Source organism: Chenopodium album, chromosome 2, assembly GCF_948465745.1.
Source record: "Chenopodium album chromosome 2, dcCheAlbu1.1, whole genome shotgun sequence".
NCBI classification, from domain to species: domain Eukaryota; kingdom Viridiplantae; phylum Streptophyta; class Magnoliopsida; order Caryophyllales; family Amaranthaceae; genus Chenopodium; species Chenopodium album.
In genome coordinates this window covers 23845990-23918078 of record NC_137835.1, presented here as the reverse complement: position 1 = coordinate 23918078, position 72089 = coordinate 23845990, and the positions used below count along the sequence as shown (strand labels likewise).

The window sequence follows — 72089 nt, the reverse complement described above, 5'->3', positions numbered from 1 at the left end:
TTCTCCTTAAAGTTACTAACGCGTGTATTTTGTTATTAGAATGAGATACGAGGCATCCAAGTAAGTGCTTTAATTGTTTTTATTGATATTATGATATAGAAATCATGTCTAGGTTGTTATTATGATTCCTAGTATCATGTTAGGATGCTTGATGTTTTGAATGACAACAATGATTCCTAGTATTATGTTTAGGGAAAAGGTTATAATATCAAATATGCTTATTATGATTCCAGCGATGCTTCCTATATTGTTTCCTAATATTCACATTAGTATCATGTTAGGGTTATATATTTGATTTTTATTGTTTAGTGAAATGCTAGGGTTTGATATTAATCTTGTTAGTATCATGCCTAGGATCTTGCTATTAATATTATTATGCTTTAATATGATTACGATTATTATTCTTGTAATTATTGTATTTATGATTATTATTATGTTGCTTAATATTTTTATTTATTGTTATTGCTTGATCACGCCTTTTATGCATGTTTAAAGGGAATTGGTACTTGTAATCACGCTTATATGAGATAATTAATAATCTTGTTTAGGGATAATATGATTATAATTCAAGTGATCGCCAATAATAGTTTTGTTTGTGCATTAATATTCAACTAACATAGATTAAACAGGTTTAGGCTAATCCTATTGATTGCATGTTAGTCAGAAAGAGCACATGAATACGATCAGAATAAAGTAGAGGCCTATTATTAGGGCAGGTTTAATCTCTTTTAGGTTGGATTTGTACCTTCATCCTCAAACTACCAGTCAAGGTTCCAGACCTATTGGAGTTGATGATCTCCTGGATCGTTAAGGGGTGTAACCTTCACCTCGTGAACGGTTTACAAGTTCGTAAAACTTGTTGGCGACTCTTTTGCTCTAGTTTCCTTCCCTTTGGACGCCACCGTACTTTAGTGTATGATCACAGTGGGGTTCAAGTTTGGGGTAATTCTTGAAATATTCCCTACAGCAACCAATAAGAACTTAAGGACTATCATCGAGAAAATGACAGAAAACTACAAAGATTGTCCTAACAAACTCCACTTTGCTCTTTGGGGTTGTCGCATGTTAATTCGCTCATCAACAAGAAATACGTCAATCTCCTTAGTCTATGGAATGTATGACGTACAACCTTTATAGCTAGAAATACCTTCCCTACGCATTGAGTGGGAAAGTAAACTCGATGAATTCGAATGGACTAGAGCAAGATATGACTAATTCTACTTGATGAAAAACGACTAGAAGCTCTAAATCATACTCAATGCTACCAGACCCGTATGGCTAGACACTTTAATAAGATCAAGACAAGAAATATCAAGGTAGGAGACTTGGTGTTAAAAGCACTAAGAAAGAATGTTCTAGACCTAAGAGGCAAATTTAGGCCTAATTAGTCCGGATCATACATTGTCAAAACGATCCTATCAGGAGGTGCCATAAAGTTAACTGGAATGGATAGTAATGAATTTTCAAATATGACCAATCTTGACCAACTTAAAAATTACTACCCATAATTACTTGAGTAGGATAAATCAAGCGAGCTATGTTTGGCTTGATTCCTTAGGAAAGGATACGTAGGCAACCCTTTAAAGGTTGCAACCACTTTAATCTTCACAAAAATCGAATTATTAGCAACAGAGCAGCCGACGCGCAAGAATTAAGTCCAGCGTGACACGTCGCACTTGTCGCACAGCGACAAAGAGCAGCACATTGCGACGATTCCGAGAAAGTTAAAATTGCAGTGCTAGATGTTATAAATCCATATGGGCAAATTTCGGTGCTTTTTGGAAATTTTCGACATCCGTACTCGAATAACTTTTTTAATAATTCAAGTTGTTTTCATTACTTTAAAAAGAATTTTAATGTAAAAAGTTAATTTAATGTAAAAAGCTGAAAATTGCATTAATAAACTAAAGAAAAAATTATATTATTGATGGAATTTTAAATAGAGCTTACAAAAATTGACTTAAAATTAAATTTTTCTAATAAATTTAAATTAAAGCAATGCTCTAATCTATATTCTCCTTTCTAGCTCTTTTCAATTCTTTTATGCTTTCTATTCATCATCCAACACTTTTTGTAGTAAGCATCCTTTTGAAGATCTGCACTCAATCTTACTGTCGATAGTTTCTCCAATAGACATTTTACCATGCTTGTTTTCAACCCACACTTTATTTTCTGTAGAGTTAGCTTTTCTTTTCTCTTTACCTTTAGAATTTTTCTTCTTAGGCATAACAAGAGTCTTGAATTAAACTTTTTCACCCTGACGCTCCTTAAGAGGAATTTTTTCTTGTCCCCTAAGCGGTCTTTCACATTAGACATACTCAGCTTTTGAGTTTTGATCTTGTCCTTTTGAGATCTACCAAGTAACCATTGGCTCATATCGCTGGACAATGATGGAAAAAGCTTTTGAGTAGCAACTTCCCATAAAGGTCTAGCACACCAATAAACATCAAATCTCTCTACATCCTGTGAAACAAGAAATTCGTAAGGACGACGAAGATCACCAGATGGAACAATTTTTGCACGGCCATATTGTCTCTTCACCCTCTAAGGGTATTAAAAAAGTCAACTTTGACAAGATAGGAAGACGACAAAAAGGTTTACTATTGATACCAACCATCTTCTCAATTCTCCACCAAGGAACGACCCACTTGATGGTTAAGTCGCAAGTTTCAAAGATCCTATTCCACTCCCGGTGGCCCATAATTATAGAAAAACGTTTTTTTCGTCTTACAAAACAATTTGGAGTATAGTTATCAACATCGTTATGAGGGCTAATTAATTCAAGCCTCTCCATTAGCAACATCTGTAAAAAAAAAAAAAAATCAATGCAAATAATTATTATTACTATACAAAGTCAAATATTTTTTAATTTTGTAATTAAAAGTATTAATTTTCTACGTGTAATAATATTTAGAGAACCTTGAAGAGGTGCTTTTGGATTCTTTTTCAGTTCATCCAAACCAAGCATGGTTTCTCCAACGATCAAAGACATTAGATTTCTACCTGATTCAATTTGCTCCATGACAGATGCTAAAATAGCTTGGCTCTCATGAATATTACCATTAGTGAGCAAGTACTTGTTTAACATGCAAAAAAGGAAGGATCTTCTCTTATACACATGAACAGATTCGGAGTGTGGTCTATCAAAATAAAAGCGTGCAAATTCTTTCAAATTAACTATGTTTCCATGCACAATATCTTTCAAATCCTTGTCCTTATGGTTAAGACAATGCTCAAAATCTTTGTAATAATACTCACTCACTGTTGGTATTACCACAAGATTTAGGGAAGGGAAGCCTAGAATGGCACCAAATTCTACCGCTAAAGGATAAATTTAATCATAACCCTGTCTAAAGCAATGAGTATCTGAATCCCAATAATCCAAGGCGGTATGAGTAAAGTTTATGTCAAGATCTACCCCCTTTTTACCATAGATACCCCCATGTGATAAAAGTCAAGCTTTTCTCTTTTTCGCAGTCAGAGAGCAACACCACTAACGAGTGAAATCTCTAAAACTCTTAGACATGATTAAGAAATAAAACCTAAGACTATGTTTAATCTGTTAGACTATACAAAAATCGTCAGATTTGGGGGCTATTTGTGCACAAAATTGGCGCAAACCAAATCCTGTTAGGATTCGGAAAAAAAAAACCCAGCGCCATGCGACAAAAATCATGCATCGCGTGATGCCTGTCGCATCGTGACAGCCAAGTGTCTGTCACGCCAGCCTTGCGCGCTATGCTAACCAACTTTTTCTAAACTTCAACTCAATTTTGTACTGTGATTTTACGGTTTTTACCTTTCTCTTCAATCCAACCTCATTGCAAAATCTGTTTGAACAATTGATCATCTTGAGTTTAAATAGGTTTAAGCTCAATTTTTATTTTTCATTTTTTTCATTTTGGGGGAGAAAGTCGAATACCCTCCATTAATAATAAAAAAGAAAACGGAAATTTCACCATATACCACTAAGTTTAAGCTTAATTCACCGTATACCACCAAAAACTTTCTAATACACCAAATACCACTCAATTATTATACATTAACACGAAATGCCTTTTTGGCTAACTGCGGTTAATGAGCCGTTTGGGGTAATTTACCATTTCACCATGTACCATTTTATGTAAAAAAAAGTTTTCACCATATACCATGTTTTAAAAGTTATTTCACCATTTACCCATTTTTTGGAAACGGTAATATTTTCAAAAAAAACTAGCAGTTGAACACTAATAACGCCTAGTTTGTTTGATATATAAATGGAGTGTTTGAGGGATTCACGTAATACTTAACACTTCCAAAAGCATTTCTAAAAGATGTCCACACACTCGAGATCATCATCTTCCTCTTTCGATTTTTCGTATGTGTGTGAAGTACTATGTGAATCCCTCAAACACTCCATTTATATAATAAACAAACTAGTCGTTATTAGTGTTCAACGGCTAGTTTTTTGAAAATATTACTGTTTCCAAAAAATGGGTAAATGGAGAAATCACTTTTAAAACATGATATATGGTGAAAAGACTTTTACATAAAATGGTATATGGTGAAATGGTAAATTACCCCAAACGGATCACTAACGGAAGTTAGCCAAAAAGGCATTTCATGTTAATGTACAATAATTAAGTGGTATTTGGTGTATTAGAAAGTTTTTGGTGGTATACGGTGAATTAAGTTTAAACTCGGTGGTATATGGTGAAATTTCCGAAAAGAAAATTTTTGCGCAAAAGTAAGTCATAATTTTAACACTTGCATAATAAAAAAAACGCAAAGCTAAAAATAAACATAGGAATCATAGCTACAAAGTCAAAACAAAGACAAGTACAGTTACATCTATGGTGACGAACCCCGCAAATGTGAAGGAATCCCAAACATGTAAAAGAAACTATACATTCTGAGGGGTCAAACCCTCGTCCGCAGCCTAATTAGAAGGAGTCGGAATCGAGAGAGTAGGGCTAGCCCATCCAGGTTCACCCTGCTACAGCGCTCCCAAATGATGAGGCTGCTGTGATGACGAGCCAACCTCGTACGTCCCACCACCCACTAAAGGAGGTGACGTCATGCCTCCTTGACCGGTCAGCCTTCTAATGCAACCTTAGGCGAAGAGCTAGAACCCCTCTAGTCTGACAGTACGGTCTGACTCTGCTCGACCGCCCTGACTCCCAACCGAGGTCCAGCGACGCCTCGAGTAATACCCCGATCTCTCACTCCTAGCCTTGGGTCTCGGGCGAGTGCGCGTCGGAGGAATAGGCTAAAACAAAAAAAATCAAACCAAGTCAAGTATAGAAAGACAAATATAAACATAAAATGAGTCCAAGGGAAATACCTCCTTGTCGTTGCCACCGCGACGACATATAGCTCGGTGGCTCAACCACACGAGCTTGTAACGGAAAGCGTCTATGCCCCTGGCCATCCTCATTATCACCTCACGAGAAAATGCCAAGTCATAAAGTCAGAAATAATCGAGGCATATACACAAATGAGATAATAGATAAAGCGACTTACCGAAGTCTAGTGCCAAGGCATCGATTCCTCTACGAAACGCCATGGCTCAGGAGCTAAAGGGATTATCTCCTCAACAGGACCAAAAGTGCCATAGAAGACGATGGATACCGGTGGAGGCACAAACTCTCTAGTCGAAGCCTTTGAAGTTAAACCTGAATTATTAGGATTGGCTAAGGGGCTATCAAATGAACAAATACAAAATACAAAAAGATACCTCTCTCAGTTATGGCATGCAAGGTGGTGGGTCCAAACGCAACAAAAGCCTCTTCTCATAGCTAAGGTTCGGATGAATGTGACTCCTTCAATCCAAACCCGCTGGTGTCCTAGTCGCTCGAGCTCTCAGCCTCGTCTGATCGAACATATGACTAGGAGGGCGAGAAGAAACCAAAAGGGACTCTAAAGAGTACTAAATTGCAACTCTCTCACCCAGGTATACCACAGTGTCATATGTCCCCTGAAATTACCGACGCTGGGTAGTGTACTGCATGGCCAATGTAGGAAAGACGAAATCATCCCACGACCGAAACCGAACCTCAAGCTCCTACAAAACGAACATCCATAAGCTAAAATCCTACTAAGGGTAATACAAACACAAAATGTTAAGGAAACATACCGAGAGAATCAACACTTGAACGCCAGTAGTAGCAGTCTTGTCATTGGGGAGCCCTCGAGGCAAAGGCCTCGCTGGTGAAAAAGGAGGGAAGTACTCGTAGAACTAGAACTATAAGATAGGGTAAAGTGTCAGCAAATGCTAAACACAAAACCTGAAAACAAGCTTTGGTTAAGAGAAATAAAATATACCACTACGATCCCCTAGAAACTTGAAAGTGTGCCTTCCCCGTCAAAACTCCGCTGGTGACAAGCGAGTTGCAATCCAAGCAGGAAGTTAGCATAAGCCAAGCTAGCCTAGTCATATGATCCAACCATATAAAGGTCACGAAGAGCAAGCAGATAGTAGAGTAGCACACGGCTACCCTAACTAGGGGAGAAGGTTCCTGAAAAAAAGATCAAAGAAAAGATGTGTACCCGCTGCTCTAGGGTAGTCACATTATCTTGGAAGGCCTCCATCAGCATGGTCGCCGAATGCACCTAGCACTGATCTGTGTCGGCCGAGCCTTGCCACGAGCTTATATAGCTATAGGGCCGATCAACTCCTCTACCTCCGGAGAGTAAACAGTAATGTCGCTGCCGAATGGCACCACAACTTGCCCAGAACTCTAAACCTGTGATGAGAGGGAAGTTGAGAGGAGTGATAGCCATTTCACCCTAGGGAAAGTGAAAAGTGTTGGTGGTGTCCAGAATGAACTCCACCAGAGCTCAAACTAGAGAATGACCCGACGTGAATAAGTATACGACCCGAGTACCCTGAAATAGAGGAGTCAAACCACAAGACTCCCATAGCTTGCGCAACTCGTTGTTGTCGCAAAAGTAAAGGTCGTACATCTGACCAATAGACTCGTTCCCTAAGCAATGGCAACGAATATGGTCGCCGATCATCCCGAGCCGCACTCCCTCTGAGATGTGAAACTCGGGTACAAAATAGAAAATGTGCTTATCCCACTCTGGGAACTCCCCTAGGCTAGTGGAAGCTCCCTCGTCGGTGTCAACAAGCTTGTCCTCTCGGTGAGCCTCACAGGAATGAGAACAAGAGCCGCGATGTTGAGTCATGCTAATTTACGCAAAACAATAATAAATCAAAGGTTCTATAGTGTTTTAAGTTCGCCTAGCCGCATGATACTATGTTTGAACAAAAATAGAGTATGTAGTACTAAAACAAAGCATGATTTTTGATTCGAGCAAAAATAGCATTTTCAAGTAATCAAACAATTTTGTACAATAATATGAAAAAAAAATTGTGATTAATTGAGCATGAATAGCTAGCAAGGACATTAAGAACAAGCCACATTGTTCTCACGAACTCAAAGGGGTCAACAATGGCAAAACGTTCATTTCTTCACTAAATCAAGTTAAACAAGTCTCAAAACACTCCCAAAGAAATATACAAGCATAAACAAACAATTTTATGTCATAAAATTCAACAAATAAAGCAAAGTGAGCAACATAAGGTTTGAATTTTTAATAAATCTGTGAACAAACAGGTGCAAAATTCAACAAAACCAAAGTGAGTTTGGAAAAAACTTACATAGATAGAGAAACATGATGGGATAAGATTCGATTTGCAAGAAGTTTGAGCGAATTTGGTTAACAAATGAACAAGAACGAGTAAAATGAATTTTCGAGTGAAACCGAGCAAACAAACGAAAAAGCTCGACTCCAGCACCAAACGAAAATCATGCGCGTGATTCCTGTCGCATCGCGGCAGAGCTAATTCACATCGATAGCATGTAGCGGCGCGCCGACTCAGCGACATTGCCTGTGGCCCCCATATTTATTTATGCGGACCTAATGCAGCAGTTTGGGTTCCTTGGTACGCTAGTTAGCCCATATAAGTAAATTAAAAAGATTAGTAGTCGGCAAGTATAATAAGTGATCGACTTGACTATGATCGTCTCACTTGGCTTAAAGCTCCTAAGCATTGGCTCATCACAAGCACCAAGGTAATGGTTTACAAAGAAAGAATGAGCACCAAGGTAATGGTTCACGAAATAAGCACAAGCACCGAGTTAATGGTTCACGAAGCAAGCACAAGTGCTAAGGCACCAGCTCATTTACAAAATGCGCCAAGGTACTAGCACAGCAAGCAAATTTAAGCAAAGGACTGAGGATCAACAAGCGGTGGTCTTCGTTCATTTTCCTATGAAGGTTATCATTATAAAACAGAAGATAGCTACAAGCAGCGGTCTTTGACAATGTCCCAAGGTATAAAGGAGATTGTCTATAGCGGCGAGGTACAGCCGTGGAAAGGTACTACCACAACCTTGAAGATGGCTACAAGCAGTCACCTTTCACGATGTTTCCGAGGTACTGCGGAAGATTTTCACAAACAATCAAGGATAACTACAAGAAGCGATCTTCGACGATGACGTTCACGAGGCATTGTGGAGGTTGTCACAACAAAATACAACAACAAAAATAGGTAACTCTAGAGACGTGTACTAGATGGTGCAATATACGCGTTTCTTAACTCTTTTATCTGTTTAAATAAAGCTACTTTGCAGGTATCGGGGTTATAAGAATGATTTAGGATCGCAGAACGTTCGGAATCATTCTCCGTCCTTATCGCTACTTTAACTTTTGTTTTGGAAACTTGCGTTTCCCTAAACTCAGCCAAAGTGGGGGCTTCTGTAGACACCCAAATGTGTCTCCCCAAAAACTCAGGTCGCTTGATTATCGAACGCGGTGAAAATGTGAAAAGTCTTGTGATCCGGTTAATTTAATAAAAGCTCTCTTTCTGTTTTCAAAAATGGGTCAAGGTCGTAAAGAACTTTCCAATGATATATTATAAGCCCAATTCCGATTAATTATGAGGAAGTTATGGCCAAATATTAAATTGAGTCTAACATGGTTTTATGGCCCAATGATCTAGTGGAGGGTCCATTAATTATTATTTTTAAAATTATTAGGATTTATTCTAGTCTTCTAGATTAGTCTAGAAGGTTATTTTGAGTTCTAATGGCGTTAGGATTGATAATTAATCTTTTAGAAAAATAATGACTTTGATTTGAAATGAAACAAGTGTTTTATTATGATACCCTCTGATTTAAAATTAATAAAAAAGAAGTTTAATTTCTTAATTATATTAAGAAGAGGATTCCGTACAAAGCATGTCTTATCTTTCATACCAGCGCCAAAGGACAAGCCTGTCGCCAAACGACAAAGCTTGTCGTTATGCGTGATTCTAGTCGTTTTGTGCTGGGTTCTGTCGCTGGCGACAGGGTCAGTTTTATTCCAATTCAAATTGTGATTCTTTTCTATCGATTTCAGACTATTTTCTTATAAATAAGGGTCTCCGTTTTTATTCAACAAGAATCAACATTCGCAATCATCCAATTCTCTCTTCTCTAAAAAGCTAGAAGCTTATTCGCTCTATTCTTTTTTTAAGCCTCCCCTTTTACAAAATTTCGCATTCACAAGTTTTAGACACACCTAGCCAAGTTTGAAGTTGTTTTCGCCTTAGACGTGAAAAGTTGATAATTTATGAGGGTTTGGTCCCAAATCTCTATTTCAATTATCTAAATTAATTGTTATTTTAATAATAACGTGTGTACTTTGTTATTAGAAAGAGATACGAGGCATCCAAGTAAGTAATTTAATTGTAATTCTTTTGATGTAAAAAGCATGTTTACATTATATTTATTCCTAGTATCATGTTATGATGTTATTAATTGCTTTCTAGTATCATGTTTAGGTTGCTTCCTATTCTTTCTAATATCATGTTAGGGATAAAGCTTTGATCTTTATTGTTTAGTGACATGCTAGGATTTGTTATTAATCTTGTTAGTATCATGCCTAGGATCTTGCTATTATTATGCTTTGATGAGATTGAGATTATTATGATGATAATGATTTGTTGTCAATATTATTTTTGTTGCTTGATATATATTGTTATTATTTCTTGATCACGGCCTCTCTTACATGTTCAAATTGAATTTGTACTTGTAATCACGCTTAATAAGATAATTAATAATCTTGTTTATGATTATAATTCAAGTGATCGCCAATAATAGATTTGTTGTGCATTAATATTCAACCAACATAGAATAAACAGGTTTAGGATTAACCTAATGATTGTATATTAGTCATAAAGCGCACATGAATATGAGAAGAATAAAGTAGAGGCCTATTTTTAGTGCAGGTTCAATCTCTTTTAGGTTGGATTTGTACATTTATCCCCAAATATCCAGTCATGGTTCCGGACCACTATGAAGTTAGCGATCTCATTGATCGTGAAGGGGTGTAACCACCTTCACCCTGTGAACGGTTTACAAGTTCCTAAAACTTTTTGTCGAATATTTTACTCTAGCTACCTTCCCTTTGGACGCCACCATGCTTAAGTGTATGATCATAGTGGTGCTCAAGTGTGGGATGCTTGAAATATTCCCTACACCATCATTCATGCATATCCATGTGATTGACCGAGCATCACTATGCCCCTATAGCCCATGAAACTGCGCTATCCAATCAATCTTATGTGCCAGTCCATTTATTGAAATTATTTATGTCCACTTTAATGATTTTTAACTAGGAACTTATATAATGTATGAATTCAGCTCACTTGTGGGGTTTCATTCACCAGGTTTTTAACCTGATGTGCCCATTAATTCATAATTATTTTGGATATTTCATTTAATCTCAAAATTCATAATTAAATAAGGTTGAAACTTTGTTTAAATTTATAAACATAATTCTGCAAGTTAATGTATTACTTATGTGATATGCTTTCTCAAAACATATTTAATTTAAATTACATAACTTGCTTCAATCCAAGAACCTTAATATGACTCTCATGTTGGGGTTTGGTGATTCTGACTCACCGCAGAAACAACCCCGACCCAAAGAACCACTTGCAATTAATAAAACCATAAAGCATAACAAATACACATAAAAGGATAAAATCGGAATTTACCTTTAAAGCGTGCTTCGCCCTCAAAGTCGGGATCTTACTTGAAAGCTTGAGCTCCGAAAATACGCGAGCCTCCTACAGAAATCCACCAGCAAAAACTACTAACGACTTTTAGGTCCGTTACTTCGAGATAAGCAAGGTCCGACCAAAACCCGAGTATTATATGAGTTTAAGAGTTTTTGCTAATGCAATGCTCTATTGAACTTCTACTCAAGCAAAGAATTCTCAAGCCATGCTTTGGCTATTTTAAGGAAGGATAACTTGTGAATTCCACTCATCTTTCAATGTGGGACATTTTCACAAAAAGATCCCACATGGAAACATTGATGAATTCAATCCTTAGTTAAATAAACCAAGAAAAAAGTAACAAGTGCCACATGGTTAGCAGTGGACCACTTTCTCACTTGGTCGCCATGGCATTTCACATGCAATGTGAACTAACCATGTGTCACCCAACCTTGAGCCCCAAGTTGGGTTCGGTTGGGCCATTGTTTTTTTTGGCCCGTGTCCATGACCCATCGCCCCAAGTCCACGGCCCTTGCCACATGTGTCGCCACAGTGGCGCGCTGCCACCATATCGCGCTGCCACCAGGTGGCCGCCACTTGTGCTGCCACATGGCGTTTTGTCATGTGTGCTGCCACATGGCACGCTCCTATTGGGCGCGCTTTCCTAGCCTTTCGCATGACTAAGATTTTACTTGTTACTTGAAGCATTTTCCCGTCTCGCCAAATCCTAAATTTTAGCTCGACATTTGAGATTCTCCGACACTCGGTTTCGACACTCCAAGCTTAAATTTCGGACGTCTAAATATTTAATACTCAGGCGACGAATTAATTACTTCCGAATTAATTCTTCGAGTCGGTTCGTTTACTACTAAGGGTGTGACCCAAAAGGTTCAGTCAAGATTAACCTGTAATATTAATTATGAATTAATATTGCTGATCGGAAGCGGCCTCCACCTAGGGATTCTGATCACTTGACCTTACTGAATATATTAGCTTTATAATAATTCTGAACCCACTAAAGGAATAGTATACTTGTTCAAAGTACACCATTCCTTTCAATCTTCCCCTTGTCCTTCCGGACAAGTGCACATTTAGCGTACAACCTTTTCCTATGTTGCTTAATGTCTTTTCATGAACTATAAGGTAAGATTATTTTGTCATCCTTATTACATCCAGGAGTGTTTCTCGATTCCTAGTCCAACTGTCAATAAACAGATGATTTCTAAAATCTATCCGAGCAAGGCTATGCATTTTCATAGTCTCGCTCTACGAGAGGACTTGTATACAACAAAGACATCTTCCCTATTTTAGTAGGGGGGACATTACCAGTCTTGTAATGTAGCTCCTCTTCCTAAGAGAACCTAGCCGCCCGAGTGTTGCTGTTAAAATCCCCTTTTACGGCAGACGTTTGACAACATCAAAGCTGACTAGTACTCAAACAAGAGAACTCACAATACTCATGATCGAGGAAATAGGTTCCGACAATAGCTATAATGAGAAGTATACTTATGACGATTTTTAATCTCTTAAAGTATTCTCATAGGCCGATCCAGTATGGTTCTAAACCAATTCTTATGCAAATGATTCATGACAATCATGTCCTTGTAGCACATGAAACGGTGCTATGAATCAAATTACACACTAATCTCAACTGGTCATTAATCGTCCATCGTTTAAATGACCTCGATTGGGGATAATTTTTTATTATAATATTCAACGTTCACTTAATAGGTGTTTCCTTACCAAGACTGGTCTTGATACCCTATTTTGAATATTCCAAGAATCGAATGGACTCATTATTTAATTCTAAACCACAATTAAATAGCAAACGGAGTGATAAAAAATTGCATGAAATTTTAAATTACTCCAAAACCTGAATGGTTCATCTAATGATAAACGGTTTTTCCGAATATTTTAAGAGTATCACACTTTATAAAACATCTATAGAAATCACACCCATATCTAATATGCTTGATTTCTTTCATGCAATTGTGAATGTTGTCGTTCACTTATTGCATAGGTTTAGTTATAACTACTTTGCTAACCTTAGCATCTTTATTACTGATCACTTTCATAATAAGATGATAAAATTTGAAAGTCTCATGGATTATATGTAATTTAGGATTTATTGTCCAAGTGATGGCTCCCACTCATTTTCATGATTGAGACTTTCAACTTGACAACCTACAATCATTAACGTTCAGCAATGAACTTTACATAGAACATCTTCTTTATTACCACCATTAAGGCAACAATGTTTTTAACATATATTTTAGTAGACTTCCTGATGATGCTTTGCTTGGGTTTCACTCCAAACGGCTCACAATGATTTGGGATACCCTAATCACTTGTGATCTTGGATATTTTCCTTAAATTCATGCATATTACACATGGATGCACGTCCATGTTACCATTCTCAAGCCACAACTTATTGTTAGCTCGTTCAAACGGATTCCTTGCTAAGGATCTAATCCTTGTTAAGGTTTGTGCTTGCAACATTAATTCTCAAATTGTATTTGTTTCCACATGTCAAGAACTGATCCTGTTACTTATCCAAGTACTTTGGATTTTCTTGGCCATAATCTAACGATCTATTACATAGATTCAGGTTGATTGGTACTAAATACATACTTTACGTGCTCCAAGCAAGTAAGTCGTGCGACGATTCCATATCATAGCGTACATGATGGATTAAATTGCAGAGTAATTTTCTATCTTATTCCATCAATTAGTCATTTTAGCTCATTCAGTTTCACTGAGTCTTTGCTAAACAGTTTGCTGTGTGATATGGTTGAAAGTCTCTGTTAGAGTCTTTCATGTTAGACTTAGTATTTAGCCTAGCTTATACTTAGTTCAAACATTTACTTAGTTTTATAGATACAAGTCGAAAGTTTTTCAAAGTCCTTTAATTCATGTTTAACACGGTAAAATCCTTTACACGTTTAAACATTTTATTAAGTCTATACAATAGATCTTAATACCAATATGTACTAAGTATCGTCTTTTGCTTGGTCCATTGTTGAAAAAACATTCAAATCTAACCATTTAGCATTTGATAGTTATTTAAAAATAGAGTTCATAAACTTTTCGTTGGACCTTTATATAATTTACTTTTGCTCCCACTAAACTTCTTATTCATAAAAATTGTTACGTTTCTCCATAAGTCAATCCTCTTATTAACTTCATGAGAAAACGTGTTCCAATTCCTATATGCAATGCTTCCATTAATCCCATGACGGATTCTTAAGCTTGCTTTTAAATCTAGCATTTATAATATTTAGATTTTCAAAACCCTTAGACTATTTTCATAGTCACTTCGAAAATCCTATTTTAGGAAGGCGGTTTTGGTATCTACTTTGCCATATTTCATATGAGCAATTTTTCTAAAACAATCACGAAAAGACTTTAGCATTCTGATTGGTGAATAGGTTTTTTATTAAAATCAACTCCGTGAATTTAATTGCATCCTTTTCATCCAATCTAGCTATGTATGCATATACATTTCCTTATTTGTTAGTTTTATTCTTGAAAACTTATTTACAATCGATGGGTCTTTCACCCTTTATGCAAATTAATCAAGTTTCAAACATGATTATCAAACATGGAGTCTATCTCGGATTTTTATGGCCTCTAACCATTATTCGGAATTTGGATTTGTCGTAGCTATCTTACAAGACATTATTCCTTTACTATCTAATAGTAAATAGTATGCTTGTAATTCTTAGATTGAAATTTATAGGATTCAATCCAAGCCTTTGGTGAATTATATACCTATAGGGGGCAATTACATCAACCACTGAGTTTCAAGGAGCTTCCAAAGCCCTTTTATTATGTTGATCTTACTCCAACATTTACGATGTTTTGTGAGTAATGAATTCTCTTTTAAGGCACTTGTAAAGTCCTTTTGAGTATTCTTGATCAAGCATTCTCACGAAGTCCTTTTAAGGTCTTATGAGATTATCAGTTCTAGTTTGTTGCTAAGCTCGATGGCCATCGAGTTGATTTTCCTCCCACATGTCGTTTTGAAAACGTGTTACTTTCCAGAAAGACACCACTTAGAGCAACAAACATTATGTTTTCAATTAGGTTGTGGACGTGTATATTGTCTTTGGGTAAAAGTTCGTTGGAAAACAAACAGTAAGCTCCCACTTGAGCTATATTAGCCTTTAATGAGCCATTAAGCTACCACTCAACCACCTTGCTCTTGCTAAGCCGATGAGCTCCCACTGGGTCACTTAGCTCCCACTGAGGCAGTGAACTCCCACTGTGGCTAAGAGTTTTAGACATATACTTGAAAATACATTTAGAAGATAATTCTATCCATAATTGAATATGTCGTCCTTTCTTAGCTTCGACATTTTGTTTAGTGTAACATTAGTCCTTCGTGCAAATCTTACGAACTTTATAGGAAGAAATGTGATCCATCATTGTTCGAGTCATTTTTAAATGGCATCGTGGTCTCCGTGAAGTCAAGCAAACATCGCTCGATCTAATCTAGACGTTTTGATATCTTGCCAAGTCGATTATGTAATTCACTGAACCCTTGAACTATTCAAGGTCTAGTATGTTCACATTTGATGAATATAGCCATATTCTTTCAAATTCTTTGTGAAACGTTGAAGTAAAGAATCCTCTTTAGCTTTCAGAGTCAATTGTCAATACCAAGAACAATAGCTCTTTACTTTGTCGGTTTCAACAAAATAGACTTGATTGTCTTAGAACGATTTCGGATCGATCAACAATCAAGAGCCTATCAAATAGATCCTTGAGTAAGTTCTTGTTGATGTGACATTGCTAAAGATGTTCGGAACGCAAATCATGCCCATGACTTTGATCCTTTGCCAGTTTATCATGTTAAGAAGATGTTTGTCTATAATCAAGCATTCTTGACTCATGGTTTAGACAACCATGCCATTCAAATAAATTTGCAACTATAGCTCATTGCTTTGAATGTGAGTCTTTCCGTGTGTAAATGGATCAATTGCTGATTATGGAACACAATAACCACCTATTTGTTCCAGCCTTAGCTTAAAGGTCTTTAAACAAAGCTTACAATCTTACAACTAATGTAGCACCACTTGCTTCATTCTAAGCTTGTAAGTCGATAACTTAGCTTATCTTCAATAGTTTGAGGTCACTTTCAAAGTGGAACACTCAAGCAATATCCGATACTTTGTGAAAATAATGAGTTGCGAAGTTAACTTTCAATAACATGAATTCTTTAGTAAAATGGAATCTCATTCCTTTTCTTTGTTCCTCGTTTCCTATATTTCTTATCATACTTTATCTCATAATCTTTAAGAACCATTTCTTTAAGAGTCTTTGACTTTTACACTTTGTTAGGCATAATTAAGCATCTAATGCACCGTAAAACAAAGTTCCATCTTTTCCTTTAATTCACGCTCGAATTACTACATCAATGAGTTTTACTCATCTATGTATTAAGCAAAAAGATATGTTGGTTGTCAATATTGACAATTTGAGTTTGGAACTCAATACTTCATGTTTTATCAAAACTATCTAGTATTTTGAATACATGATGTCCAACCGTCCTTAAATGTCATTTATGAGAATTGTATTTTAGAAATTCTTTACTTTTCTTTGAGAACCATTCTCAAAGATTTCCTTTACCAATCATGGAAAACAATACAGTTTGATTTGGAATTCAACAAATATAAGTGCAAAGTATAACCATTTATCAAGCAAATAACATAATAATTTTGAAAATTAAAAGGTATTTATGAAAATTTTCAATCTTATTAAACGTCTTATCCACGCATTGAAATTGTCCCCATTTGGCGAGAATAAGTCGATTCCAAGATCCAAAGAAACAAAGAGTGGTTAAGCATGTTTTGGCTTGTCTTAACACTCAATCACCTAAGGTAAACAACTCTTTGCTAATGGCTCCAAGCAACTCTCGGTTAAATAAATCGTCCCATCTAATGCTCTCTCAACAATTTATTCACTTTTCCACGACATGTTAGGACTCCATCACTCATATCGTTGAGTACAACCAAAACCAACTTGCATACCCGCTATGCCTTATGTTCCTTGGAGAGGTAGTGATGCCTCACTTTGGTGTAGCCCACCACTACCCTCGTTCGGTTGGTAAGTGTTGTCTTGAAATGGCAAGTTTTACTCAATATTTAGGGACCTAGGGTTTCTATGTTGGTTGATTTAAGTGAACTTAATTAATCATCACAACATTCGAAATCCTAATAAATATGCATCAAACATATAATTCATATACATAAACATATATATATCGAAAAACATAAATAGAGATGCATTTGGCCACTAGCATGACCCCTTGAGATCTTCAAATCTTCAAAAGGTCTTCATTTGCAACTTCATGGCTTCGTCTTCCAAGACTTGACCAAAATAAATGCAACTACTAGTATCTACGATTAGGAATAATCTAAATATTAAGGTACTAAAATACTCAACGATTCGCAGACCGTATTTAGATTTACAAAAATACATCACGGATCACTGTCCGTATTTTCTATCTTAATCGGCCCCCACTAGTTGCCATTTCATAAAACCTGTGAGAAAATATACATTCCATTCATCCATTCAGTTTCTGTGAATGGCCCATGCATTTTACAACGACAAACAAGTAACAATGCATAAACACGCGAGAACTAGTAACTAATCTAGGTGGTTAATCCAATTAACACGCCTAATTAAAACTAGTCAAATTTGTTTTAACCGATTATGTAAATAAACGCAATTAATATTTGAAGCTCCCACTAAATTCCGCATCCAACTCAATCAATCCAATTAATCAAGCCGGTAAAACCCAAAATTTGTCAAAATAAATTTTGCCAATGCCGCTCAAAAACTAGAGGCCTAGCCTCCAAATAAAATTTATTAAAATAATTAAAACCAAATTAGATTAATAAAATAACTAAAATGGCAAAATAAGAAAACACGAAGCCAACCGTACTCAAGTAGTTCACGCACTACATGCGTGCCACATAAAAGTCAAGCTTGTCTAACAACCCCGCACTATACGGCTTAGCGCACGTGCCTTCGACACCCCACGTAGCACTAGCTAGGTACACCCTAGTAGCGTTTGCTACGGGTTACAAGGTGGTAGACACGAGGCCACGGCTACTTGCCCCTTTACACGACGTATGCACCAAGCTCAAGCACACCATGCTCGTGCACCACACCCGCGCCACAGTAGCCCTTGCACCATGCACCACAGCACGCACACACGCACGCACCATCAAGGTAGCGTGCTGCTACTGTGATGCTGCTGCTTGCAGCCGTGCCCACCAGCCACAACTTGGCTGCACGCACCATCAAGGCAGCCCCTTGGCAGCCACATGCGAGCTGCTATGCAGCCCGACTAGCCAAGGGTGCTTACGCCTTTATTTGCGTGCCATAGCCACGAGACTTTGATCGCAAAATTTTCGTGACATTATTATTAATTCTAAATTAATTTTAGAACTAATTCATCGAGCAAAATGAAAATTTTAACAAGTCTAACTTAAAATAAAATTTTCAAATTGCATCTAACCAAAATAATTCCCAAGAACCATTCTTTAATTAAATTGGTTTAACTTGGTGCAACAAAAAAAAATAAGTGGGAAATTACTCACTATCAAATTAAATAATTTAAATTAATCTTGAGTTTTTGACAAAATAAAAGGGAGTTGGAAAAATGAACATAAGTTCAATAAATATCTCAACTTTAATACTTGTGAATCCTTGAAAAATTATATCTTCCAATATGAAGATAAACAAATTTCTATCACAAAGTTTCAAACTTTATGATTCCAATCAACTAAAAAATGATTAAATCAACAAAGTTCAACAAAAATTCATGGAATTTAGTAACTTAAAGTTTCAATCACTTAACATAATTAAATATTGAATCTTTAGTACTTGGAAGCCTCAAAGAACAACAATTTTACACTTAATGAAATTAGTTTGCAATTATTTGAAAAATAAAACCAAGCTTTCAAACACAAATTACCACCAAGTAATCATGCCTAAAGAGGTTTAAAATTGCATATAAAATTTGTATTGAACCAATTACATAACCACCATAAATCTGCAATTAATTTTCAAGGTTAGAAAGACTTGAAATTTTTCGTAAAAACGAAAAATCCGTCAAAAAGTGCATTTCTTGTCGTTTTTAGGCTAAAACCAAGAGCTGAAAGGAAAAAAACATTTCCAGAACGCCTTTTGCATACAAAATTCACTATTTTTTGGTCGAAATCTGGGTTCGCGAGCTGAAGACAGCTCTAATACGAGGTTAAAATAAATAATACGAGCTACTAATCTAATTAACAACTTAAAACAGAAAAATAAAGCCATAAAAAATACCTTGAAAAATATTATGATTTTAAAAATAAACGAGCGTGGCTCCGATACCGCTATTGGGGTTTGGTGAGTCCGACTCACCGCGGAAACAACCCCGACCCAAAGAACCACTCGCAATTAATAAAACCATAAAGCATAACAAATTAACATAAAAGGATAAAATCAAGATTTACCTTTGAAGCGTGCTTCGCCCTAAGAGTCGAGCTCTTACTTGAAAGCTTGAGCTCCGAAAATACGCGAGCCTCCTACGGAAATCCACCCGCAAAAACTACTAGCGACTTTTAGGTCCGTTACCTCGAGGTTAGCGAGATCCGACCAAAACCCGAGTATTATATGAGTTTCAGAGTTTTTGCTAATGCAATGCTGTATTGAACTCCTACTCAAGCCATGCTTTGGCTATTTATAAGGAAAGATAGCTTGTGAATTCCACTAATCTTTCAATGTGGGATTTTTTCACAAAAAGATCCCACATGGAAAGATTGATGAATTCAACCCTTAGATAAGTAAACCAAGGAACAAGTAAAAAGTGTCACATGGTTAGGAGTGGACCACTTTCTCACTTGGTCCCCAAGGCATTTCACATGCAATGTGAACTAACCATGTGTCACCCAACCTTGAGCCCCAAGTTGGGTTCGGTTGGGCCATTTTATTTTGGCCCGTGTCCATGACCCATCGCCCCAAGTCCACGGCCCTTGCCACATGTGTCGCCACAGTGGCGCACTGCCTATGTGGCACGTTGCCACTAGGTGGCTGCCAACGTGGTTGCCACGTGTGCTGCCACATGGCATTTTGCCATGTGTACTGCCACGTGGCACGCTCTTATTGGGCGCGCTTTCCTAGCCTTTTGCGTGGCTAGGATTTTACTTGTTACTTGAAGCATTTTCCCGTCTCACCAAATCCTAAATTTTGGCTTGACATTTGAGATTCTCCAACGCTCGGTTTCGACGCTCCAAGCTCAAATTTCCGACGTCTAAATATTTAATACTCGGGCGACGAATTAATTTCTTCCGAATTAAAGTCGATTCGTTTAATGCTAAGGGTGTGACCCGAAGGGTTCAGTCAAGATTAAGCTGTAATATTAATTATGCATTAATATTACTGATCGGAAGCGGCCTCCACCTAGGCATTTTGATCACTTGACCTTACTTAATATATTAGCTTTCTAATAATTCTGAACCCACTAACCGAATAGTACACTTGTTCGATGGACACCATTCCTTTCATCACATACCTTGGTTATGGAAGGAGTTTAGTAAGTAAAATTCATGAGACATTCTCATAAATATGAATTTTGCAACTTCTAAATTTTAATAATAATATTCATTTCCATACACTAAGAATCTTCCTTCAACCTTTTACTAGGATTTAGAAATTTCTAATTATATTCCAACATTACATTGAATTTTGATTGAAATCTATCATCACTTGTTCTTAAAACATGTGAATCAAAACAGAAGACTATAGGCCATGACATGCATGATGTATCCTTTGCAATATGCATACGGAGCATCATTCAAAACCTTAATTTCATCAACCTTTTCAAAGCATTGAATCTTTAAGCAATGTGTCATATTATATGGGGCTGAAACTCTTTTCAATATAATGGCGAATCTCATAAGAAACTTATAAATATAAGCTTCTTAACAAAGCTCAAACATCCTTCAAAAACTATCTCAATAGATCTTGAATCCCAACTATACTCATCTACCTCTTCAGGGTTTTTCATACAACATGCATTAGCCATTACTTGACCCTTCAAGAAATGAATAATTTCTCTTTATACTAGACCAAGATGAGAATACATAGCTCCTACTAAACATCTTTTATACATAACATCTTCATTTTATGAGAACATTAAACAATTTTGATTAACTCACAAAATTAAGAATGCTAACTCCATGATGCTTTATTTGATCCATAAATAAACCTCTTATACATCCTTAGGATTATTTGATTTTCATTACTATTCTGATTGTATCGTTGTTGAACCTTAAAGGTTTTGATGATGATCAACTTAAACAAAGCAAACTTCAAACTAATAAGAGTTTTCAAAGTGTTGTGATCTAGACAGGTGAAGTTGACTTTGGAAGTGTAAGAGTAGCCTCGTTTATAAAAGAAACTTTAGAGAGCTCAAGGAAAGTTAAGGAAGAGAGAAGAAGTCAATCGTGGCACAAGTTTAAAATTCTCGTGGCAATGTAGTGTAGCCACGGGAATTTTGAAATTTACACCTGTGACACAAGAGGCCGTGGCTAGGAAATTTGCCACGGGAAATTGGATGTCGTGGCAAATTTCGATTTTTATGCCACGGGTATGTAACGTGGCAAACAAATTCACTTGCCACGAATATTAATGTGGCTAACAAGATCTTTGCCACAAGTTCTACCGTGGCTAATAAACTTAGTTGCCACAAACATTACCGTGACGAGTAATCTTCTTTGCCACAAATATTACCGTGGCTAATAAACTTTGTCGCCGCAATATACCGTAGCTAATTATTTATCTGCCACAAATAATACCGTGGAAAATAAATCCATTGCCACATTACTATCATGACAAGTAATATCATTTTACACTAATGACTATCGTGGCTTATAATTTCAATGGGCATAAGCTTTAATCTAAGCTATACGCATAACTGAATATTAAAGATGGAGTTTTTCTCAAATATGTCATATTTGTCATTCTTGAAATCGATATTATGTCTTGGAATCCCATTCATTCAAACATACTTGAATTCAATATCCATACATACAAACATAATAGAGATCAATTGTCTCATTGTCTCATCACTAGCTCACTCTTACTAAAATAAATAAAAAATAAAACACTCAAATTGTTTTGCTGAAGAACAATATATACTCTATATAAATGTACAATGTGACAATATGTTTGTGCTCCTCTCCTTGTTACCTACAATAAATAAATAGACAAATGATCAAGTTAATATTTTTTCAAAAAGAGCACCAAAAAAAAAGATATGTTTTCAAAATGAAAAAGTCAAATTGACACAAAATATAGAACAATTTACTTTAAGCTCATAAATTATAACAACTCGCACATGGAAAAATTCGTGATTGGCAGGGAAGAACCAGATGTATCGTAGCCTTATAGGGGTTCTGCCCCTATGTATTAACAAAGGAGTCACTTTTATCTTCCACAACCAACAAACAGAAATTTTAATTGCATTATTGCAGTTAAGGCATACTTAGAAGTGCATTAGTATGACAGGCTTCTGGTGTAGAAACCTGATTACATAAATGCTCATTGTTATCAATTGTCTATAACAGTTGAGCATTATATTTTCAAATAACATGGAATCTATCAGGCAAACTCTCTATGATGGTTACAAATATAGGATATTAAATAAGCTGCAAGTAAGAAGACAACATCGATTGATGCCATCGTAGATAATTTAACGCATAAAATGCTGAACACATACCAATCTTAAAAGGGAAGGCCATCCTCTTTTATAATGTACATGGGTAAATCTGACAATTTTTGTAATTTTCAAACGCCCCTCAACACTAATCAAGTCTTCCTTCAAAAATAGTGGAGATGTTCCAAGAAAAAATATTAAACATGCTTCCTACTTTAAAAAAACCCACATTGTCACAAAGGTCTATGATAAAAATGGTGAAAGTGTGGCAGCATTGGCAACCACGACAAATATATTAATTAAGGTTTACCACCACGGGCAACAAGACATAATAGTTTAAGCATTTGAGGTTTATTCTGTTGGTTTTGAGCAGGATTTTTAGTAAAACTGGGAACAATGGCACTGGCCTTATTCAAGGTTCTTCAACTTTGATAGATGTTAGCTACTAATCAAAGTATTACTAATGTAAATTTGAAAGTAACAAATAATCTTCTGTTTGCAGCTCCCAGCTGTGGCTTTCGGTATAATTTTGATGGATAAATGTAGGAGGCGGCCTCTTATAATGGTTAGTATAGTGAAATATGTATCAAATTGTATTACTTGATCATTAAGATCATGTGCTCATGACTTGTAGGTTTCAGCAGCCGGTCTTTGCTTAGGTTGTTCACTAACAGGGCTTGCATTTCTGTTTTAGGTTTGCTATCGATCACTACTTGCTTTCGTTGCCAAAATTTGTCAATTTTTTTTACCATTATGATGATTTACTCTTTTTCTTATTGGTTACAATTCTCAAGACCATCACTTGCTGAGTGATTTCAGTCCTTACATTGCGCTTATTGGCATATTGGTAACTCCAAGCACTGAATTTGCTTTATTATTGTTGTTGCTGTTATGATATGTTTCTAAACAATAAATCAAGCGCATCTTATGTTCATTAATCATAAAATTACTCGCTAATATGATTACCACTACCATATAGGCGTATGATCTTAAACTTATATCTATGATGAATCATGCACCAATGAGTAATGTATAACAGGTGAAGATAGAATTACTTACTTCATTCCTTTGAACCTTTACTTCCTAAATAATCCGAATCTGATGAACTTCCTGCTCTAAGAAAATCCAGAAGTTGACTAAACTTCTTCTCCCAAACTGCATTATTATCAGCAATTTTTCTGTCCACGTCATTCTTAACAGCTTCCGCCTCTTTTTTTGGCTTGTTCAGCTTCTAATTTAGCTTGTTCTGCTTCTATTCTAGCATTTTCTTCTTCTTTTCTTGCATCTTCAATTGCTTGATCTGCTTTCTTTTTAACTTCATTCACCTCTTGAGTAAGATCAATTCGAGAGGGCTTTACTTTAAAATGTTGCGTAATACTTCTACCAGGTCCATGAGCTTTCAAATACCCATGTGTATCTTTGCCAAGCACATCCTGAATAATTTGCTCATTTGTTTTCTCATTAAGACCTTGCTCTCTTTGTTCCTTTAATTTATTTATCTCATCCTATAAATAAACAATATTAAATTAGATGATAAGATGGTAAATGTTAAATGGAAAATAACAAACATAAAAATTATAAACTTACTACTGCATGGGTGTTATTTGCCAAATTGATTGCATTCACAGCCTTCTCAGATTTTCTTGTACGAGTTGCAACCAATACATTAACTCTAGGACACTTCCCGCCATTCTTCTTCCTCTACGAACATTACAGAGTTTTTAGAAACAAATTTTAGTTGTTTGGAAGCTAATGACATTTAATTATGTCCAATAGAATTTAATTTTCCTTGTGTTCAGATTAAGCTAATAAAAAAATAGAATATTATTATTAGGTGTGTGCAGGAAAGGGGCGTGGGTGGTGACATGGTGTGCAGGATTGCAAGGGAAAGGGGGCGTGGGTGGTGACATGGTGTAGGGGTAGCTCGAAGTGCGCCTACGTTAAGAGCATGTGTGAATATGCTTGGCACTCATAGGAAGTGGGAATTGACATGTACGATTAGGGACAAGGAAAGTAGGGAGCCGCCAACAAGTTTTTAAGGAACTTGTAAACCGTTCACGGATCATAAAAAGGCAACCACGATAAGGGACAACGAAGGCAACAACAATCGACCTGTGAAGGTTACACTCCATTCATAATCCATGAGATTACTAACTCCATATGGTTCGAAACCACGAAAGGAGGATCGGAGATGATGGTACGAAGTGAGTCATGGAATCACATTCGCCCGTATTGGCCTCTACTCGATTCTTATAGTAAAAAACAATTCCTGCGATCTCAAAGGCATACAAACAAAATATTCAATTCGCTCCAATCTATTATTAAGCTAAATTGGTTGAATATTAATGCAACATATAATTATAAAACATTTGTGATTACTTGAATTAAGCAACAAGATTAAAAGGAACCTAAACCGGTTGTCCAAATTATCTTATTAGGCGTGATTTTAAATTACATATTCCCTTTAACATAAAATATGGTGATCATAAAAATAATAGAATAAACATTAATATTGGAAGCAATTTAGCAATAATTCCAACAATATAAAATCGTTAGAAAAATAATAGAAATAAGAGAAACATATTTCTTACTTTGATTCTGTTTGTTTTCAACTACTAAATAATAAACGAGTTAGTAACTCCAAGGAAATAATAATAAAACAATAATTAAATTAAATTAAATTAAGTAGAGTTGATTTGGGGCCAAACCCTCAAACAGTTCTACCTTTCACGCCTTGGCTTAAGGACAGAACCACGAGTAAAGTATGGACTCCTTGGAGTACTTGAAGAAGAAATTTTGAAATAAGAAGGGTAGGCTAGTGTTTAGGCTAGAGCATAGAAGAGAGAAAAAACTAGAGAAATTAATTCATTCCTCGTACATCAGAAATGAGGGGGTATTTGTAGAGAAAACGTGCTGAGGGAACACACGGAACCCTAAAATGATAAAAACCCTAAAAAAGTATCCCGCGACACGGCAAACTGTACTGTGACACGGGAAGTCCCACCGTCAAACGGGAATGATTCCCGTGACACGGTGGAATTTTTTAGTTAAACGGGAAATTTTAGTAAACGGGGAAGAAAACGCGTTAAGGGTTTACGCGGAAAGGACACGGAAATTCCTGTGTCATAACAAGTTTTCCGTGTTACGGGAAATCCCACCGTCAGACGGGAATGATTCCCGTGACATGGTGGATTCCTGCCGTGGCGCGGGAATTTTCAGCCCGTTTTTCCGTCTAAATACATTTTTAACCCTAATTTCGTTCAGCATTTTAAGTGTCGACTGATAATTTCAGGCCTTTTTTCTGATTTATTATTATTTGGGCTAAGATAAGAAAATAAGCAACAAAAATAAATAAAAGGTTCGGGCCAAAAATAAATAATAAAACAATAAAATAAAAAGGTTTGGGCTAAAATTAAATAATAAGTTTGGGCTGAAATTAAAACTATGCTTTTACCAAACATCAAGACTAATCCATGGACTATTCAAAAATATGAATTTAATCAAATACGATTTTTTAAGCACTCTCGGGATTAAATACTAAAATCGACCAATAGTGGCGGTGAAAGGTTGTTCATCATCGGGTTTGGTTTTGGGGAGACATTTTTAGGTGTCTACAGAAGCCCCCACTTTGACCGAGTTTATAGAAACGTCAGTTTCGAAAACGATAGTCAATGTAGTCGATAGGGACGGAGAATGATTTAAGACGTTCTGCGATCCTAAATCACTCTTTATACGCCGATACCTGCAAAAAAAATGTTAATTCCACAGATAAAAGAGTAAAAGGATAGAATACGTATCTGGCACCAGTGTATCGGTGAAAAATGAGTTTGGCGGCTTCCTATGCTTGAAGGAATCCACCGGATAACGTTCGTTGAAACGCTTTCCATGCCTGAGGAAAGCCGACTGAGGAGTTTGGTAGTTTTCTATTAAGCCTGAAGAAACCTACCGGATGATACTTTCCATGCCTGAGGAAAGTCGACGTACGAATTTGGTGTCATTCTATGCTTGAAGAAATATGCCGATGATGCTTTCCATGCTTGAGGAAGGCCGACAAAGGAATTTGGCGGTGTGGGGAATAATTTCAAGTGTTAATCCCCTTTGCTTGAACCCCACTGTGATCATACACTAAAGTACGGTGGCGTCCAAAAGGGAAGAAGATAGAGCAAAAGAGTCGCCAACATGTTTTAGGAACTTGTAAACCATTCACAGGGTGAAGGTTACACCCCTTAACGATCCAAGAGATCGTCAACTCCATAAGGTCTAGAACGTTCGGGGATGAAGTTACAAATCCAACCTAAAAGAGACTGAACCTGCCCTAATAATAGGCCTCTACTTTATTCAGATCGTATTCATGTGCGCTTTCTGACTAACATGCAATCAATAGGATTACCCTAAACTTGTTTATCTATATTGGTTGAATATAATGCACAAATAAATCTATTATTGGCGATCACTTGAATTATAATCACAATTAACCCTAAACAAGATTATTAATTATCTTATTAAGCGTGATTACAAGTACCAATTCCCTTTAAACATGTATAAAAGGTGTGATCGAGCAATAAAAATAAATATCAAGCAACATAATAATAAATAATCAAGCAACATAATAATAATCATGACAATAAAATTGTAATCATAAAAATAAATTTTAATTAAAACAATCATAATCATAATAACGAACAATGATAATAATGATCATCACAATAACAATTATAATAAATATTATAATCATCAAATCATAATCATAGCAATCATAATTAATAATAATTATAATAATCATAATAATAATTATAATAATAGCAATAATAAAATTATAATCATAACAATTATAAAAATAATCATAAATCATGTTAAAGCATAATAATAGCAAGATCCTAGGCATGATACTAACAAGATTAATAACAAATCCTAGCATGTCACTAAGCAATAAAAATCAAATCTTCAACCCTAACATGATACTAACATGAATAAATATTAGGAAGAACATAGAAGGCATCATAACAATCATATTTAATATTAAATTTACCCTAGACATGGTACTAGGAATATCATAATAACAATTTATACATGATTTCTACATCATAACATCAATTAAAGCATTAAAGTACTTACTTTGATGCCTCGTACCTCTTTCTAATAACAAAATACACATGTTAGTAACTTCAAGGAAAATAATAAACAAACAATTAAATTAAATAATTGAAAGAGAGATTTGGGACCAAACCCTCAGAAATTAAACCTTTCACGTCTAGGGTGAAGGCAACTTCGAATATGGCTAGGTGTTTCTAAATCTTGCGAATGCGGAATTTTGTATTTAAAAGCAAGTTTAGAAAAGAGAGAGAAAGAAAGAGAGATGGTGAATGATTAAGGAAATCTTGATGAGAATTAGCGAATGATTAAAGAGAATGAAAGGGAATTGAAAACTGGTTGTAGGTGAGTATGGATTAAAACTGGTCGTTGATGAATGAAAACGAAGTTTTTAATACGTTATTTATAGAGAAAATCAGCCAAAAAGATAAAATATCAAAACAGAGCATCTGGCGCACCTAAAACAGAGCTGGCGCCAACTCCAGCTTATTGGCGCCAGGCGCCAACATTAGCGCCAGGCGCCAATGCCAGCGCCAGGCGCCAGGCTTAGCGCCAGGCGCCAATGCCTGGCGTTTGGCGGTAACCCTGTTTTTGACGCGTTTTCTAAAATAAGATAAATATTTTACCGTACAGGAGGATAAAATCATATCTTTTCCTCAAAAATGTTCTTTGATTTTAATTAAAACTCTGAAAAGTCAACAAAAGTCAATTTATCAATGCTAATTGAATTAGGAATGAAAAGAACCTTCTAGAAGAATCTAGAAGACTAAAACCATTCCTAATTGAATTAGGAATGATAAATCATATTAGGCCCTCTCCTAGATCATTGAGCCGCATATAAGGCTCAAACCAGGCCCAGTTTGGTAAATTGGCCATAACTTCCTCAATATTCATCGGAATTGGGCTTATAATATATCGTTGCAAAGCTCTTGTCAAGCCCCATCCAACTACACTACTATTGGACCCATATCATGGACCAACCAAACTGGATTGGCTGTTTTCTTAAAATAAGTTTTCAAAAACAGGGAGAAGAGAAAAGAAATTAAAACTATCCGCAACACTAGACTTTCCACACTTTCGCTTCATTCGATTATGATTCGACGTGAAAGGTACTCATAACTGGGTTTGGTTTTGGGGAGACACAAATGGGTGTCTACAGAAGCCCCCACTTTGACTGAGTTTGGAGAAACGCAAGTTTCGAAAACAAAAGTCAAAGTAGCGATAGGGACGGAGAATGATTCAGAACGTTCTGCGATCCTAAATCATTCTTGTAACGCCGATACCTGCAAACTAGAATTAGTTAAATAGATAAAAGAGTTAAGAATCGCGTATCTTACACCGTCGAGCACACGTCTCTGAAAGTAATTGATTTGTTTTGATGACCTCCTGCAAGCTAGAGAACGCCATCCCGCTTGAAAACCGCTACGCCCGTAACTGCTTCCAATATAGAAGATTGCTTTGCCTGAAACGATCCTCCTCCGCTTTGATAGTATTCCACGTCCAAGGGAACACCATCGAAGATTGCTTCTCTTGAAATAATCCTCAATTGTTTGTGACAACTCTCCACAATCTAGGGAACACCAACTTGCTGTTTAGATGTTCACTCGTCTCTGAACAAAGAGCTTCTCTTTTTTTGGATATGTTCACGCGCCACTGAACAAAGAGCTTGATAATAGGATACCCACGCGTCTCTGAGCTTGAAAATAGGATATCTTTGATGATATGTCCACGCGTCTCTGAACAAAAGAGCTTTTGAATGATATGCCAACGCGTCTCTGGAGCAAAAGAGCTAGATGGAAATGTTCACGCGTCTCTGAACAAAAGAGCTTGAATAATATGCCCACGCGTCTCTGGAGTAAAGAGCTTTTGATGGAGATGTTCACGCGTCTCTGAACAATAGAGCTTCGGTACTTGAACGTTTGTTGCGATAATCTTCTGAAGAAAAATTTCCGAAGACCAACGTTTTTCGATCTCTAAAGCTCGCCTGAACTTTTCTTCCGCTAAAACCAGTATGTCGGTGTCTCCGTTATTAGGCGCTTTCAGCTAAGTGAGACGATATTTCATCAGGTCGATCACTTATTGTTATTGTAATCAAACTGACTACTTAATCATGTCAAATTGCTTATAGGGGCTAACTGGCGTACCAAGGAACCCGAAATTGCTGTATGAGGTCGAAATCACCTTTCTGAGAGGCTTCGATCTCTGTCGCTACTGAAATATCTCTGGCGCCAGGAATTGGAGTAGGGTCCTCCCTATTCTGCTACACCTGTATTTATTTTTTACTATAGAACTTTGCCAATTTCTTTAACCATCTTAGGGTTGACCTAAGGTTTAATGTCGCTTGACTCATTGACTCGACACGACTCAAGGCATAATCTTGACTCGCTGTGATTGACTCGAGGTTGACTCGACTCAAAGTGAAATGACACGTGTGACTCATGACCCGTGTGTGCATTGTAATGTGATCGTGCGACTCGAAAATGCAAAAAAAGCAAAAATTTTCCGTCATTTTTGTGGAGGGTACCGACTTTCTCCCGAAAAAGAAAGACGCGAAAAAGAATCGAAAGTTTTGAAGATGCATGTTGAATGAGCTTAGTCAAACGTTGTTTGATACTATCTCTCAAGGTGCAAGGATTAATCCATCCCAGGCTATCTCAATGGTTGACTCCATGATAAAAGCATTTGGCTAAGCACTTCATACTTCGTGATGCAATGACAATTATGACTAATGAATGATTTTGATATGATAAGGCATGCTTCAGCGTTGTGTTAAGATTCCATGACAAAGGGTTCCTAAGGGAAGTATATTTGGTCATTTATCTGTGATGTGTGTGAAAGTGACACTAAAGCTAGGCCGCAAGGGCTAAGTGTGTGGTAAGATGTTATTTGTTAAAAGAGTCAAATGGTGGTGACTCTTAGGCTAGGTAAGCTAATGATGTAGGGATCAAGCCCCCAAGTCTAGCTCTAAGTAATTAGGGATGAGCATAAGAGATCCCTTGATATGATCATGGTGTAGGTGTGTGAATGTGAATATGAATGCATGTTTATTTCGGCCACACCCCAATGTGAGGTTGCCTACGTATCTTTTAGGAATCAGGCCGAACGTAACTCTAGTCGAACCTCACACAAGTGTGTATACCTCAAAAAGGTCTTTTTTTAAAGGGTTGTAACGTGGTTAGGCTAAAGGCTGAAGAAGAAGGGGATAAATGCTCAAAACCCTAGATAAGCCCCCAAGGTGTGCAACCTTGCTTTTAAATCTTTGTATTTTTATGCTTGAGTTTCTACTCTTTTTTACCTCTCTTTTATCGTTTGCTTTAGCATCTATTTTATTTTTATAAGTGTGGGTAATCCCAATCATGCGGTCTATCACTCACTTGCATTCATGTTTCTCAGGCACGGTACCGAGCACTCGATAAGAGACGCAATCTGAGACGTGTTCTTATCAAAGATATTTTCATATCAAAGACATTGGAACACTTACCCTTTTGTACACTTTTATGATTTTTTTGCTTTTATTTTTATTTTGATCTTTTGATATCACTTAAGACTTTTTAGAATTGCATAAGTTACACACCATCCCATCCCAAGGTTAGGTAGATGTAGGTTGAAAAAAGAAAGGTATATCGTTAGACGAGGCTCAAAGTGGTTTATGAAGAAAGGATTGTATAATTGAAGGGTGAAAGGTAATATGATGTGGCTACAAGGGGTGCCTCAAATCATTGGTATACCTTGTGCTTAATTCGACATGGATTTTTTTTTTTTTTTAATGCAATATAATGAAATGATCATATGTAAGGAAATAAATGCTCATTTTTATTAAAGGAAAATAAATAGAGAATCTACAAAAATAATCTAAGGGAAAAGAAAGGTGTTATGCTAGACTTATTGGGGAAAGGAAAAAATGAAAAAGAAATAGAAAAAGAGGTAATGAAATCTTGTCATTGAAGCTCGCCTCTTGTCTTGTGTTGTTTGCTTTATCATCACTCGCTCTTCTTGTTAACTGGACGCATGGGAAGCTTGTTGTTATCAATCAAATGTTGGATAGCCTCCTTTAGCTTCCAACAGCTCTCAGTAGCATGACCCCTACCTTGATGGTACTTGCAGTGTTCGTCTGGATTCCAAATAGGCGATCTCTTCTCAAGTGGGGGATCTTGAATAGGTCCAATGGGAGTAATGAGTCCTTTGGCATGGAATCGATCGAAAGCCTTATCGTTGCTAATTCCAATAGGGGTGAAATCCTTTCTCAGTTGCTTTCGATTACCCATGGCTAGGATCTCACTAAGGTCGAAAGTACCAACACTATTACTAGAGTAGGTGTTTCCGGAAAAAGAAGGATAGTTGTTCTTCTTCCCTTTACAACCACTGTTGTTATTATTACTGATCTTGGCCTTCTTGTCGCGCGGAAGAACATGAAGGAGATTTGAATCACTGAAGTCTTGAACACGATCCTTGAGAGCGAGACATACTGTGGTGTGACCACGACCTTTATGGTATCGACAATAGGAATTTGGATCCCCATTGGGAAAACGTTTTCCAGATGGAGGGTCTTGACTGGGACCAATGGAGCGAATATGACATTGATCATGTAGACAGTCAAAAGCTTCATTGTAAGGCGTTCCTATTGGTATGTATTCTGCAATGGTCCTTTTTGCCTGTGGCTTAGGAGCATTGAGTTCTTCATTAAACTCTTGGCGAGAATTTTGTTCGATGGCCATTACCCGATTTGCTAATCCTTCTACCACATTCAAGAGCGTGGCAACGACATCTTTTAATTTTCGAACGTCCTCTTTTAGACTTGACGAGTCTTCCCTGGTATTATCTAAGAAAAGACTTTCATACTCCCCAATCATGGCCACTTCATCGAGAGAGGTCATATAAGCTGTCTCGATCATGGGCTCTCCTACAGGTGTGATAAGAAGTGATGGATCGAAGGATGCTTGGTGATCTTCAATGGCTAGAATCTCGGAAGTTTCATTGTTATCGATCAGATCTTGAATAGCTTCTTTGCGTTTCCAACACTCCTCAGTGTCGTGACCCTTTCCTTGGTGATATTTGCAGTGCTTATTAGGGTCCCACTTAGGTGGCCTTGCTTCTGGAACTTGATCTTTGATGGGCCCTATGGGCATGACTAGGCCTTTGTGATGTAGCTTCTCGAAAGCTTTTTCATAACTCATACCAAGTGGAGTGAACACCCTCTTTGATCTTTGGATTCGCAGTTTAGAGGCGTTCGTGGCATGTACTTCATTAATGGGAGAGGAAGAAGAAGGATGGTCGCTCTTCTTTCCTCTCGCACTATTATCTTTTAGAAGGTCATCTTCAATGTCAATGCCTATATTATAGACAACTTTGAAAGTATTTAAATTGTGTTGGTACTTTAAGTGCCTTGAATACTTCCCTTGGAGATTCTTGATAAACATCCTCATAGATTCCTTTTCGGTAGGAGCCTTGACCATATTAGCAGAAGTTTCCCTCCATTTGTTGAAGAAGGAAGTGAACCCTTCGTTTTCTTTTTGTTTTAACATCTCGAGTTGTCTACAGTCCGTTTCGTCTTGAATATTGCACTTGTACCTATCAATGAAAGCGTTCGTTATCGACTCCCAAGAAGAAGTTTAATCTTTCTCGAGAGAAAAGAACCATTGTTGACAAACGGTTTCGAGAGATAGTGGGAACAGAGAGGGGAAAACCTTCTTATCGATACCCTTAATGCTCATTATAGTTTCAAAAGCTCTTAGATGGAAGTAAGGGTTATATGTTGCCTTGAATTTAGGGATGTCAGTGGCGTTGAACTTATGTGGAAGAAGTTCCTTGTCTAGCGAGACCCCTTGTGAACTCATGCCTTGAAATTTATAGTCACTAGATAGCTTGCTTAGACTCTCTTGCATGAGGTCCATCTGTTGTTGCTTCACGGGATCATTGATCTTGAGTGTGAGTAGCTTCAGTGTCTCAGTCACGATAACCAATTGGTTCCTAAGTTCATTGACTTCTTCTTGACTTGCCATTATCTTTTTTGCCTTCCTCTTTTGACGAATTGGTTTATCAAAAAGTGAGACCTGAATAAAGAGGTTGTCCTTGATTAATTGCCCTTCTCTCCTCGACCAAGTACTGTGGAAAAGGAATTTGGGGATATTCATTGTTAATTATTTGACTCAAGCTTTATTCAACATGAAATGGATGGAGGAAGTGAAGAAAGATGGAAGAATGTGAAAAAAAATGATGGAGATGGAGGGGTATGAAGAATTAGGAATAGAATGTACCCCCCAACTCAAATGACGGAAAAAGACCGACTCATGCATAAACCTAAGACATGGTCATGGTGATGTGTACTCAAAGTGTGTGCTAAGACTAGTGAGTGTAGGTGACATGTTAAGACTCGTGTCATGACCATGTGGCTAGACTATGTGATTAGACTCAATTAATGACTCGACAAGGTAATATCGACAGCGAAAATTAACCGAATTAATTGGTAAACTGGTTAATTAGACACTAGGTGATGACTCGATCAATAATCCGAACTGTCGGCAAAACGACAGAACTGGCGCCGCACTGTGTAGCTTAGCGCAAGACGACAGAGTTGTCGCCAGGCGCCACACTCCAAAGAGTGGCGCTACAGTCCAGGTTTTGGCGCCAATAGTGGAGCTCCAATCTTGGACTGTTTTCGGTGTTATGAATCAACTAGGGTACGCCTAAAGTCGTACTAGGTCAATTCCGATTAAAATATTAGACTTTATTTACTCAAATTAATTAATTAATTAATTAATTAGGCAAAGTTCTGTAAGTCATTATTTTTTTTAATCTCAAAACAAGTCAAACAAACGGTTAAGAGAAACATAGAATATATGCACAACAAATAATGCACAATTAGTCAAGTAGGCACAATATGATGCAATGAGTTTGCAACCTAACCATGGCTCTAGTTCTCTAAAGTTCGGGATATGGTTTAGTCAATAGAGGGTCCATGGTTAAATGTCCGGATGCACCGCGCGGAAGCCTAACCGTGAAGGGTTGGCGCGAGTGGATGGGACACCGCGAGTTTAGAAAAAACTCGCTTCCATGGTTTGGTGAATTCAACATTCTCGGATGTACCCTTTGTTGCACAGAGCGTTCAATCAGGTAGATGGTGCATGAATGACCAGAGGGTTATGTCCATATGTAGAACACATATGGGTTTCAGAAAAGTGAGAAAAAATTCAATGAGGAAGTAGGATCGAGCAAACAATACGAAAAACCGGTCGAAATTAGAACGCATATTTCTGGCTCAGTATCGGGGGAAGTTGGCGCCAGCAATCAGAAGACTGGCGCCAGTTTTTAGCTGTAGCGCCTGGCGCAAATGCTGGCGTCTGGCGCTACGGCTAAAAGTCTGGCGCCAATGCTCTGGCCCCTGGCGCTACTTCCCACATGCCTCAGCAGCGTTCTGTGCTCGATAAAATTTTCCAGTTTCGCGCGGTGTTATTTCGGTCCTAGTTGTGAAAGATATTTCTCAAATTTCCTACCTGTAAAATCCTATGTTTTTAATTCATTACAGATGGTCTTTCCAATGAGATCTTTTTTATGCATATGACAATTGTGTTAATCAAAATTACGCACATGAAATACTTAGAATTTTTCGAGTCTCATCCACTCATTCTAAATCATTGCCGAAACAAATTCAGGAATTAAAATAGAAATCGTCTCCAGTGGAGTCGCCAAAAACTGTAGGGAATAATTCAATCGTTAAAACCCCTTAGCTTGAACCCCACTGTGATCATACACTAAACCATTCACAAGGTAGTGCAAAAGAGTCGCCAACAAGTTTTAGGAACTTGTAAACCATTCACAAGGTGAAGGTTACACCCCTTAACGATCCAAGAGATCATCAACTCCATAAGGTCTAGAACCAAATAAGGGTTTGGGGATGAAGGTACAAATCCAACCTAAAAGAGATTGAACCTGCCCTAATAATAGGCCTTTACTTTATTCAGATCGTATTCATGTGCGCTTTCTGACTAACATGCAATCAATAGGATTACCCTAAACCTGTTTATCTATATTGGTTGAATATAATGCACAAATAAATCTATGATTGGCGATCACTTGAATTATAATCACAATTAACCCTAAACAAGATTATTAATTATCTTAATAAGCGTGATTACAAGTACCAATTTCCTTTAAACATGTATAAAAGGTGTGATCGAGCAATAAAAATAAATATCAAGCAACATAATAATAAATAATCAAGCAACATAATAATAATCATGACAATAAAATTGTAATCATAAAAATAAATTATAATTAAAACAATCATAATCATAATAACAATGATAATAATGATCATCACAATAACAATTATAATAAATATTATAATCATAAAATCATAATCATAGCAATCATAATTAATAATAATTATAATAATCATAATAATAATTATAATAATAGCAATAATAAATTTATAATCATAACAATTATAAAATAATCATAAATCATATTAAAGCATAATAATAGCAAGATCCTAGGCATGATACTAACAAGATTAATAACAAATCCTAGCATGTCACTAAGCAAAAAAAATCAAATCTTTAACCCTAACATGATACTAACATGAATAAATATTAGGAAGAACATAGAAGGCATCATAACAATCATATTTATTATTAAATTTACCCTAGACATGGTACTAGGAATATCATAATAACAATTTAAACATGATTTCTACATCATAACATCAATTAAAACATTAAAGTACTTACTTTGATGCCTCGTACCTTTTTCTATTAACAAAATACACACGTTAGTAACTTCAAGGAAAATAATAAACAAACAATTAAATTAAATAATTGAAAGAGAGATTTGGGACCAAACCCTCATAAATTAAACCTTTCACATCTAGGGCGAAGGCAACTTCGAATATGGCTAGGTGTTTCTAGATCTTGCGAATGCGGAATTTTTTATTTAAAAGCAAGTTTAGAAAAGAGAAAGAAAGAAAGAGAGATGGTGAATGATTAAGGAAATCTTTATGAGAATTAGCGAATGATTAAAGAGAATGAAAGGGAATTGAAAACTGGTTGTAGGTGAATATCGATTAAAACTGGTCGTTGATGAATGAAAACGAAGTTTTTAATACGTTATTTATGCCTGGCGTTTGGCGCTAACCATGTTTTTGACGCTTTTTCTAAAATCAGATAAATTTCTCCGTACAGGAGAATAAAATCATATGTTTTCCTCAAAAATGTTCTTTGATTCTAATTAAAACTCTGAAAAGTCAACAAAAGTCAATTTATCAATGCTAATTGAATTAGGAATGAAAAGAACCTTCTAGAAGAATCTAGAAGACTAAAACCATTCCTAATTGCATTTGGAATGATAAATCATATTAGGCCCTCCCCTAGATCATTGGGCCGCATATAAGGCTCAAACCAGGCCATGTTTGGTAAATTGGCCATAACTTCCTCAATATTCATCGGAATTGGGCTTATAATATATCGTTGGAAAGCTCTTGTCAAGCCCCATCCAACTACACTACTATTGGACCCATATCATGGACCAACTAAACTGGATTGGCGTTTTTCTTAAAATAAGTTTTCAAAAACAGATAGAATAGAAAAGAAATTAAAACTATCTGCAACACTAGACTTTCCACACTTTCGCTTCATTCGATTATGATTCGACGTGAAAGGTACTCATCACTGGGTTTGGTTTTGGGGAGACACAAATGGGTGTCTACAGGCAGTTTTCTATACTTGAAGAAAAATCCACCGATAACGCTTTCCATGCTTGAGGAAAGCCGACTTGGCGGTTTTCTATACTTGAAGAAAAATCCACCGATAACGCTTTCCATGGTTGAGGAAAGCCGACTTGGCAGTTTTCTATACTTGAAGAAAAACCCACCGATAACGCTTTCCAAGCTTGAAGAAGCCGACTTGGCGGTGTTCTATAATTGAAGAAAAACCCACCGATAACGCTTTCCAAGCTTGAGGAAAGTCGACTTAGCGGTTTTCTATACTTGAAGAAAAATCCACCGATAACGCTTTCCATGCTTGAGGAAAGCCGACGACTACTGTAATCGCTGAAATTTACAAGTGTATGATGGTTCAATTATCCCCGAACGTGGGCCACAGATGATTCACACCTTCAAGTCGATCATCCGACCATTTTAGGTGCTTAAAATATCGACAAAAATTGACTTTAATGCTTCTAGGGGCAAAATAGTAATTTTGGTACCCTCTAACCGTCAGTTAGAATTATCCGCGTAATTTTACTGAAAAATTAACTGCCCAATTTGCGCGGAAAATCGTGCAATTTTGGTCAAAATGCCAGCGAAAAAGGATTCCCGTGACACGGGAGGGATCCCCGTCACGCGGAGCAAATTCCCGTGATGCGGGAAATCTATTGGCTGCAAATCAGTCAACTGGCATCTTTGACCAGTCCAAACCACGTGCGCCATGTCAACATGTTACCGTTACATGGTAACGAAAAACGTCACACAGGAAACGGGATGTAACGGGATGCTTTTTTGGCTTTATATTCAAGCTGCTCTCTGCCATTTTCTTGCTATTTCCGCTTTTCCCCTTCTCCATTTTCTATTTTTCTTCTGCTCAAATTACCGAGCCACGGCAAGGATTCTCCGGCGCTCGGAGCTGTTTCCCGTCAGACGGAGTTCTCATCCGTGGCGCGGCGGTTTTGCGGTTTTTTTCCTCTTTTTTTATTTTTTTGCTACTACTTGCTGCTCGTTTCTGCGCTTGCTGTCGCCGTCGCCTAAGGTAGCCGCTACTACTGCCAAAGTTCCGCTACAACCCAAACTCACCGTGACACGGGCCGTTGTTACCGTTTCACCGCAGCTGCTGACCGTGTCACGGCGGTCGTGTTGCGGTCTTCAAGGTCGTTCGAGCTTTTGGAGCTCAAATCTTCATTAATTCTGCTCTAATTTTTTGCTACTTTCCTTATTTTTGTTTCTCTACAAGGATCCATGTAAGTTTCCTTTGATTTTTGTCTCGAATTTGCTTCAAACAAATTATTTCATGTAAAAACCCTTAAAAATCAATTTGGGGATTTTTTTTTATTTTGAGGTTTATGTTGAAATTCTTGCCATGAATTTACTTGCATATGTGTGTTTGTGAGCGATTGAGACAAAAATTGCATGATTTGGTGAAGAATTGAGCAAATCACCATTTTTGGTACTGCTTGTGGTAAATGGTGTTCCTTGTTGTTCATGTTGTTCTTTTGCACTTGAAATGATGACATCTTGGTTGTAGATCTTGTAAAATATGCTATGATGCGTCGATCTATTGTTTTTGTGCAATTTTGAGACATGTTTTGTATTGTGTATGTACTACATTGTCATGGAGAACATAGTATCATGCAATTAGGAGAACATAGTATTAGTTCGTCATGGAGAAACTAAATACTATAAATAATTCCATTATTTTGCCAATTTTTAGCCTTGAGGTAAAAATTTAGCGTATAATGCAATAAATAACACAATAACTTAGGAAGTGATGCTAAGCATTTAGATTTTTTATTCAAATGCAACTCGATATAAATAACTAAATGTCATAGGAAATGATGCTAAGTATTTAGATTTTTATTTTTATAATAGCATGCCTAGACGACGGGATCGCGATCTTTCTACCCATGGCCGGCGTCAGGCTTTTCGGGAGGACACTCCCAAGATTCCCGAGGGTATGGATGACGACGCCTTAGAGTCTGAGCCTCGAGCCTCTACAAGTAGAGGTAGGTGGGTTCCACCCCCGTGGACCTCAGACAAGTTGGTTTTCTGTCGTGAGAACCACGTTTCTCATCGCCCACTTGCCGGCATAGTTGACGGCATGCTTCGCCACCACAGTTCTGGAGCCGGAGATTTGATTCCTCGACTTCACCAGGTTATCACGAGGGATCCTGCTACGAACGCCCTATGGGAATCAACCGGTTTAGTGGACTTTTATTCGGTAGTCGTAGGGTTTTGCAGCCCCCGGGGTTGTGGTGCGACAGTCGTTCTCGCATTGTTGGAGTATTTTTGGGATATTACCAACACCTTTCACTTTTCTTGGGGGGAGATGACAGTGACCCCTCTGGACTTTAGCATGATCAACGGTCTACGCTTCACTGACCGGGCCGTAGCACAGATGTCTGATCTTTCTTGGGGAGCGGCTGAGGCATCCGATTTGTTAGGTCCGATCGTTCAGCATATCAGGACCCAGCCAGTGTCTCGAGGTGGTCCTAGGAGCGGGCGATTGGAGCTGGCTTCGGTTCTAGCCCGTGGTTTTGACATGGAGGAGACGTCAGCTGAGCAGCGAGTGCGGATCTTCGTTCTGATTCTCATTTCCATGACTCTTTCTCCTAATAGGAGTTCACGTGCACTCCTTTGCTATCTCCCTTCTTTAGTCAGGATCAGTGAGATAGGATCCTTTAGCTGGGCCAACCTCCGATATGCCGACCTTCTCTTGTCGTTACGTCATGGTTGTAGGCAGCTGAACGACGAGTCTCCCGTCACTGTCTACGGTCCTTTCCTCTTCTTGTTTTATTTTAATTTGTTCGACTCATGTGCTCAAAGATTACTTTTCATTGCAGCTATGGTTCTACGAGTACCTCCCAGGATTGGCTCCTTGACGACGTGACCGACGAGGGTCACGGGTGGAATCAATCTCTACGTTGCGCGGGCTACTACGCCAAGGCACCTCTTCTGTTGGCGTAAGAATTAGTTTTGTAGCCTATTATTTTCTCTTTGACGTTATTTCTGGTGTTTCATGCCAACTTTTTATGGTTTTCAGGTTGCCATTGATGTCCAGTATCGTCCTTGGGCTAGGATGACTAATCTTCCCGAGGCCTTACAACTTTCAACGCACCACACTGTTTTGGTTGGTACCGGACGCTTTGTCTGGTATCTGGGGGAACATGTCGTTCGTCAGCACAATGGTGATCGCTTTGTGGTGCCCCTATCTCCACCGGAGTCGATGCTGGACTCGCGCTTGCTTAGGGAGTTGAGAAACAGGGGAGAGCGCTACACTCTTCCTTGGCAGTAGCTTGTGCGCATGGAGGGTGATTATGCGCAGGACTTGCTCCCCTTTCTGGCTCCTCCACCCTGCCTTCCTGAGGTATGATTTCTTTTGAGGAGTTTTGTCGCTAGTCTCTGTTTAAATAGTCGAATAACTTGATTATTCGATCGTATTTTCAGACGACTGTTCGCCCCGGTGGGAGGATTGAGATTCCGCCTCAGTCTGTCCGCTACCCAGGGCCGATTGGTATTACTGAGGACCATATTGCTGACGCGCCAGAGGGTTTTAGAGAGGCGCAGGAGTCTTTGCCTGAGGTTTTTGAGCCGGTATGTTTTTGATGCATTATTCATCCCTTTTGACACCGCTTGTTACTGATTTTTATCTGTTTTGTTCAGCCTCCCCGCCCGGAGATGATGAGATTCATGAAGCTGGTTGACGCTTTGAAGTACTGCATCATTAAGCTTCGGCGTGGTGCAAGTTGTCGGAGCAGTTCTGGCGATGTTCTTGAGGTATGTTCATTTTTTCCCACTTCTACCATTTATTTTATTTTGCATTGTTCACGCCTTTTGATTTTGTATCTTTCAGGAGCAACGGAGGTCCCGCTCGCGCTCGAGGCATAAAGGCTCGGACGAGGGGGAGCCTAGTCGTGGTAGACGATCTCTTGAGGTTCATCGGCCTTCTCAGTCTCAGCGGGAGCCTTTATCGTTTCAGGAGGCTCAGTGGCAGCAGCCTCAGTCTTCCCATCTCTTTCAGGGTCAGGGTAAGAGGCAGCGACAGTCGTTTTCACAGCCTTCACAGCCTAAGTTTAGGCCAGTTTTGACCCCCGTGGATCCTGGCTTATTTTCAGCTCCATCGTCTAGGATTCCTCCACCGGTGTCAGGCTTGTTTTCAGTTCCAGTGTATAGGACGATGCCTCCGCCGACGATTCCCATGTCTTTGAGTCAGTCGACACCGTTTGCCAGTTGGACGGGTCCTGCTTTGAGTTTCACTGCTGCTGGAGTCACAGGGACTGGTAGGGACACTACTCCCCGTACTCGGATGATGGCGGGACTCTTTGGCTCACCGTTCCCATATTCACAGGCTGGGGATGACACTAATCCTAACTCTTCTAGTTCTGCAGATTTTTGACTGAAGGTCTTTATTTGTACATACTGTGATGCACTTGACGCTGCTTATTTATTATGACTCATTTTGTACATTATTCACAGTTTATGTATTTATTAGTGTGTGTTCGTGTGTGCTTGAGACTCATTGTGTGTGATTGTGTATTTATTAATGACTCGACAAAAAAAACGTAACTGGAGTAAGTGGAGTGTACCGACCTTCCCCAAAAGAAAAAGAAATAAAAAGACAAGAAAAAAATAAATAGAATAAATAAATACATATATAAATAATAAAGAAAAAATAGAAATAAAATGAATAAAATACTAAAATAATAAATACATAAATAAATAAATAAAAATTATATAATAAAAATTATATAATAAAAATAAAATGACAAAATTAAAAAAAATAATAAAAGATATAAAAAAAAAATTAAAAGCTGAGAATTTTATTAGAAATGAAACTCTTGAAAAACTGAAAAATAAACGGTGAAGATAAAATACTAAAAAAAATCTGGATAGATACAGGAAAAGATAAAAAAAGAAAGAAAACGCGTGGGCGCCGCGACACTGCACTGTACACCGTTTTACGGCAAAAATTGCTGTGTCGCGGCGCAAATTCCCGTGACACGGTGGGACACCCCGTGTCACGGTACGCGTATTCTACAACGGTGTGGTTTACGCGTATGGAAATATAATTTCTGAGTAGTTCCGAGCGTTTTTGCTATAAAATAGGACCAGTATATTCGTGATATGCATAATTACGAAACACAAAATAATTAGAATTTCATATTTCAATAATAATGTCTCAGAATTTTGATAATACATTGCGCGACTGGTCTTATTCTTTGACCAATGCTGACAAAAGAGAGTTAGAATTGTTTCATGTCAGGGGTTTACTAGCCATGAGGCATGTAGCGATTGAACATGATTTTCTTAGGGCAGCATTATATTATTGGAGTCCAGAAACACATTGTTTTAAATTTGATTGCGATGAAATCTGTCCCCTGCCGGAGGAATTCGGTGCCATCTTTGGATTTCCTGCCAGAAATCTTATTGCCATGCCTACCCTACGTGAATATTATTACCATGACTTTGAACGCCATCTGAATCTAACAGATCCAGATTTAAATAGAGTTGTGTGTGGTAATGAGGTAGACTTAGAAAAACTTGCAAATTTATATTTCAATCTCCCTATCTCTGAGTCTTATCATGTATACCGTAGAAGGGAATATATTTTTTGCATGTTTTGCAAGCTTTTATTTGCAAACAGTAGGGTAGGACATGCTTGTCTTGCGTTTGTGCTTGAACATGTTGAATCTAGGAGGTCTCCTATGCCTACGTGCCTTGGAGAAACATTTCGTGGCCTTTACGAAGCAAAAGCTGACCGGAAAGAAATCAGGAAGGGCTCTCTAGTACTGCTGCAGGTAAAAATACGCTCCGAGTAGCCCCCGTGACACAAAATAAGCACCGTGTCACGGTGGCTCTCTGCCGTGTCACGGTGGAATCTGCAATTTTTTTTTTTCAGATTTGGTTGATTGAGCGTTTAGAACTATTTGAAGCCCCCGACGATATTGAAAAATATGGCCCTAACGATCTAGTCCGAAGGAAGAAGAATTACTCTGTGAACATGTCGTATGAAGACTGGAAAAATTTCTTTGCAAAGAGAGAATTTTCCATTCGTTGGGTGGTGCCTTGGTGGAGGCTTACTAGGATGGTTGGTACGAATGATACTCCGTATTGCCGTGTTCCTAGTATCTCAAGACTGACTTTTTATTGTCCTTCTCGAATGATGCGGCAATACGGACTTGAACAAGTAGTTCCACGCTATAATGATAGTCCTCGTGAAGTATCGTTGCATGAAAGTAACGTTCACAAGTACGAGACTTATTGGATTTGAAGACCTTTGTGAACCGTTTCTGCAAGTAACCAAGCTCTTCCTCCCTTATCTTGTGCATACAAGGCATGGTTGAATCCCAGAAGTAGGAGGGAACGAGTTGGATCACGCAAATCAGATGTGAAGAGCCGTCTTGGAAATAAGAAAGCACCTCTTAAAGATCATCTAGGTCCAAGAACACAAGGGATTGAGTTTAAGACTCCTATAATGCCAAAAAGGAAGTATTATATGAAAGGGAAGGGTAAAGAGAAGATGGTCTATAGAGAGAAACAACCGAAGAATTTTAAGAAAGGTGAAAGGGGTGAAAGTTCGTCTAGGGGTGTGTCGGTTCGGGCTACAAAAGACACATTAATGGTGAAGGCCGACCTAGTTGAAAAAGAGAATGAGGTTCCTAAAGTGAAGAGGGATTAGATCAGTATTGTTTTGCTTTTATGATTTATAATTTTTTAAAATAAGGCATATGATGCCAATAATTGTAGTCACATTTATTTCAATAATAATAGCATATTTATTTTAGCCTTAAATAAAAAAATTACAATGATTTTTTTTTAAATATCCGAGTAAAGGAGTCGGACGCAATGGAAGAATGAAAATAAAAAAAAACATCGAACAAATAACTGAATTCGCAAAGACTGCGTCACTTAAAAAAACGAAAAAATCTAAAATTCCACCGTGCCACTGTGAAAAATCCCGTGACACGTTGAAAATTCCCGCGTCACGGCTTCTTTTTTTTTATTTTGTCAGTTCCACCGCGCCACGGTGGACTGTGTCGTGACACGGTGGACATTCCCGTGACGCGGCAAAACTCCTTTTTTTTCGCTGAGGTCCACCATGTCACGGTGGACTATGCCGTGACACGATGGACATTCCCGTGTCTCGGCAAAAATCCCACTTTTTTTTTTGTCGTGACGCAATGCTGAACTGAAGCGTATACTTGATCGACAGAGGGAGGATTTTTTTTTTTTAAAAGTGGTCGGGCCCCCTTGAGGGGTTGCCTACGTATCCTTAAAAAGGAATCTGGCCAAACTTAGCTCTATAGGGTCATGAACCCATGCAAATAGGCATAGAATTTCTTGAGTTGATCCAAGTTGGTTAAATTATGGAAACCATTACCGTCCATGTCTACCAATTGTGCTGCTCCGCTAGACAAGATGATTTTAACAATGTACGGACTTGACCAATTTGGTCTGAATTTTCCTCTTGGATCCAACACATTTTTGCGGAGTGCTTTAAGCACCAGGTCACCTTCTTTGATGTTCCTAGTGTTGACTTTTTTATTGAAATGTCGCGCCATGCGTTGTTGGTAGGTTTGGACATGATGCAAAGCTGCCAAGCGTTTTTCATCAAGTAAGACTAGTTCATCATATCTTGCTCTAATCCAGTCGACTTCATCTAGTTGGCTTTCCAGCGCGATTCGGAGAGAAGGGATTTCGAGTTCTATTGGTTGTACAGCTTCAACTCCATAGACAAAAAAGAAAGGGGTAGCCCCCGTTGATGTACGAACAGAGGTTCGATAACCCCAAAGGGCGAAATGTAGATTACTTGACCAATCCTTGTAATTTTTTGTCATCTTTTCGATGATAGTTTTCACATTTTTGTTGGCCGATTCGACCGCACCATTTGTTTATGGTCTGTAAGGTGATGATCTGTGATGCTTGATATGATATTTCTGTAATAATTCTGCGCATTCGGCTTGGAAATGCGTTCCATTATCGTAGATCATCTCATGAGGTACCCCATAGCGGCATATGATATTTTTCTCAATGAATTGAGCTACGTGTTTCGCCGTTAACTTAGCATATGAGGCAGCTTCAACCCATTTGGTGAAATAGTCGATCGCTACGAGGATGAATTCGTGCCCCCCTTGTCCTGGTGGCGTTATTTTTCCAATGATGTCGATGCCCCAAGTGGAGAAAGGCCATGGAGAAGTATATGTGTAGAGAAGCGAAGGTGGAACATGATGTAAATTTGCGTAGACTTGACACTTAATACATTTCTTGACGTATTCGCGACAATCTCTCTCCGTAGTAGTCCAATAATAACCTTGCCGTTGAATTTTTTGGACTAACATCTTCGCATTCATCTGTGTTCCACATATACCGGCATGAAGGTTTTCCATGGTTCTGTGTGCTTCTTTCTTGGCTATGCATAAAAGATTTCTCCCCATTGCAGTATTATGAGGGTATTCTTCTCTTGTCACATAATTAAGGATATCTGTATACCATGGCTCTTCATCTTCTTCTTGTGATTCTTGTTCATCGTCGAGTGCGTGAACATAAGCCGGTTCATATCTTCTTTCTATGGTCAACGACATTCTGATTGTATCCGTTGGAATTCGCACCATTGATGCTAATTTAGCTAGTGCGTCAGCGAACTGGTTTTCTTCTCTCGGAAAATACATATATTCCACTTCATCTAGTTGCTCCGTGAGAGTTTCTATATGAGCTTGATACGTAGAGAGACTTTCACTTCTCCTCTTCCATCTCATGGAGATTTCGTTAATGATTAGTGAAGATTCACCGTAGATTCTGAGCTTCTTAATTCCTAAGGCGACAGCTGTTTCTAAACCCAAAATACATGCTTCATATTCTGCTGCATTGTTGGTGACATCAAATTCGAGCTTCATGGAAATTGGGATATGTTCCTCATTGGGTGATACGAGCAAGGATCTACACCACAACCTTTTTGGTTTGAAGCTCCATCGAAATAGAGTATCCGGCTATCATCTTCGGTCATGAGTAAATCTTCGTCAGGGAAATCGTACTCATCTTCTTCTTTCTCAACTTCTTCTAGCAGAAAGTATGCTAAGAAGTCGGAAACCGCAGAACCTTTGATTGCTTTTTGTGGTACAAATTTCAAGTCGAACTGAGCAAGACTGACTATCCACCGTGATAATCTACCATTGAGTGTTGCTTTTTCGAACAAGTATTTGAGAGGATCTATTTTGGACACGACATGCATTGTATGAGTGAGCATGTAATGTCTTAGTTTCTGTGCGGCCCACACAAGTGCGAGACACAACTTTTCAAGTGGTGTGTATCGTGTCTCATATCCTTGAAGCTTCTTACTCATGTAGTAGATTGCATTCTCCTTGCTTTCAATCTCTTGTGCTAGCATTGCCCCCATCGTTTCTCTTGTGACCGTAAGGTAGAGTCGAAGAGGAAAGTCAGGTATTGCTGGCGCTAGCGCGGGTGGGTTTGCCAGGTACTCTTTGATTTTGTCGAAAGCTTTTTGGCAATCGTCATCCCATGTGACTGGGACATTTTTCTTAAGCTTCTTGAATATAGGTTCACATATCGCTATGAGTTTTGATATGAACCTACTTATATACTGCAGCCTTCCAATGAATCCTCGAATCTCCTTCTCATTCTTGGGCGGTGGCATGGCCATGATCGCTTTTACTTTTGTGGGATCTATTTCAATCCCTCGAGAACTAATCACATATCCAAGTAATTTGCCTAACGTGACTCCGAATGCACATTTTGCTGGATTTAATCTCATGTTGTACTTGCGGAGTCTTTCAAAGAACTTGTGAAGTGCAAATATGGCCTGGGCGATCTTTAGACTTAACGATCATATCATCGACATAGACCTCCACCTCTTTGTGCATCATATCATGTAACAATGCTGTAGCTGCTCTTTGGTAGGTGGCACCTGCGTATTTCAACCCGAATGGCATTACCATATAGCAATATGTACCCCATTGTGTGATGAATGTGGTTTTATCCATATCTTCTTCATCCATCAATACTTGATTATATCCGGCGTAGCCGTCCATGAATGATAGGAGTCCATGGTTTGATGTGTTATCGACCAGAATGTCAATGTGAGGTAGAGGGAACCCATCTTTCGGGCTTGCTTTATTGAGGTCCCTGTAATCAACACACATTCTGACCCTTCCATCCTTCTTTGGAACTGGAACCACATTTGCTATCCATTCTGGATACTTGGATACTTTGATGAAACCTGCGGCCAACTGCTTTCTGATTTCTTCTTTGATTTTGAGAGCCACATCCGGTTTCATACGGCGCATCTTTTGTTTGACAGGCTTCATACCTGGAATGAGTGGTATCGTATGCTGAGCTATATCCCTGTCAATTCCTAGCATATCTTGGCAAGACCAAGCAAATACATCAACAAATTCACTAAGCAAGTTAATTAGCTCTTTGCGTTCATCTTGACTTAGTGTTAATCCAATTTTTACTTCTTTAACAGTCGTATCATTGGAAATATTAACTGTTTCTGTATCTTCGATAACTGCCGTTTTATTTTCATGTTATTCCATTGCTTTTATTATCTCTTTGTCATTTTTATCATTAGCAAAGCAATATTGATCAGGGCTAGGGGAATGACACGCATCGTAAGCAAAGGTACTCATTTTATTGAATTCATTGGATAATACATCAAGAGGGCAAGGTCAGCTGCGACCTTACCGGAATTATTTGGACTAGAAAGAGAGGACTCAACAAGAGACTCAGGATTGGACTCTATAGAATAAAGAGGGTCGGCCTCAGACTCTAAGGACTCGTCTACAGACTTAGACTCAGACTCGGACCCAGACGACTCAAACTCATCAAACATAGGACCTTCGCCAGCGGTTATTTCCAACTTCTCTCCACTTGGCGTAGTGATCCTCAATGTCTTGCGCCATCCCTTTGAAATATTATCATCTTGGATGATTAACTCGGAGGGGTCAAAATCCTTGTTTGCTATAACAGCTTGAACGAGCTCGGAATTATCATTGCAGACAGTCTTAGATTCATTCTTCTCCATTCCAAAAAGAAGGTTAATGCCTAGATCATCAGAGCTTGGGCTAGCTGGTTTCTCAGTTGTGAAGAGCTCTTCGTCTTCATCAACAAAGTCACAATCGAGGAACATCTCGAATCCTGGTTCGCGCTTCCCATCGTGGACGAATGGCTCAGGGAATTCATAGCATGGGAAGTCTTCCCCTTCTTTGATGTACTGGCCATTTAGGGTTAATGGATATGGATCCATGGCCATTTCTGTCTTCATAATTCGAGCGTTATTGCGAGCCTTCATTTTCAAGAGGGCTTGTTTCACATCTTCTTTTGTTGGCTTGAATCCCAAGCCAAAAGTATCTTTCTTGAGTGAACCAGGATGGCCCCAAAGTTCAGCCATTTTATTTTTGAGTCCGAGGGTCATTCCAGGGAAATTCCCTTGTTTCTTCAAAATGGCATTAATATTGATGTTTGAATAGGGATCAAAGTCGAGATGACACTTCTCCTCTTCTTCGATCACGAGAACATCATCGAGTGAAATCCCCCAAAGATCTTCATCTTCTTCGTCATGTTCAACATGGACGATAGGAGTATCAATAACTTGAATGTGCATAGGAGAGGCATCAATGGTGATTGGAACCCCTCCAACTATGGCTTTCACCTTCTGTTGCAACGATGATGGAATCGCCTTTAGCTCATGAAGCCAAGGGCGTCCTAACAACAGATTGAAAGAGGCCTTAATGTCTACCACCTGAAACTAGGTGCGACGTTTAATGGCCCCAATAGTTATGTTTAGTGTGATAGTACCCACGACTTGACGGCGAGTATTATCATAAGCGCGAATCCCTTGAGTAGAGGGAGTCAGTTCTTCATTCTTTATGCCCAATTTCTTTGCAATGCGGAGTGGGCATACATTGATTGCAGAGCCATTATCAACTAGGCTCATAGGAACATTCATCTGCCTACGCACCACAGTGAGGTGTAAGGCCTTATTATGTTGGTCCCCTTCCGGGGGCAAATCCTTGTCAGAAAACGAAATCAGATTGCTAGTACTTGGCAATTCAGTAGTGAGAAAGTTAACCAGTCTTTGTGGAGTCATGTCATCATTAACTCCTATTTTCACCAGAGCATTCATCACAGCCTTTCGATGGTCGTAGGAGGTGGCCAAAAGCTTCCATACATTCATCTCCACCTTGGTCTTTTGCAATTGTTTAACCACATCGTTGTTCACAGGGTCGATGGAATCAACTATCGGATGTGATTGCGGTGGAGGTGGAGGTGGACTAGGTTATTGCAACCGTCCACTTCTAGTAAGAACCTTAACCTCAAGGTCTCCCCAAACATCTTCACTTGTGCCAAGAGATGAACAGGCTATATCCTTGAGATAGACGTCTTCATCGTCACTATCCCAAATTCCATTCACTTCTTCAGAACTCGAGATAAATACAACTTCCGGCAGAGGTTCATTCATAGGTTGAATGAGTATTGACGGATCAAAGGAGACTTCATCTCCCATGATAGCCAAAGCATCGGAAAGAGGACCTGTTTGAATGTTAGGCTTCTTGCCCCCAGGAGGGACAGGAAGTTGATTAGCATCAATTAGGTCTTGGATCCCATCCTTCAACCTCCAACACTTCTCAGTATTATGACCCTTGCCTTGATGAAACTTGCAATAAGCATTAGGATCATAGCTAGCGGTCCTATTCTCTAGTCGAGGTTTTGGAAATGGTCCAATTGCCATAATCAGTCCTTGACCATGCAAACGGTCAAAAGCAGCATCATAAGTCATTCCCAAAGGCGTGTAAACCCTCCTTTGCCTTTGGAATATTTGAGGAGGAGCATTAAGGGCCAGCACATCATTGATATTGATATTTTTGGTAGCATTATTGTGCTTGGAAGACGAAGAAAAAGGAGTGTCGTTCTTCTTGTTTTTCCAAGTGCTGTTATTATTGTTGCTACCATCAGTCTTCATTATATCGTCCTCGATATTGATTCCAATATCGTAAACAGCTTCAAAGGTACTCAGAGGCTGAAACTTCAAGTGTTGCTTGTACTTATGAGTCAGATTGGCAATGAACAAGGGAACCATCTCTTTTTCCTTGGGGGGATCCACCTAGAGCGCGGTTGTTTCCCTCCACCTGCTTAAGTAAGTGGCCGGTGAAGCCTTATGAGTTCACGTTCAGAAGTCTTGGCCTGAATGTTACACTTGTAGCGATTCATAAAGCTTTTAGCAACATCCTCCCAGGTCGCAACATGCTTGGATTCCAAAGAGTAGAACCACTGTTGACAGGCATGCTCCAAGGAAAGAGGGAACACTGTAGGGAAGAGTGTCACATCTACTCCCTTAAGAGCCATGGTTGCAGAAAAAGCCTTCAAATGGAAAAGTGGATTATCAGTAGACTTGACCTTGGGAATGTCAGCAGTGGAAAACTTTTTAGGAAGCTTGTCCCTTATGGACGAAGAGGTGACAAGTTGTTCCACATAAGTGAATTCTTCAGAAATCTTACTCATCTGTTCCTTAATCTTGTCCATTGCAGCGGTAGTGACATTGTTTTGATTGTCTTGTTCTACCGTGTTGACCCTAGTGGTGAGTGTTTGCATCATGTTAGACAACATTTCAATTGTCTTGTTGATGTTCTCGTAGTCTTCCATAATAGCCATTGGTTGAAAGTAGACTGGAGATGGATCTTTGGAGATGATTGTGGTGGTTTCCTTGTACGCCTCTTTGGTATAAGAGGTTGTTGAGGTATTGACTCGAATCGTAACAATCTAACCCTGCTTCTTGACCTAGTGTTGTGACATCGAAACAAACACACCTTTAATGACCGAACTTAACCTTAACCCATCTGGAAAAATAAATAAAATAAAATTGAATTTTTTAAAAATCTATAACCTTGAAATTCTATTTATTTATTTATTTATTTTTTTTTAAAAATATGGGAGGATACTATCCGACTTACTCCGAAAAAAAAACGACACAAAAAAAAAAGACTACCCTAAAATACGGTCAAAAAAAGTGGTGCACGACTAAAGAAAAAAGTGTGTGAACACGATATGTGAGTGATTAAGTGAGTTTATAGACGCGTGTTTTGACCGTACAGTTAGACATGACACCGGACTGGACATATAGACCACATACGTACGCACAAAAACCGAAAAAAGACTGACGAGACACTTTTCCTTGGCACTTTGTCACGGTGCTGACTGTCGTGACACGATGCAGCCTACCGTCAGACGGTAGAAAGCCCCGTGTCACGACACTGTTAACCGTGGCGTGGCAGAAATTGTCGTGACACGGTGCGCAGTTCCAGATCTGTTTTGTGATTTTTCCATATTTTAGTCGATTTTAGGTCCGTACTAGTTACTATGTGATAATAAAAACCCTCGGTCATGGGTTAAACAAAAAGAGTAAACACATGAAGGTTAGCACCAAAAAACCATGTAGCATTTAGTCACGATGATTTAAAAAAAGTTCGCAACCCAGAGTCAAGATCTATGTTCAACAATTGGTCAGGCTTTGGGTGTCAAAAGGGTACCATGGTTAAGAGTTTGGACGCGTTAGCAACGCAGCCTCCCTTGAGGGTGTATGCCAACAGGCGGCTCCGCGAGTTCGTGATGAAATCAAACTCGACTCCATGGTTTGGGTGGATTTAATAACTCGGATGAACCCTTATTGCCATGAGAGTTTTTAGTTTGATAGAGATTAAACCCCCCGGGGCTAAGACGCATGTAGAACGCACACGTTTTTCCAGAAAAATCGAAGGAAGTTGACTGTGAGAAGAGAAAATAAGCCATCGGACTGATTTTATGACTGCCGTGACACGGCAAAAATTCCCGTGCCACGGTACTGCACACCGTATGACGGTGTACTGTACCGTGACACGGCAGAATCTACCATGGCACGGTAGTCAGAAAATCTTACTGGTGCCCAATTTTCCTTCGTACGCAATCAAGTTATTCAATTTCTCCTACGGGACAGACCTAAATGCGACGTTAAAACGTCTATGCATATGCAAAAAATGCCAAATTAATCACAGGAATATTTTTCAAGAATCTTTCAAGTCTCATCCACTCATCTTAATTAAATATCGATCACTCAAATCGATAAATAACAAAGAATCCTCCACAGCGGAGTCGCCAAATTGTAAGGGTCGCTCGAAGTGCGCCTACGTTAAGAGCATGTGTGAATATGCTTGGCACTCATAGGAAGTGGGAATTGACATATACGATTAGGGACAAGGAAGATAGGGAGCCGCCAACAAGTTTTTAAGGAACTTGTAAACCGTTCACGGATCATAAAAAGGCAACCACGATAAGGGAAAATGAAGGCAACAACGATTGACCCGTGAAGGTTACACCCCATTATAATCCATGAGATTACTAACTCCATATGGTTCGGAACCACGAAAGGAGGATCGGGGATGATGGTACGAAGTGAGTCATGGAGTCACATTCGCCCGTATTGGCCTCTACTCGATTGTTATAGTGAAAAACAATTCATGCGATCTCAAAGGCATACAAACAAAATATTAAATTCGCTCCAATCTATTATTAAGCTAAATTGGTTGAATATTAATGCAACATATAATTCTAAAATATTTGTGATCACTTGAATTAAGCAACAAGATTAAAAGGAACCTAAACCGGTTGTCCAAATTATCTTATTAGGCGTGATTTTCAATTACATATTCCCTTTAACATGCAATATGGTGATCATAAAAATAATAGAATAAACATTAATATTGGAAGCAATTTAGCAATAATTCCAACAATATAAAATCGTTAGAAAAATAATAGAAATAAGAGGAACATAATTCTTACTTTGATTCTATTTGTTTGCAACTACAAAATAATAAACGAGTTAGTAACTTCAAGGAAATAATAATAAAACAATAATTAAATTAAATTAAATTAAGTAGAGTTAATTTGGGGCCAAACCCTCAAACAATTCTACCTTTCACGCCTTGGCTTAAGGACAGAACCACGAGTAAAGTATGGACTCCTTGGAGTACTTGAAGAAAGAATTTTGAAATAAGAAGGGTAGGCTAGTGTTTAGGCTAGAGCATATAAGAGAGAAAAAACTAGAGAAATTAATTCATGCCCCGTACATCAGAAATGAGGGGGTTTTTATAGAGAAAACGTGCTGAGGGAACACACGGAACCCTAAAATGATAAAAACCCTAAAAAAGTATCCCGCGACACGGCAAACTGTACCGTGACATGGGAAGTCCCACCGTCAGACAAGAATGATTCCCGTGACATGGTGGAATTTTTGAGTTAAACGGGAAATTTTTAGTAAACGGGGAAGAAAACGCGTTAAGGGTTTACGCGGAAAGGACACGGAAATTCCCGTGTCACAGCAAGTTTCCCATGTCACGGGAAATCCCACCGTCAGACGGGAATGATTCCTGTGACACGGTGGATTCCTGCCGTGGCGCGGGAATTTTCAGCCCGCTTTTCTGTCTAAATACATTTTTAACCCTAATTTCGTTCAGCATTTTAAGTGCCGATTGATAATTTCGGGCCTTTTTTGTGATTTATTATTATTTGGGCTAAAATAAGAAAATAAGCAACAAAAATAAATAAAAGGTTTGGGCCAAAAATAAATAATAAAACAATAAAATAAAAAGGTTTGGGCTAAAATTAAATAATAAGTTTGGGCTGAAATTAAAACTATGCTTTTACCAAACATCAAGACTAATCCATGGACTATTCAAAAATACGAATTTAATCAAATACGATTTTTTAAGCACTCTCGGGATTAAATACTGAACCTGACCAATAGTGGTGGTGAAAGGTTGTTCATGATCGGGTTTGGTTTTGGGGAGACATTTTTAGGTGTCTACACGTGGTGTGCAGGAATAATTGGGAAGGGGGGCTAGTGTGTAAGCAGGCATGCAGGTAAGTGGTATGAGGGAGTGGGGGCTGTTTTGTATGATAGGAGTAGGTTGGTGTGCAGGAAATCCAGGGAAGGGGGGCTGGTGTGCAAGTAGGGAGGGGATGCAGGTATGTGCAGGCATGCATGTGGCAGGAGGGGGTCAGGGATGGTGTGCAGGCAGGGAGGGGGCTGGTATGAAGGTAGGGAGGGGGCTGGTGTACAGGCAAGTCTAGTGTGTCAGGTCATAGAAAATGCAAAAACAGCAGAGGAGCACTCTCCACCCACAATAGCCTGCAACACAAACCACTTACAGCTATAACAGATGCTTGTCTCACTAGTTTATTTAATGTAGCTTTTTGAGCTCTTTGGAAAATGATAGAATGTAGTAAGGGTAGTAATTAAGGCTTTATGTGACATCATAGAGTTTGTAGTCCTATATATGGCAAGAATCAAAAGTTAAAATTAGAAAAAGTAGTTGTTACATACTATTTCTTGTCTAGTGCGACCGAAGCTTTTAGTGCCATTATAGTGAGGCATCTTCTGATGTGCCCTACTTTCACTGGCTTTTTTGCTCTTCTCCTACAGTAAAAGGGATTTAATCAATAATATACATTAAATTATATAAGAATAAAGATATACTATTTGTGTATTTTACCATAACCGCCTCTTCACTCCAATAGTCAACCAAGAACTTCCATTCCACTTTAGTTAGATGACTAGGGTTATTTTTGAGACGTTCTTCTTTTGTTTTCAAGTTTTTATCATTAAAGTACTTTGATTTCAATTTGCTCCTAGCACCTCTGAATAAACGTTGTGCATGTTTCATAACACACTCTCGCCTATTTTCAGGGTCATCAAATGACTACTTCTCCTGCAAATGAAAAAAGTAAATTAATTAATGCTCATACATCAATTTGACAATGTTTCATTGTTAATAAGAGAAAGAAAAACCCCGTAAACATGTTTGTTATTATATCATATTACCGTGATGCAAGCCCACAAATGGTCTAATGTTTCAGATTTATAATCGTCCCAACATTTAACTTGTACCGAACATATAGCTTTAATTTATTTCGAACTTGTTGACCCAAGAAGAAAGAAAATAATGAAGCATTATCACCAATAGCTACACCATCATCGACAAACTCCACATTCAATTTTTCCCCAGGAGATAACAGGGTAAGCTTTCTACAATATACCGTTCCTCTTTTTTCTTAGCATCACCAGTATCAAGCATAAGCTCACTAGGTAGTGAATTGATATGACTTGAAGCATATTGTCATATATACATATATATATGTATATGTATATATATATGTGTGTGTGTGTATATATATATATATATATATATATATATATATATATATATATATATATATATATATATATATATATATATATATATATATATATATATATATATATATATATTATATATATATATATGTTTTAATGGATAATAAAGTCAAACCTGATGAATTGTTAAGGTCCTCATTCTCTGCTACAGTCATGATTTCCTTGTCGTTCAATGGTTCTGTATCCAAAGATGTATCTTCAAGTTCAAGTGGTTGACCAATCTGTCGTCCTTCCTTATCCTAGCCTCCCTATGCGGTGTTATTATTCTCCCTTGTTTCTCCAATTTCTTCATCGTTTTCTATTTACATGTATAGAATAAAAACAAGTCTATACTGAAGTGATCAGAAAGGATTGGTTTTGATTGTTACTGAAACTCTCTGAGTGATGAGATTGAATATATACAATCCACAAACTTTCCCATGAATCTGGTTAATTAAAATGTTGATTGTTCATCATAAAACCTATAACGCACTTTAGTAAACTGAAAATCAAGGCCCTGATCAAAAGGACTTAAAAAGAAACCTAAAATTGTAAATTATTTCAGTACACAGAACAAAACAAAATTCTTGTTGCATAGTTATTTACTACTATGAATTAAATATATAAAAAAAAACAAATTTTGTGCACGTATATTTGAGCTACAGTCAGGCAGTCAAGTATACAAGCCAAGCCCTGAGCCAAAATTTACATTTTGATGTGAAAGTCAGCACCATTGGTTTCACCTTTTCCTCTATTGTACTAGTTTTTGTGCATGCTTAAATGGTTGGTGTTATGATCTAACTGAATGTTTGGCAGCCTACTTTCACATTTAAAAAAAAACCTCCCTTAGCACCACCACTTTCATCCCACGTAGTCCCACCACCTCCTCCCTAGCAGCCACCGAAAACCACCATCTCCCTCTTGAACCCCACCGAAAACCACTGAACCCCATCCTATTCCCCCACGCAACCACTGAAAGCCAAAGTTCTAAGCCACCGAAACCCCAAAACCCAGCCACCGAAACCCCAAAATCGGAACCCTGAGAAAATGAGAAACGTGGAATGAATGCTCATGTTATAACTTTCTCATTTAAGATATCAGGATTTGCTCTTAGGTTTATGGAGATTTATGGTTATGCTTTGGAATTTGAAGTGTTTAGAGACTAACTGATAGGTTAATGTCAAGTTTAAGCACAAACAAATTACTGCTTATTGTCTAAAAGTATCGAGGGGAGTGTTAGGAAAAGTAGTAATCAATAATGCTTCTGGTGAGTTCTTTTCTATTGTTTGCTGATATATTTTTCTTATACAAAATCAATGTATGTTTCTTAAGAAGTTGGCTGCTGCCTGCTTCCCATGCATTTATTAACTTGTTGGTCTATTTCAGTGGTGGCCTCTTTCCAGAGGGAATTAAGACAGCCAAAATTTGGTAAGCCTTATGCTATATGCGTATATATACACTAATATTTTGTATATAGTTGTCTATAAGCTGTGTAAGAGTTAATGCTGATGTGCAAAGAATCTGAACTATTACCAAGCTGTGCTATATACAAGGACATAACAAAGTTTCTTCTTAATGTACTGAAGATTTTACTATAAACTTTTGAAATTTAATGAAGCATCAATAACATGCAATAAAAACCAGCACTACCAACCTATTAATTTGAAATGCAAGTAGATATTTTAAAATGTAATTTTTCTTCAAGCTAAGGGGTGTAGGAGCGTATGTCTAAAATTAAAGAAAATTTAAGAAGTTTTAGAAATCCAAAATCAATATGCATCTTCAACACCATTGACAAATTAAAATTCATGGAATTAATTTTGAAATGTCAGCAAATTGCAGAGTACAATCTCTGTCATCTTCAAAGCGCTCTAACACCCTCCTCCTCTACACACACACACTTTATCCCCCCTTTATAGCCACATACCTCAGGTTAGTTTAAAAGTATCAAGGTGAATGTTAGGACAAATTCCCTATCTGCTTGCAGCACACTCATTCCTCTACCAAACTAAAGCTAAATTTTAGTTCTATTTATTTCAATTTTCGCCTTTAGAAAATCAGCTTATCTCATATTTTTATTTAATTTTTAATACTGCTTCAAAACTAAAATGAAACATTCAGTCTAAGAGAGCTTAGATCTTTCAAAGAGCTCTCTGAACCAATTTGAAAGGATTTACCAATAAATTTCAATAAGAGAGAGCACATCACTTAAACCTAATATGACATTTTGAAAGCAAAAGAGGAACTAAGGTACCTAATAAGATCAAACTGAAAGTAATAAGATAGAAACCAAAATCAAGAATAATGAAGTACCTTTTTCTAAGATATCCATGGCCATTATGTTTTGTGCTTTCTTGTTCGTCTTTAGAAACTTTGCAACTGACATTGGTGGAATGAAATTGCCTTTTTTGTTTCCTTCTCTCAAATGTCTTATGTTAGCTTGATAAAAATTAATTAACAAAAAATTACCTGAACTATAGAGGTTGGCTGAAAAACTAAATAAATCATACTTATTAGTTGATATTATACCTTTCTTGTAAACCTAATTTGGGTTTCTATTTCACGTTCCTAAACCTCAAGCTCATCATTAGTGGGATCATATTCACCATCTTCCATGCATCAATTTTTTTTCCTTTTTTATCTTTTTTTTTTCCCTTCAACCAAGCTTGTCAAAGAGGATGCGATTCTTTTTTCGCCCAACGACTTGAGTCTGTTTTTGTTGGCTTCTATAGTAAGAAGCCTCTTTTTTTCATACTCATTCATCTTCATTTACAAGGTAAAAAACAAATAGAGTTAGACAATTTTACAGCAGAACTGTAAAGCACATTTACTGCCTAATCTAATCTACTACCATCCACTACATCCCTAATGCAAAGCTGCTACCAGCTACTATACACATGGTGTACAATTACTATCAAATACTACAGGCCATTTACCAATAGTTGTTCATAAAACAAAGGCCTCCTGACATATATCTATTCAAATAAGCCAATAAAAACACGAATGCAAAGGGTGAAAAAAATAAGTAATTATAACTACAAAGGTTTTTCAAAAATCCATGAATATATGTATCAACACATAAAATTCATGCTAAAAAAACAAAAAGAAAAACAAAATTAAGCAATTTCAATATCATCATCGTCATTCTCTTGGTCACTCTCACTGTCATCCTTATCATCATCCTCTAGCAAATCGTCATCATCTAATGTTTGTATGTCCATATCATTTAGATCTTTGGGTTGATTTTCCTTGGTAGCATCTACGATCATTTCACCAATATCATCTCTTATTTAAACAAATGGATCACGAGTCCCTTGCAAATTACTTGAGTTTGAGATATGAGCACCTTCAGATTGTAATTGTTGCAATGCATCTTCTTCACTTTAAGTCCCTTCTTTTTCTACAACATTATAGTGATGCCTTGGATGGATCTTCACAACAACAAGCCAATCGGGATCAAGTCCGTCACTAACATAGAAGACTTGTTGAGCTTGAGACATGAGCACAAAGGGTTCTTTGGTACGCAATGAACAAAGACTATTGACACTCACATTGCCATGTTTGTCAACTTTGACACCTCTTCCTACCCTATTGACATCCCACAAATCACAATGAAACAAAACCACACGCTTTCCATCTAAATATTGTATCTCAAGTATGTTAGTGAGAATCCCGTAGTAATCTTTTTCCATATTCCTAGCAATGCCTTTGATTATAACACCACTATTTTGGTGTACTCTTTTCAATTCTGTATTCTTTGTGTGGAATCTGAATCCATTTGCAAGAATCCCGTTGAAGCATTTAACACCATTCGAAGGACCTAAAGCCAATGTTTTCAAATCTTTCACCACTCGGTCATTGCAATCATTAGGCAAATTGAAGACCTAACAATAAATAGAATTTTAGCTAAATAAAACTTAGACTATTACTATACTTGTAATTAAAAAATAACTACAATTGATTTTAAAAAATACCCCGTCACAAAACCAATCAACTAAATTTTTGTTTGATGTGGACTCTTCATATTCACTGAAATTCAAAAAAATAGTTGTTATAAAATAATCATGGGAAAGTATACTTGATGTTTTTTATAAATAGAAAAGAAAAATATCATACTCTAAATAAGTTTGTGCTTCATCACAATTCTTAAGTACATATTCTCGAACTCGTGTTAACTCTTCTTCACTAAGAGACCTACATTTAGCCTTCCCTAAAGGAACACCTGACAATTGCAAAAATTGATAGACCCTTGTAGTCATCATGTTCTGCATCATCATTCCTTTCAGGTTGATTAAATTTTGTCTCGATTTCATTCAAGTATTTTGAACAAAAGTACATGCACTCCTCAATGATGTAACCTTCCGCGATGGAACCCTCTGGCCTACTTTTATTGCGAACATAACATTTAAATCTACGTAAGAGCCTACAAAAATAACAATTTTTTAATAAAAATAAGAAAAAATTTAACTTAGTTAATAAAAATTATTAAATCAAATTTACAATGCATAAGGAGTACCTTTCTATCGGATACATCCAACGATATTGTAATGGTCCGCCAATTTTAGCTTCCGTAGCTAAGTGAAGACACAAGTGGACCATGATGGTGAAAAAAGATGGAAGAAATATTTTTCCCATTTCACACAAGGTGACTACAATATCACGTTCAAGATTTTTCAAATCTTTCACTTTCAATGTCTTAGAACTCAAGTCCTTGAAAAATGTACTCAACTTTACTATCACATCGTACACTTTGGGTATGAACACCCCACGAATTGCAAGTGGTAATAGTTGTTCCATTAGCACATGACAATCATTTGTCTTTAGACCATAAATTTTACGCTTATCGAGGTTTATGCATTTAGAAATGTTAGAAGAATATCCATCTAGAACCTTTAAATTCTCTAAAAACTTACACACTCTTTCCTTTTGTGCCTTAGACAAGGTGTATAGTGCTGGAGGAATATACCACTTTCCATCTCCTAATGTAGGAGCAAGATGTTTCAAAACCTTCAAATGCTTTAAATCATGTCTAGCCTTTAGATTGTCTTTTGACTTCCCATCAATATCTAGCAATGTACCAAGAATATTGTCAAGCACATTTTTTTCAATATGCATGACATCAATATTGTAACAAAGTAAGAGGTTACTCCAATACGTCAATTCAAAAAATATGCTTTTCTTCTTCCAATTATCATTCCTTTTTGGCAATTTCATTGTTTTCCCAAATTTCATGTCTTCAAAGGTCCTTTAGTTGTTCTAAATTCTCATTGGAAGATAATTTCCTAGGAGGACCTCTTTTTTCTACTTTCCTGTTAAAGGATTTATTATCTCTCCATTTATGATCGGTAGGTAGAAATTGACGATTGTCCATGTAACAACATTTACCCTGATTTGGTAGCCGAGCAGAGCTAGTTTCTTTCATACAATGAGGACATGCTTTATAGCCTTTGGTAGACCACCCAGACAAGTTTGCATACGTAGGAAAATTATTTATGGTCCATAACAATGAAACACACATTTGAAAGTACTCATTCCTTGAAGCATCATAAGTCTGAGCTCCAGCTTCCCACAATTCTTTTAACTCCTCGATTAATGGTTGCAAATACACATCAATGTTATTTCCCGGTCCACTTTTCCCTGGAATTAACAAAGATTGTATTGAGTAAGGTTGTTTCATACACATCCATGGAGGGAGATTGTACACAACAACCACTACTGGCCATATACTATAGTCATTTCTTAGCCCGCAGAATGGGTTGAATCCATCACTTGCTAAACCCAACCTAACGTTACGAGGCTCTGCAGAAAAAGTAGGATATTCCTTATCTAAATGCTTCCAAGCTTCACTATCTGCTAGGTGTCTAAGTACTTCGTCATCTTTTCGTTTATAAGAGTGCCACGTCATCTCATTTGCTGTTTTGGATGACATGAATAACCTTTGCAACCTCGAAGTCCGTGGGAAATAGTGTAACACTTTAGGAGAAGCTTTATCACGCTTAGTATCGCATATGGAACATTTTTCAAGGTTAGCATTCTCTTTCCAAAATAGCATACAATCATTTTCACATGCTTCTATTTTTTTATAATCGAAACCAAGATTAGTAATCATCTTACGTGCTTCATAATAATTTGATGGCAAATCAACACCTTTAGGCAAAGCATTTTTGAACATATGAAGCATACTAGTAAAAGCTTTATCTATGCTTTCAAGTAAGAGTTCGTTCTGTTTGGGTGAAGCACGCTCCAAAGTTAATTATCTTGTCTTAACTTGTGATTAATTTATTTATGCTTTATGGTTTTATTAATTGCGAGTGGTTCTTTGGGTCGAGGTTTTTTCCGCGGTAAGTTGGACTTACCAAACCCCAACAAAAGGTGCTTATTAATAATAAGAATAAAAAAACGAAATTACTTATTCAAGAGTTACTTATTTAAGCGGTTACTTTGTCGGTTATTTGTTACTACTATAAGTAACTTATAACCAACCAAGTAACCCATGAATAACTAACCCCTAACTGATAACCCTTGAATAAATAACCCCATAACATGTATCCTCGAAATATATAAGTAATAACTGAAATTGGATTATTGATAAAATATTAATTGTGTTAACTTCCGATAATAAGTTCACAATTAATTATGTTTTTTTACATTTAATAATCTAGTTACAAAAAAATATATCGTGTGAATATCATTTAAGCTTAATTCCAATTCAGTTCATTTCAGCTCCAATCAGTTTAGTTTAGTTTAGTTCAGTTCAGTTCAGCTCTAATCAGTTTAGTTCATTTCAGCTCCAAATTTCCTTCATTCTCAAAAAATATTCATTTCAACTCAGTTTAGTTTAGTAAAGTTTAGCTCCAATCAGTTTAGTTCAGTTCAATTCAGCTAAAAAAACACGGAGGGAGTATATAAAATTGTTTATAAATAAAAGTCATACGACATCTAAAAAAGAGATTTAGATCTACTAAATACGTAATAATTGAATCAAATAAAAACATTCGCAAGCAAATTCTCCATGTTACGATCGTTGTCTCATATCGTACTATGTTATATCTATTCAATGAGCAATTCGAATATAAAATAGAGTAAAATTTTGTAAAGAAATTTCTAATCAATAAAAATTCAAAAAAAATATAAAAAATAAAATTAATTTTACAAAGCTACAAGTAAAATGTAGGAGGGAAATTTACCTCCATAATCAGTAAAGAGTTTAACTTGGTTGAAAATTTTGTGTGAAATTCTACCCCTAAAGTAAAACTCATCAACATTAGGCGGCAAAACTCCCTCCAAATCAATACTCAATATAACTAATCTATAATAAAAAATTTAAAAAAAAATTAAAAACAAAAAACATTAAGAAAAAGGGTGTAAAACACTTAAACACTAACAGCTTCAATTCCTTAACCTGCGTTCTTCATCCTTCACTCCTATTTTTTTTTTTTTTTTTTTTTTTTTTTTTTTTTTTTTTTTTTTTTACTCCATCCTCTATTCTCTACCAATTACAAGCTTTTAATCCAATTACTCTCTTCTAGACTCAAGTGGGAAATCTCAAATTCTCAGGTAAGTTCCTTCTCTCCTATATCTGAAATTTAATTTCTCTCTGAAATTATGTTTCTGTAAATCAATTAACGGTATTTATTGTTTTTTTTAAAAAATTTAATATATATGTGTGTGATATCAAATATCATTTCGGGTTTTAATGGGTTGTGAAATTTGTTTTCAATCTATCATCATCCGTCAATTAGCTGATTTCATAATGTAACTCGAATTCAATGGGTTTCAAATCATCATACGGGTTTCACTAGGTTTCAATGGACTATGCTGAATGTTAACAGGATATGCATACCCTTCCTTGGGAAAAATATGCTCTGTCTTAGATGTCACTATGCTATGAATGAATGAATGAACTCTAGTCCTTTTGTATGACTCGCCTTACCTTGAGTTGCATTCTGCTGTCTGGAACTAGCTTAATACCCTGTTCCATTCTTTGCCCCCTAATATTCTTGTTCAGGGTGATTTTTATCAGCTTGATTCGTTATCTTAGAAGTTAAGTGGATCTAAGCGATTACAGGGTCACTACTCATTGTTGACACTTAGCCACTAGTGGAGCCTTAGTAACATACCATCTAAAGGGGTGGCCTTTACATGGTGTATAGATATACTAGTATATGTTAATCTTTTTTGTATGTAATCTATCTGATTCGATGCTTTTTTTTTATTTTATTATTATTATTGCTTTTGCCAAAAGGTGCTTGTTTAGCTCAATGATGTTGCTTGTGTAAGCGTGTGTATTCATGGATTTCTATTAGTAGCTTTTGTTTCACCGGATTTGATTTGTGTCCGAAACTTGTATATATGTAACTCAATTTATTTGATTGTAGAATGCAGTCGTTATGTTGTTGCTTCCCTAATATTTCCCTCTGTTGCTACCCTGCTATTCCATCCCTTCTTGTTTTTGTGCTAAAACTGATGCTGACCACTTGTTGTCGCACTATTGTGTGCTTGTTGTACTTGATTCGAATCATAAATTAAAATCTGAGAGATGATGATGTTCATAAAGTTAATCGAATTATTAATCAAGTGAATTGTTATGGCTAGTGTTGCTTTATTGCTTAATTATCCTACAAATTTATACTTGCAAATAGAAGAACCTTACATCAAAGAATTTTATCTTGGACATAAAACCTTAGCATCACCATTATCTTAACCCGACTTGGACTGTGTCCTTGCTTTTTAACAGTCAAAATATCTTCCATATAATGAGGATAAAATGAAATAGTTAAGAGTGGAGTAGTTTTGGCGTACCATCTTTGTGAAACACATAATTCCCCGTAAGTAGTTCATTAGTCTCATCTATTAGCTCTTTTAGAGTTGTTTTACTACAACTCGACAGTTCCAGAAGTGGAGCAGCTTTTATGAAATACACAATTCTGAATTCCATGATGTAGAAGATGCTGCCATGCTGAAACCCATGATATGTATTTCTGCTTGTTTTTATAGGGGGTTATTCTGCTAAATCTATTAATTTTATTACATCCCTTTCCCATTCTTTGGCTGGAATTCAAGAAGTTACTTACCTACCACTAATGGTGATGGAATTGTTTACAAATTTTGCACTGGTGTTTCTCAACAGGTACTTCTCTACAACCTAGTAGTATCATCCCTCTTTTGAACACTCCTAGGTGTATCAATGCTGACATGCATGATAGCAAGGCCTTTTGATCTATCTGTGGTTACCATCATAGCAGTCACTCTGTTTGTTTTGTTTATTTCACTCTCTGAATCCCGACATTCTTTTCTACAGTACTTTATACAATATCACCGGGCTGCCTTGAATTCTATACTAGTAGGTTTGTATTCTCCTTCTAATGATTTGAAGTTTGGTGACTTATTTCAGATTCTTAAATAAAATTAGATTAATTTGTTTATCTGGTAAACTAATTATATCACTTAGATTTGAATTTTCTCAAGTAGTGTTGCTGAGGGTTATTTAAGTCAAAAGAGTTGGAGCAGGTTTATGATACAAATTTTCTATGTACTTGTTTTATTTAATTGGCTTGTTACATATAAAAGTATGTTTGTTTATCATAGCAGTCGTTCTGTTTGTTTTGTTGGAGTCGTTGGAGCAGGTTTGTAAATGATAAAAGTACAATAGGGTTGTCCTGTCATAAATGGAATTTGCAACGAGATTTTTGCCCGTCGTAAATGGATTTAATGACGAGATTTTAGCTCGTGGTAATTTGCTTTTGCAATGGGATTATAACAGGTTATACAGTCTACAACGGCCCCTTTCTAGGACGGGCTCTCGATGGAAAATGCGTTCATAAATGAACCATTATGACGGATTTACGACGGGATTTCATGTCCTTAATGAACTCGATTCTAGTAGTGTGTTTCAATTTCAAGGTGGGGGGAAACAAACATCAAGTTCCTTTTTTTTATTGCTCAATTAATCTATATATAATACCGTTTTTGATTTGTTTGTGTGTTTTGTTTATCAGGGGATGTAGATTAATTGGATATGTGTAAAAACGCTAGAGGTGGATACTAAAGCTCAAGAAGATGCTTCCTAAATTGTTCATGAATTGCATGCAAGAGAAAGAAATGATAATGCAGTCCAAAGAATTGCTGAAATTGTTTAGGGGACAAAATGATTTAGTTTTAACTTTAATTGTTTTTTTCTTAGTTTAACTAGTGATAATTGAATTTTGTAATTTTCCTTATAAATAACACTGTACAAACTTTTAATTTATATTAATAAAATTCTAAAAAAAAAATCTATAAATTCTTATTTAAATTTTATTATTATTATTATTATTATTATTATTATTATTATTATTATTATTATTATTATTATTATTATTATTATTATTATTATTATTATTATTATTATTATTATTATTATTATTACTATTAGTATTAGTATTACTATTACTATTATTATTATTATTAGTATTATTATTAGATGTATCTCTTGGTTTAAAATATAATTGTATATTTAACCATAAAAATAATAATTACTTCTATGTTGTAAGATTCACGGAAGTAATCCTAGTTTATTTTTCCTAAACAACGTGAACGGTTTTTATCAATATATGTTTGCCACAAAAATAAATTTTTATATTACACAAGTATTAGATTGAATGCCACGGCGAAAAGAATACCTGTGACACAAGTGTTTGTTTGCCACGTGAAAAATATTAGTTGTGGCTCAAGTATCAATTTGTCCAATTTGCCACGGGAACATAATTAGCCGTGGCATAAGTGTTTATTTGCCACGGAAAAGAAATTTAGTCGTGGCACAAGTTTCAATTAGCCACGAATTTCCTTTTTCCCGTGGCATAATATTTTGTTGACATATCAAGTTTTTTGTTGACTTTATTTTTCCCGTGGCTAGATCAAATTATGCCACGAATTTAGAATTCCCATGGCATAATTCGTGGCACAAGTGGTTAATTGTTGTAGTGAAATTCGTTCGGATCCTCCTAGCGATTGCTGCGTATTACAATTATGAAATATGGCATATGGACGTCAAAACCGCCTTCCTTAATGGTATTTTGGAAGAAACTGTGTATATGACACTGCCTGAAGGTTTTTTGGACCAAAATGATGCTGGGAAGGATTGTAAGCTTAAGAAGTCCATTTATGGACTAAAGCAAGCAAGCAGAAGTTGGAATCTGCGATTCGATGAAGCCATTAGTAAGTTAGTTTTATCAAGAATCCAGATGAATCTTGTGTTTACAAGAAGGTTAGTGGGAGTGACATCGCCATCCTAGTCTTATATGTCGATGACATATTGCTCATTGGAAATAGCATTCCGTTGTTGGAGTCTATAAAGGCGTAGCTTGGAAAGTGATTCTCAATGAAAGACTTGGGAGAGGCTCATTACATACTAGGCATCAAGATTTATAGGGATAGATCAAAAAGGATGATTGGATAGAGTCAAAGTACTTATATTGATAAGGTTTTGCTCGATTTGGCATGGAGGAGGCCAAGAGAGGTCACCTGCCAATGTCACATGGCATAACCCTAAGCAAGAAGTTGTGTCCATCGAATCCTGATGAGTGGGTAAGAATGAATCAGATTCCATATGCTTCGCTTATTGGATCGATCATGTATGCCATGATATGTACTAGGCCAGATGTATCGTATGCCTTGAGTGCTACGAGCCGTTCAAAATCAGATCCAAGAGAGGCCCATTGGACTGCGGCCAAGAATATCCTAAAGTACCTGAAAAGGAACAAGGATAAATTCATGGTGTATGGTGATTCAGAAGAATTAGTTGTGGAAGGTTATACCGACGCAAGCTTCCAAACAGACAAAGACGGTTTCAAATCGCAATCTGGATATGTGTTCTGTCTAAATGGAGGAGCGTTTTGTTGGAATAGTGCCAAGCAGATTACAACTACAGATTTTACAACTGAAGCCGAATACTTAGCAGCTGCTAAAGCAGCTAAGGAGGTTATTTGGATTCATAAGTTCGTTGGTTAACTTGATGTTGTACCCTTCATAAAGGGTCCAATAGCCCTCTATTGTGACAACAATGGAGCTATTGCTCAGGCCAGAGAGCCAAGGGAACATTAGAAGGTCAAACATGTCAAAACGGCTTTTTCATATGATTCGAGAATGGAAATCAGAATTTGCAAAGTTGGAACGGGTGACAATGTAGCCGATCCACTTACTAAACCTTTGCCTCAAGTGAAGCACAACCAACACGTTGAGGCAATGGGAATCAAGCATGTAAGAGACTGGCTTTGATTTCCTTGTTTAGTGATTTAGTTAATTTTGAACATTTAATGTAAGACACTAAGAAAAACCATTCAAGTTTTGGAGTAATATAAATTTCATGCAATATTTTATCACTCCGTTTGCTATTTAATTGTGGTTTAGTATTAAATATGAGTCCATTCGATTATGAGAATATTCAAAATAGGGTATCAAGACCAGTCTTGGTAAGGAAATACCTATTAAGTGAACATTGTATATTATAATAAAAAATTACCCCTAATCAAGGTCATTTAAATGGTGGACGATTAATGACGAATTGAGATTAGTGTGTAGTCTGATTTATAGCACCGTTTGTTGTGCTACGAGGATATGATTATCATAAATCATTTGCACATGTATTGTTTTAGAACCATACTGGATCAACCTATGAGAATACTTTAAGAGATTAAAAATCGTCATAAGTATACTTCTCATTGTGGCTATCGGAACCTATTTCCTCGACCTTGAGTATTGTGAGTTCTCTTGTTTGAGTACTAGTCCGCTTTGATGTTGTTAAACGACTGCCATAATACGGGATTATAACGACAACACTCGGGCTGCTAGGTCCTCTCAGTAAGAGGAGCTACATTACAAGACTGGGAATGTCCCCCTATTAAAATAGGGAAGATGTCTTTGTTGTATACAAGGCCTCTCGTAGAGCGAGACTGTGAAAATGCATGGTCGTGCTCGGATGGATTTTAGAAATCATCTATTTATTGACAGTCGGACTCGGAATCGAGAAACAATTCTGGACGTAATAAGGATGACAAAATAATCTTACCTTATAGTTCATGAAGAGACATTAAGCGACATAGGAAAAAGGTTGTACACTAAATGCGCACTTGTACGGAAGGATAAGTGGGAGATTGAACGGAATGTTGTCCTTTGAACAAGTTTACTATTCCGTTAGTGGGTTCAGAATTATTAGAAAGCTAATATATTCAGTATGGTCAAGTGATCGAAATTCCTGGGTAGAGGCCGCTTCCAGTCAGTAATATTAATGCATAATTCATATTATAGCTTAATCATTACTGAACCCTTCGGGTCACACTCAAGCAACTAACGAACCAAAGCGACGAATTAATCCGGAAGGAATTAATATGTCAACCGAGTAATAAATATTTAGACGTCGGGAATTCGAGCTTAGAGCGTTGAAACCGAACGTCGGAAGTCGAGTCGAAAAATAGTAAAAGACGAGACGTGAAAAAATAATAAATCAATAGACCAAAATACCCCTAGCATCGAGCAAACTGAGTGCTAGGGGCATATGACCTAGCATGGTGGCTAGCATGCGCACCAAGCCGAGCCCAGGCTGGCTGGTGCGTGTGTTAGAGCACCAATGCTAGCATCGCAAGGCTAGGCGCGCCAGCCGCAACATGGATGGGCCAATGCGTGCTGCCTAGCAATGCTGGGCCAAGGCCCAAGGCCAGCAGCAGCTCTCAGCAGCAGCCCGCATCCTTGGTGCGTGGCTCGCTGGCTGAGAGCGCTAGAAGCCCGCACAAGCATGCTGGGCTTGCTGGCTGGCAGCGTTAGCAGCCCGCACGCTTGTGCTAGGCCTTCTAGGCGAGGCAGCCATGGACAAGGAAGCCCACCTTGGGTGCCTTGATGCCCAAGGGTGGGTGCCATGTGGCGCATGGTGAGAGGTGTGTGAAGTGTTGTGTTGGCCGGTTTTGGGAGAAGGAGTGAGGAGAAAGTTTGGTCCCCCCTCCTCCAAATGGTCCTCACCTAACCTCTCACATGAGCTTGCCACTTGTTTATTTATTACTAGTTTGATTATTAATTTTATTTTAGCTTTAAAATAAAATGGGAAAATTACATTCTCCTACATTGATGGGAGAGCTTTTCACTCTCTAGCTCTTCCCTATAAATACCCAACTTGGGGCATTGGGAAGAGAACTTGAATAAGAGTTGAAAAAGGCATCACCATTGTGAAAACCTTTGAACTCATTAATTACTCGGGTTTTGGTCGGGCATTGCTAACCCCAAGGCATTGGACCGTTTTCGGTGGTCGAGTTGTGGGTGGACTATCGTTGGAGGCCGTTGTAATTTTGAGGCTTGCTTTCGAAGTAAGAGCCCCTTCCGGTCAGGCGAAGCACGCTCCAAAGGTAATCGTTTTATCTTAATCTTGTGATTTATTTAATTATGTTTATGGTTTTATTGCGAGTGCGGTCGTGTTTTTTGGTTTGTTTCTGCGGTGAGTCAGACTCACCAAACCCCAACAAATCGATTGTCCAAATTATCTTATTAGGCGTGATTTTCAATTACATATTCCATTTAAACATGCAATATGGTGATCAATAAACATAATAAAAAAATTATTAATATTGGAAGCAATTTAACAATAAATTGTTAGTCAAATCAAATAATAAATTAACCTAATCATTATACTAGTAATACGAATACAAATAAGAGTAATTAAGTGATTAATTACTCACTTTCCGCGTTTTCTTAAATTGCTACATCATGAATAAATTGTTAGTAACTTCAATAAAAATATAATAAATTGTTAATTATAGCTTTCATGCCTTGATTTAAGGACAGAACCTCAGGTTAAGTATGGACTCCTTGGAGTGCTTATGGGAAGTGTTATGGAAGAATAGGGAGGCTAGTGTTTAGGCTAAAGAGGGAGAAGAGAATGATTTGATGATCAAGCTTGTTGATGATTAAAAAGGGGAGATATGACCTCTATTTATAGAGAAAAAGTGCGGTCGAAAAAACAAGATAAGATCTGAATTAAATCAGAATAAAACTCGATAGACTACAGTTGTTGGGGGTTTTGTTTTTATCATACATTTTATTCCAAAATCTGAATAAGATAAATAAGATATCTTTGGAAAGCTCTTGAAGACTACTTTCTAACCCAATTGGTATCGGATTAAAATCCTTTTTATAATAAAAGATATGGACAAAATAGTGGGACAGTGTCAGTTTTGGATAGAGTTTGATAGTTCATTCATATCTTTTTCGTTATAGCTCGGAATTGATATTATAATATATCATTGGAAACATAAATTCAAGGACTCCAACCATATAAGATTTGGATAAAAACTATGAGTAACGAAAATAATATCTTACTATCTTTGAACGTCTTTCAATTCGGATAGAATTAGGACTTTCAAAAAGAAAAGTTTTATTCCATTTCAAACTCTTTAATCTTATCTTTTCAAAAAGGATAATTAAGATCTTTTAGAAAATTTTAGAAGCTTCCAATTAATCCTAATTATTTTAGGAATGGAATTAAATAATTTGGACCCTCCATATGATCATTGGGTCGTAAGTAAGGTGGGCTTAGGTTCGGTTTGGGCTTAGTTTAATATTTTGGCCATAAGTTATTCGTTATAACTCGGATTTGGGCTTATAATATATCGTTGGAAAGCTCTTCTCAAGCCCCGTCCAACTCTGAAACCATTGGACCCATATTATGGACCAAAATAAACTGGACTCAATGTTTTTATAAAAAGGACACAAAATGAATGATTTTAAAAGACACAAATGAATGATTTTGGGTTTAAAGGCACGAAAATAGTAAAATACATTATGGTTTGGGGAAATGGGCTATGAATTGGGTTGGTTTATGAAATGGAACTATGGATTTAATCACTCCAAGATTAAATACTCAGCCTGACCAATAATGGCGGTGAAAGGTTGTTCATCATCGGCTTTGGTTTTGGGGAGACATTTTTAGGTGTCAACACAGCCACAAAATCCTCAACCTCCTTGATATGCTCCTGAATTGACTTCTCTTTGTTTTTCTTTTCTTTCCACTCCTACAACCTTTTAAAGATGTCAAAGGTTTCCACTTCCTTGTCTGATGGGCTCTTCTCTTTAGGGCTTTTTTTTAAGTGGACGAGGTTTAAGCGGTTTCAGCCGTGGTTTTCTCTTTTTATTTGTACGAGACCATGGTTAAGGGTGAGATGATTTCTGGTTCTGACCTTGGTTCATTTTGGGAGTTTTCATAGGAACTAAGTGAAGTGATGATGGCCATGGAATCAAGTTTTAGGAATATTAGTGAAGCTTTGAGAGAGTTTTTCACAGAGGGTAAATATGATTTGATAGTGATAATGTAAGG

The 72089-nt window shown here is 37.3% G+C and overlaps 1 long non-coding RNA gene across 1 annotated transcript; it reads right to left on the bottom strand.

Moving 5' to 3' along the window:
* Positions 1-24351: 24351 nt before the first annotated feature.
* On the bottom strand, positions 24352-55239 carry LOC145584547 (uncharacterized). Its single transcript, XR_014100365.1, has 3 exons — positions 55077-55239; positions 54908-55000; positions 24352-24446 (listed from the first exon to the last, which is right to left on the bottom strand). It is a non-coding gene; the product is annotated as an uncharacterized LOC145584547 (long non-coding RNA).
* Positions 55240-72089: the final 16850 nt, after the last annotated feature.